This window comes from Styela clava, chromosome 10, assembly GCF_964204865.1.
Source record: "Styela clava chromosome 10, kaStyClav1.hap1.2, whole genome shotgun sequence".
Lineage (NCBI taxonomy): Eukaryota > Metazoa > Chordata > Ascidiacea > Stolidobranchia > Styelidae > Styela > Styela clava.
This window is the reverse complement of record NC_135259.1, coordinates 11,892,399-11,945,686: the sequence shown is the minus strand read 5'-3', so window position 1 is coordinate 11,945,686 and position 53,288 is coordinate 11,892,399. Positions and strand designations below refer to the sequence as shown.

The 53,288-nt window shown below is 35.3% G+C and overlaps 7 protein-coding genes across 8 annotated transcripts in view; 6 read left to right on the top strand and 1 right to left on the bottom strand.

Moving 5' to 3' along the window:
• Nucleotides 1-1,589, top strand: part of LOC120337584 (nucleolar protein 9-like) — a 3,102-nt gene extending 1,513 nt beyond the window's left edge. The window contains exon 1 of the mRNA XM_039405421.2: nt 1-1,589. This exon is cut by the window's left edge and continues 1,513 nt beyond it. Coding sequence (XP_039261355.2) covers nt 1-585 — 585 coding nt within the window. The 3' untranslated portion in view covers nt 586-1,589.
• Nucleotides 1,590-4,692: 3,103 nt separating this feature from the next.
• Nucleotides 4,693-6,364, bottom strand: LOC120338265 (ubiquitin-conjugating enzyme E2 R2-like). Its single transcript, XM_039406232.2, has 3 exons — nt 6,015-6,364; nt 5,444-5,668; nt 4,693-4,944 (listed from the first exon to the last, which is right to left on the bottom strand). Exons 1-3 carry the CDS (start codon nt 6,282-6,284, stop codon nt 4,756-4,758), a joined length of 684 nt encoding a protein of 227 aa, XP_039262166.1. The 5' UTR covers nt 6,285-6,364; the 3' UTR covers nt 4,693-4,755.
• A 946-nt stretch (nt 6,365-7,310) lies between these two features.
• LOC120338264 (uncharacterized) lies at nt 7,311-13,522 on the top strand. Its single transcript, XM_039406231.2, has 8 exons — nt 7,311-7,469; nt 8,352-8,429; nt 8,742-9,036; nt 9,479-10,368; nt 10,542-10,833; nt 11,492-11,752; nt 12,220-12,760; nt 13,135-13,522. The coding sequence occupies exons 1-8, from the start codon at nt 7,388-7,390 to the stop codon at nt 13,384-13,386; spliced, it is 2,691 nt and encodes an 896-aa protein (XP_039262165.2). The 5' UTR covers nt 7,311-7,387; the 3' UTR covers nt 13,387-13,522.
• Nucleotides 13,523-16,295: 2,773 nt separating this feature from the next.
• Nucleotides 16,296-21,105, top strand: LOC120337740 (RISC-loading complex subunit tarbp2-like). 2 transcript variants are annotated; one of them, XM_039405622.2, is made up of 8 exons: nt 16,296-16,594; nt 16,953-17,076; nt 17,570-17,771; nt 18,263-18,354; nt 18,900-19,017; nt 19,345-19,451; nt 19,939-20,092; nt 20,378-21,105. In XM_039405622.2, exons 1-8 carry the CDS (start codon nt 16,590-16,592, stop codon nt 20,575-20,577), a joined length of 1,002 nt encoding a protein of 333 aa, XP_039261556.2. In that variant the 5' UTR covers nt 16,296-16,589; the 3' UTR covers nt 20,578-21,105. The 2 variants fall into 2 exon arrangements, with proteins under 2 accessions (XP_039261556.2, XP_039261555.2); XM_039405621.2 differs by having other exon boundaries at nt 16,304-16,594; nt 18,260-18,354.
• A 390-nt stretch (nt 21,106-21,495) lies between these two features.
• On the top strand, nt 21,496-27,734 carry LOC120337739 (glutamate-rich WD repeat-containing protein 1-like). The gene is made up of 8 exons (XM_078116920.1): nt 21,496-21,765; nt 22,754-22,917; nt 24,208-24,315; nt 24,798-25,005; nt 25,625-25,773; nt 25,983-26,069; nt 26,578-26,685; nt 27,338-27,734. The coding sequence occupies exons 1-8, from the start codon at nt 21,627-21,629 to the stop codon at nt 27,683-27,685; spliced, it is 1,311 nt and encodes a 436-aa protein (XP_077973046.1). The 5' UTR covers nt 21,496-21,626; the 3' UTR covers nt 27,686-27,734.
• Nucleotides 27,735-28,693: 959 nt separating this feature from the next.
• On the top strand, nt 28,694-34,193 carry LOC120337509 (mixed lineage kinase domain-like protein). Its single transcript, XM_039405306.2, has 9 exons — nt 28,694-28,940; nt 29,659-29,802; nt 30,739-30,919; nt 31,585-31,732; nt 31,839-31,983; nt 32,093-32,245; nt 32,336-32,466; nt 33,246-33,424; nt 33,691-34,193. Exons 1-9 carry the CDS (start codon nt 28,791-28,793, stop codon nt 33,753-33,755), a joined length of 1,296 nt encoding a protein of 431 aa, XP_039261240.2. The 5' UTR covers nt 28,694-28,790; the 3' UTR covers nt 33,756-34,193.
• A 5,345-nt stretch (nt 34,194-39,538) lies between these two features.
• Nucleotides 39,539-52,680, top strand: LOC120337671 (uncharacterized). Its single transcript, XM_039405535.2, has 14 exons — nt 39,539-40,207; nt 42,419-42,604; nt 43,100-43,383; nt 45,373-45,552; nt 46,561-46,638; nt 47,060-47,248; nt 47,864-48,033; nt 48,437-48,573; nt 48,805-49,272; nt 49,647-49,830; nt 50,141-50,514; nt 50,629-51,441; nt 52,012-52,108; nt 52,396-52,680. Exons 1-14 carry the CDS (start codon nt 39,610-39,612, stop codon nt 52,451-52,453), a joined length of 3,816 nt encoding a protein of 1,271 aa, XP_039261469.2. The 5' UTR covers nt 39,539-39,609; the 3' UTR covers nt 52,454-52,680.
• The last annotated feature ends 608 nt before the right edge of the window (nt 52,681-53,288 follow it).

Genomic DNA, 53,288 nt, shown 5'->3' with positions numbered 1-53,288 from the left:
TCTTTAAAAACATGTGATGCTTACTACAAATCTGATACACAAGAGGAAAAACTAATTCCTCCTATAGAAAAAGTGGAATATCATGGCTCTATTTTATTACAGACATTATTGAAATTTAAAAATGTTGGTTTAATTGTAAAAAGCATGTGTGAAACTTCTATTGAAAACATCATAACATTATCATGTGACAGTAGTGGTAGTCACTTCATAGATGCCTTTTACGCGTCAGATAAAGTGAAACCGAAGAAGAAAAAAGAGTTTGTTGAAAAAATTGGTAAAGAGTTGGTCAGTCTTGCATGTGATAAATATGGAAGTAGAGTTTTGGAAAATATATGGGATAACTCCGATATTGTTATTAAAAGGATAATTGCTGGGAATTTAGCACAAAATTCCCCTCGGCTCTCTGCCAATGATTATGGGAAATTCATTCTGAAAAAGTTTGATATAAAGAATTTCACCACAAGATTACAGGAATGGGAACAGTTTCAAAAGAAGAAAAGTAACAAAAGAAAATTATTTGCTGGTATTGCATCAGGCACAAAACATCAGAAAAAGAAAAAAATTAATTCTTTCTCGAATCATTGAGTGTCAAATCATTGATTAACAGTTGGTGTTGCGGTGGCAAACATCTATTTATTAAACTTTTGTGGAAAATATAAGTTTTACAATGGATATTCTAAAATCAGTGACATTATTAAACAGTCATAGACCTAAATTTGATGATATAATATGTAAAATTTCCTATTCAGCAATTCAGAATTTAGTGATTGATGCCTGTAGTATTTTTAATTGTCAAAAATTATACTGTAATTGTACTTCATTCAATTATTTTTTAATTGAAATTCCTTAAGTTTATTGTTTGGTCATGAATAACCCGAAAACTTGACACAAGTGAAATCAAAATGAGGTATCAGTGTGTTCAAATTTGAATACTAAATATCAAAGTTGTCAAAACCTATTTTTGAGTATTCAAATAAATTTAGTATAGTAAATTCTTGGATGTAAGCGATTCTTAGAAAAAAATTCGGACCTCCAGAAGTATGTGCACCAAGATGGCGCACAACCTGAACATAGTGTGTCTACCAGGTTAGAATTCAGGTTGTGCGCCATCTTGGTGTATATACTTTGGAAGCGCCCAAAATTCATTTTGAGCTATTGATACCTGAAATTTGTTTTAGTAATACAGTACTTGCAAAAGTATAGAAAAACGATCAGAACAATTTTCATCTTCACTTCTTTCTATTATAAATATTCAACATCCCAGTGATAATGGAATACACAAAGACAACTTGGAAATATACCAGTAATCAAAAGAGTCCCAACAACTTTCATTTATTTCATTACTGTAATTTAATGAGAATATCAGTTCTGTTTTCATCATATTTGTGTCTCTGATGTACAATTCTTTAGCTGTCTTATTTTCCGTTCAAAGCATAGTTTCCAATTTTAATAGCTACAACCCTTTAATAAAAAACTTCTGGATGTCACAGGCTTTTCGTGTTGTCCATTAGGTATTCATATATCGCGTGATAGTGATAAAATATGCTGGTTTTCTCTATGATATTTTTGACTGCTTTTTCTTAAATCAGGTAATAGCATTATGCTATATAGAAAATGTCCATCACTGCTCATGTACTATGGGGGGCCGACATTATCTCAATGTTCTCAATTTCGATTTCTACAAACTCCAGTGGAGAGAAGTAGAGGTAGATCCAATGTAAAAATCCCCAGAAAGAAGACCTGGTCTAACATCGCTGTCCTTCAATCACTGAATGAATCGATAAAAATGAATCCTGAGAAAAATCAGTATTACCCATTATCGTCTGCGGACTTTGCTCCGAATACACATCTGGAGGATGTAAAAATGTTGAAATCAATGGACAATGCTAAAAATGTTGTACAGTTTGTGAAAACCGAATTACCAGATTATACGGACTTACAATGGCCTGGATCTGAAGTGTCTGGCCTGGATCGGAAGTCTGCTGTACCTGGGATCCCTGAAACTACTCGCATCACAGAAGATCCTACTTTCGAAAAGTTGGAAAAATATCTAAATGAAAAAGATTGGAAAGAGTTTGGTATTGAATTCAAGTCATTAATGGAAAATGGAGATAAAATTCCTCAAGAACTGACTGAAAAAATTGTTGGTATTATTTCCTTTACTGGGAAACAGTCTGGAAAATTTGATAGTGATGATTTGCTCAAATCTTATTCACTCGTCATAGACAGTTTTTGCAGTTCGAACAAATACAGCAAATATATGGCATGTGTAGTATTACGCAAACAATCTTTCACTGGCAGGTTGTGGGAAGTACGTGATTTTTCAAATTTTCTTTTAAAAAATAATCATCTAGTTGATGGAAAAACAGCAGATATGCTTTTATCCTGCTGCTCATACCATGGTACTCGTGACCCTATTGCTGATGATTTGATACATAAGAATTTCGGTAATGAGCCGTCAACAACAAGCATTTTACATACTTCAGAGGCTTTCTATGAAAAGATGCCTAAAAAAGAAAGATTGGAATTATGGGGACAGTGCATAAGAGAAATGGAGATTTGTAATGTTAAGCCTGATATGAGTGTCTATGCAAAAATGCTCAATTATGCCCTTCGATTTCTCAAGGACAGTGATATTGTTTATGCCCTAATTAGTATCATTCGTGATGCTGAGGTTGGAGATTTTGACTTTGTACCTTGCATGCATAACGCAATGAACTTTGCTATAGATAACAAACATTTGGATCTTGCCGCACAGGTGTACGAAACTGTGAATAAGTTACAACAGCGCAGTGGATCTTCCTATACGATTCACTCAGCCTTTTATGTCAGATATGTTTCTCTATTGGCTCAAATTGGCACATTGGAAAATTTTTTTGTTGTTGCTTCTCATCTATTCAAGCAGAGAAAGTTTTTGCCTTGGAAGTTAATGGATGGAATTGTTCAATCATGTGTGGAACGCAATTGGCCTGAAGTGTTACCATTTCTTTTTTCTATGTCTTACACTTCTACTACTTCATTAGATTATTATTCCGAGTGGTTTGCGGCTGCGATTTACCTCATAGATGGGGCAGATTCTGACACCATTACACAATTCAAAAATATAGCCATCCTTGTGAGCAAAAATAATCGGATACTTTCAGTGAATCATTTGAATACTATTTGCCTGTTGGTAGCCAAATCTCGGGATGAAATTGCTCTCAAGAGTTTGCTATTTGACATCAAAAGAAACCATCGTACCAATATCTTGGATGCTTCAACAATAGAAGAGTGCAAAAACACAATTGGTGAAAATAGTAGAACTTTGAATAAATTGTTGGAAAAATGATATGTGAAATGACTTTTTTAGTTGTTTGTTCTCTCATAAATTCTTCGTGATTTTACGTGAACCCCCGACCTTTCGTTTTATTACCACGGGATATGGGAGCAGGTAATTGTTTCGTTTCGGATAATACATCGGTATTCCATCCAATCGAACGATGAGAACCTTATCAAAAATATATGCCATTCGAAACGATGGTTGGTTACTTCCAATCGATTGATTATATTTATTTAATCCAGCAGGCATCTTTCGAGTCTCCGCCATCTTGATTTGTCATCCAACCATCGTCGGCCAAAACCGTTACTAGCTAGCTAGAATTTAGCTTTTTCGTCTAGATATGTTAGGATAATTTCTCGGAAAGATTCGTATCCCCTCGATGGCGAACATACAACGGATGCAATATAATTTTAATATAGAGGCCCTGATGATTTGTAATAATGATTATCGAGGATCTTTTGTTCGCAACGCTCAAAATAAGAAATTCAGTTAGGAATGCAGATAGCGCTGGTTAAATCATTACACCCCCAACTGGTTAATTACTAATTCTTGTATAAAAACATGGCGGGAGTGTTTTTTCTCGAAGCACACATTTTTGCAACAGTGGCGTGGGCTTTGTACGAAAGATCCATTATCGGTAGTAGTAATTCTATGGATTGGTCACCGATGAGATGATAAAATTAGTTTTATGCTCGATTTCATTTAGGTTTCATGCCGACAGAGAAAGATTTTTAAATATTCCTTCGATATTCTTATGACTCGCTCGAAAGATTCATTAAACAAATGAGGCAATTGAGTTCACAAATTTCCATAATGACTTCAAACAAGAGAATGCAAAGATACGAATGCAGATGTTTACTTTTGGTATACAAAAACAATTCAGCGACGGAGTTATGGTTTAAGCCAAAAGTACACGGAATTGGGATATGCAACAGAAAATAACGTTTGATTGCGTATTTTAGCGTCAAGTGTTTAGATATTAAGTATTTACTTTGTTCAGCGCCAAAATTAGGATAATACTTTCATCTTTTTTCAGTACAATGCCCTAAGCCCCTAATCATGTAATTTCGACATCTATATTTCGCCCATGGGGTGTAGACTAGGGCCACCATATTTGAAAAAGCAAAATTCCGGACAGTGCATGACTATTTTCATGACCTCGTAGTAAAAAATATGCGCACGGTACAAAATAACAATGTTCTGTATTAGCAGTGTGCACAGTACGATTGCAGATGTAGTAAAATTCCGGATTTCGGACATTTGAGCATTTTTTAAATTCTTCCCGGACCCGAAATTTTACCCTGAATTCCGGACATGTCCGGAATTTTCCGGACGGTATGGCAACCCTAGTGTAGACAGTTTACTATTTCGTATCATCTGATAATAAAAGTTTATTAAAAAGAATTACGAAGAAGAAAATAAATGACATGAGAGCATCATTCCGTGTCGTGATCGTCTGCTGTATCTTCGTCCTCTTCCGTGCAGTCCATATCTTCGTCAAAAAAGTCATCCATATCCACCGAACTTTCACCTCCGGCGGCGATCGTCGTTTTTACGCAGTATTCTTCGACGGTTGATGGAACGCGAACGCCGTCTTTTGTGGCTTCTTTTTGACTTTCTCGAACCTGTGACAATTTACTTATTTAGGGATGCAAATATTATTCGATCCAATTGGGTTGGAATCTCACAAATGTGCATAAAAACACCAAATAATAAGGATATAATAATGGATGACAGGGGCATTCTACATACCAAAATAAGGGAGGAAAGTTTGAATTGCATTTTTTTTTATCAATTCGTGTTTGAAACTGAGCATGTCAACCATTTTCCCAGTTCTTACGCCCTCTGCTGATGTATATGCAGTCAATTCATTTCAAGCATGATTACATTTTACTTCCTAGTTCTAATCTAAAGAAAATTAGCTAAAGGGGAGAATTGGATAAATACGTTTTGGTAGTAGTAACTTCACTAATTTTAGTTTACCCGACACGAAATTGTGATATGAAGTATATATACCGAGTCCACGAGATGCATTTTCAATTGCACCACGAACTTGCCATTTGCAGGAATTGGCTTGTACGCATCTCTGGTTGTATACTAAGTTTAACTAAGACAAAACAAAACCTGTTGTTTCACGATTTCTTCATATTTATTATTTTTTAGTTCTCTCCAATCTCTGAACATCACGGATGCATCCACGTTGGCTGGAGAAAATGTGTTAGGCTCGTTCAATAGAGATATGACGCTTAGAAGAACAGTTCGAACGTTCTGTGTTGGGTTCCATCGCTCCTGGGGCAGCTCTCCACCTTGAGGATCATCAATAGGAGGATGCAGTATTGAAATGCAGACCTGTCGAAAAAATCAGAATTCACCAAATAAAAATTTGACAATGGAAACACTATGCTATCCCAGTCAAAATTTGGAAAAGCAAAATAATATCAAGTTCACGTCCGTAATTTTATAACGTATTTAAGGTATTGAGAATCTTATGCGACGGTAGTGACTTTTAATATGCCTACTCCAGGTCGGAAAATTCAGGACTGTAAACGGCGGTTACCGCTATATAAACTTGAGTTATGTTACTTATCACTTTATCCGAAATCGATAATATTACAAAATCTACTTTGTAGATCGCCGGCAAATTTCAATTTCAACAGCTTGCGTAATATAATAATAGTGAAATGTTGAATCTTACCTCACCATTAGAATAAACGTTCGGGTGCCATATATTCGATAAAAATCGAAAGGTTGGGGGAGAGTAAGGATAATCTCCAGGAAACCTCAGATGTGCTTTGAAGTATCCGCCCTGATACAATGTACCGGGTGGCCCAAAAATCGCTACTTGCCAGTCGTATAGATTGTTTTCATCAACAAGGGTTATCTTAAAACCTTCCACTGGCTCTTCTTGGATACTACGTAATTCTTTTGCAAGGGCCTTCGCGGAGCTTGCCATAGGAAGCGCCATAATAAGGAATTGCTTGCTATTGCAATTCCGTAGGCACCCAATTCGATGGTAAAACTGAATGCGAGTTTTTAGCAAATGTTATTAAAAAAACTCGATCTTCCAATGACAATAACCATTGTTACAAAATAATGCGCCAATTAATTTTGGAGAAATTGATACTAATTCCACAGTATATTAGGGAATTGAGAATTAGTCAGTCCCAAACTCACATATTTGTAATGTAATGTTTGTGGAGTAATTATTAAAAAAGAACCACTACACCCACTAATGAATCTATGTAAAATGTTATTGCTGAAAGTACTGTATTTGTGCTTCATTTTTCAGTTATATATTTATATCAGATTTTAGTACAATGTGACTTCAAAAGTCTTGTCCAAGAATATGCCGTACTATGCTAAATATCAATCGCTATCGCTAACATTGATTCTCAAAAAAAATTTTGGACGTTTTCCATTTTTCAGAACTTTGCTTAACAGCAGAAATAACACGATTTTCTTTTTACAACAGTTTTTACACGGGTGAAATTTGATTCCTCTTGTTACGTCACAATGTCACAAATATCTACCAAACTGATAGCGACGAATTCGCCTCTTGAAGAAAATAATTACGCTGGGCCGTAAATACGAAAAAAACGGTTATGTCTTTGGGAGCAAAAATTTTGACACGTTTAAAATATGAAACATATTCCTTTTAAAGTATGTGCCCCGAGAAACAATTTATGGATGAAAAATGGTTGTAGTTTTTTGGGCGATGTTTTTTTTTGCTACATTTCAATATTTTTCAAGTTATTCGGTGTAGTCAGAAAAGTAGTAAGATGACTCATACATCGTGCCTCCTCCGATGTGATGGTTGGTAATCTTAACCACAATACAATTATTTACTGAAATTGTTTTTGCGTGTCATGCGATGTAGACCTCTATATCTAAATTGGATTATTAGTCATCTTCAATGTATTTGTATGAATGCCAGTCAATACTGCGGATTGTGTTACAATTTTACGTATGAATCCGACGAATCGCTTCTGGCACTTTTGGATATGAATATAAAATTGTTAAATAAAGTTGGTACGTGTCAGAACATATCAAATTACGCTGGCGAATACCATGAAGCAATCAACGTATTTTTGTATTCTCGTTGTTCCGTTTGTTGCGCTGATGCCGTACTGTACTATATCAACAAGTGAAGGTATGTAATGCTTTTGCTACACGCAGCGCAAGATTATTGGTAAATTCACAGAAATTGAATTTAAACCACAAGTAATTGTTTGGGGACGTTTGATGGTAAAATATGACATTGTGAGATTATGTGATCTTTCGGGCATTAGGAATCCATGAATTCACGTTTTTAAACGCGTAGTACATATGAGCAAAAATATCATAATATGTCCATGATGTTATCAATCACTTCATCGTACAAGGTTGTGCAAAACGTGCCTGGTTAAGCTTTTAAGTTTCAATGGGAAACAGGATTATAGAATATGTGTAAGCAGTTAGAGAAAAATGCATCAACTCCGTTTCTTCTGTATTCGACACTCGTGGAAAATGCATGTCATCCAAAAAGTTGTACGAGAAATGTATGTAGCATACATAAATGCAGCTATAATTACATGCTAAAATCTCCAGTTGATTTAAATGGCTGTAGGCCATTTAATCGTAACCACAAAGTAACTGTCATTTACAAAGTATAGTTCAGGTTTTCCTAAATTTAGTAGCTTCCATTAGTTTTTATTTTAATGTGATATATCTTTTCAGAAATAAAATCGCTTATCATACATATATAATCATATATTATCATATATATATTATCATAAATATTTTTTTTATTTTTTGAATCTCCTCGGAGTTCTGTGGAACCCAGTATTTTACCTAGTTTTTTTGTTTCATTTTAATTTAATGGGAACACTTTTTATATCGCTTGACCGCCGATCTTTTCAGCAAACCTTTTGCTCGGCCTTCCCGTACCGGAGCACAGCTTTCGTATCCATATATTTGACCATTCCTCTCTCTTATTTCTTGGAATTCGGCGAATATGATATTTCAATATCTGTTATTCTTAATTTGTATTTAGAACCACGCCCACTCGACGCCTCAAAAGTTATTATTTATCCTACAGCTACTGGAGAAGCTTGCTCTAAGAAAAAGGAAGGTGTGTGATTTTGAGTATAAATTGAAATTACGACTTGGTTATGCAAGTTTTTTTTCTCATTCGATATAGCTTGAAAATCGTTTATCAGTAGTGCATTCTGCAGAATGAAGGGTAATAGCTGTGCTCAGTTTGGTTATAAAGTAATACAGCAGCCTACTTATTGCGTATAAGAAGTGAGAAATAGTAATAGCATGAGCATGAGTATTGTTTTAACTTCATAATTAAAATAAATTCATTAAAATAATTTGAAACGTAGTATATTTTAAATTGATAATCTTGTTTAATATCGACTAAATTTACACTTTGCTACAGGAATAACTGTCTACAGCTCTCGCAATATTACAATATCATCTGATAAAGCAAAAAAAATAGCTTTTCGAATTCCTAAGAATTGGAAACCAGGAGAATACATATGCAATTGGAACATCAATATAGTACGTGGATCAGAAGATAAGGAACGTGGACCAAAACGCCAAGTCCGATTGTATTTTCGCCGAGTATTCATAGGAAACAGAGATGAAAATAAATTTTTCTCACCATGTGATGACGAATTAACAATTAAAACTGAATACAATTACGCTCTGTTACCTGATAACGATTTATGTGGGTGAGTGAAAACACAAGGTTCTTCAGTTATGGTGTGTAGTATTTTTCATCACCCGTTCTCAGTTACAACAGCTTTCCATAAAATCGGAATGTGTTCTTCACAATCTTGTTATTTGAGAGCGTTGCCAGCCGTAGCTAATTCGCGCTATCCTAAACTGTCTTTCTCAATACTGCTTACTATGAATATTTCGATTGTGATATTGCAGAATATAGTAGTTAAATAGAATTTTAAATTTATTGTGACAATCATGATTTATCTTAATTATGGGTCCCATTAAATTCACGTTACCATATCATATACAATATAACAGAAAGTACATAAAGAATAAACAGTAGCGCGCTTGAGCTGGCTCCTTAACGTATCCCAACATAGTATATTGTAATTGTTTCTTATCAGTCATTGGTATTTACTGATAATCATTGTTATCCCGTGTTCCATTCAGACTTGATAACGGATGGGTAAGAAAAACAGGCAGCGAAAGTGCAACCATGTCTCTAAAAGTTTTTGTCAAAGAAAATGAGAATGAAAATAAAACAAGAACATCGTTTGTTGCTTTTGCCTACTCGATACCAAATTATAATCGACCTATGCATTTTCTAGTAAGGGATATTATACAAAGGCCACAGCAAAACAAATATGTACTGGGGGCCAACTTTACGTGGGAAGAAGCTCGTAGTTTTTGCATGGATTATGCTGAAGGATGGGATCTTTGTAAAAGAGAATTTGTCTGTGATTCTACTCAAGAATATTATCTCAAAAATTTAGATATGCAGTACTTTCCTGTAGTTGATGATCATAATTATTGGGAAGAACTGCAACCGAAAGACTGCCACAACAACATACACTATTGGTATGGGCCACCCGTGTGGGGATTGGATAAACGAGAGTGCCCAAAGGAAGGATGTGAAGCAAAAGCGCACATATTTTGTTGTCCTTACAAGAAACTAATAAAGTACAATTCGCCGAGGAAGCAAAGAATTTTTGTGAAGTCATATATTGATGAATCGCAAAATTATTACTATAGGTTTACTGATGCTCCGGATATATATGAGTACGAATATGACGATAAAAACTGGGAAGCAGATTGGAAAACTACTGGACGACTTTCTGGAGATGTCGTGATGTTTGAACTTTTTAGTCAATACTCCGAAAAAGCCTCTGTTCCACTGTATTTCTGTTCCAAGTATGAAGACGGATCTAACTTGCGAAGCTATAGATACTTGATTTCTAGGGTGCCATGTAAAAGTCCTTGGGAACACAAATTTCATGCCTACACGAGTTTAACACCACAAGATGGCTTCAAACGTTTGTACTTTGGGCAATCAAACAGAGGTATTTTTTGTTAAAATTAGGAATATTTATTTTCATAATTTCAAAATTTGGACAATCATATAATGCAAACAAAAGGCTAAAAATGATTTTGCTAAAAATCATTTTGATTGGTCTATAAATTCCCTAACTCACGAACAAAAATAAATTCTTTTAGCAATGGGTATGTTTTTCAGATGGCGGAACTCGAGTTTCCTTAAAACCATTTTGTTGTGGGTTTAACAAAACTGAAGGAAGCTTTGAAACATATGGAATGGTTCGAAAAAAATGGATTGCCAATGTGCCGTCGGAAAAATGTCTCGATCAGAATATACACTCGGGACTTTCGGGCGTGATAAAGTCCCCAATGTATCCAGAACACTATGATTTTCATACTACGTGCAACTGGAGGATCCGCGTCTCGCATGGAAGTCGTGTTTTGTTGCAATTTTCACAGATGGAACTTCCAGAATTTGATAAAATGTGTTGGTGAGTGAATGAATACATCGAAGTACCAACAAATGAATTTACTTTTTGTGTTAAATACATGCATAATGCATATCTGATGCATTCAATTTCTTTCACTATATGCTCTTCATTGTTATGAAGATTTAAAAGTTAAAGTGGGTTTAGAAACGCTTGATCCTAAAATAAAAAAACACTCGGCTGTCATTATGGTGAATATAATGACTATGGTACACGAGAATCCCATATGTCACATTTTACCCGTTGTATTTTTGAGTTTTCTAAGTTTAATTTTATAGTGGCCTAATCGTATTCCTGGTTTTAATTAGATTTGTTTTTTGTACTACAGTATAGCTATAATAAAGGTGAAAGTTTATTAAAAACTATGAGACGCTATTTTACTTAGTCACGTGTCACGAAATTAGCCTTGTATTTGTTTCCGGAACTCATTTACAATAAAATGGATGCATTGAGAGTGAATAATATATCTTGTATTATTTGTGCTAAATCTTAATGTTATTTTTATGGTTTCAAAACCAAAAATCCATAAATATTTATTGTTAAACCATAAAGAACCCAAATTTCAATAAGCAAATTTTGCACTATATATATTATGAGAAAAGTGCAGTTCATTCAACTACCACTTTCTATGAAGCAAACAAGTAGTTTTTGTGATTTATAGGACCACTTACTTGGAGATCACTGATTCAAAAAGGAGTTACGGCAAAGTATGTGCAAACAGTCTTCCAGAAGAATTCATTAGCTATTCAAACGAGTTGAATGTTCATTTAGTGAGTGAAAAGGGCAAAGGACGCTTCATTTTTAATTACACAGAAGTATCTTCCCAAAAATCAGAACCTTTGAGATTGGAGCTTCCAAGCAATGAAGCAACTTGGTCAGCAGCAAAAATTTTGTGTGAATCAAATAAAAAGTCGTTATGCAGGTAAGATTGGATGTATCTACAATATAACTTCAAATCAAATTAAAAAAGTTTCATAGGTATAGATTATGAAACACAAGCTATTTTTTAAAGGTCCAAACGGCTTTCTGGAATGATGACAAACATTTGAAGTTTTCTGCATCGCATGCAAAAAAACATGCCCGTTTGTTATGTATTGCCATTAAATTAAAGTGAACTTATATACATAGAGGCGATACGCTTGCATTAGGCACGTATCATCTGTTACTTACACTTTTAAGGGAGTTTTGTATTGACTATTTACTTTTAAGAGCTCATATTTTTAGTCTTTCCGTTCAAAAATCGTAGCTCAGGTATTTAGGCCTATTTTTTTTTCGCGTCTCCCTTCTGAAAAGCTATTTTTTATTCTACTCGGCACTGCATATGTAGACTACATTGCATATACTTTCAGTATTCGTGAAAAAATAAACTACTGACTGATTTATTTTCAGGAAAAGGGATCTGTGTCCTTATGGCATGCCATTCGGAGGAGAAGCCTCGAATACGACTTGGGTGGCTGTTTCTGATGAATACAACGATTGGATGAAACTGGGCCCTTATGACGTTTGTAAATCATACGTGAAAACCTACGGTCCGCCAGAATGGGGTGAAAAAGTCATAGAGGACTGTGAACCGTTGTATTATGATGGCGAAACGGACGAATGTCTCCTTAGTCGCAAAGTTGTATTTTGTTGCGATCGACCAGAGGGTGAATCAGAGAAAGATTTGCTCGAATCGGTTCGTGTGAATGTCGGGTATGCAAAATGGCAGGATAATCTTGTTTACTTTTTTCAAAGAGGCAACGTTTGGGAATCTCCAGAATACCTGGCTAGAGTGGGTGATGGATATGATTACTATCACGACTGGGATTACTATGGTGAAAGAGAAAAGGTGTACCCTTATAAGCTTATCAGTGAAAATACAAACGCAAGACCAGGCACAGTCGATTACTTCATTATGTCAGCCAAATACGAAGAAACCTATTTTAACCAGGTTGGTATTTTTATCAATTACGTAGTTGGTGCAAAATTGGTAGTCGCATATGAAATGAATAGTAATTAGGCGCCATCCACTGCAGGAGAATATTGCAGCTAGGCCCAGGTCTTGTTTCGCTCGTACAATAGGCGCTAAATCCGCGTTTCAGACAAGCTTCGAGGCTTGGAACAATATTGTATTAACAAGCATCATCATACAAAAACCTTTCCTGATAATATATATATATATATATATATATATATATATATATATATTATCATTTTTTTACTTAGACAATAGTATATAACCGTATTAAATGGCATCTATTTAGGAATTTATTTTTATTTTTTATATGAATTTATTTATTCACGTCTTTGTTACTACAAAAATAGGTTATTTATTTCTGCTGGAAAGAGGGATCAATACACAGCGAAATAAGAAGGATTTACAAAATGAGTATGAATAGTTGTGAAGCAGAAGACGACTGGAAATTCGACTTCTTTTTGTACGCAGGCCGCAATAAATCAGAGAAGACACCGACTGCTTTACACATAGGCCTAACAAACTCAACGACTGGCTCCTTTTGCTGTGAAAATAATGCACACAATTTTACCATTTTTGTTATTTCTTCCTCAAATGCTTAAAACTGGAATATTTTTGATATTATTTACTTTACGATTGAAAAAACGTTTTAGGCCATACTTCTGCAGAATGATTATACAAATAATTAATTATTCGATTATCATATCAATTCTGAAGTGTAATAAAAATTACATTATACCTCTGTTGGAGTTTTGTTTTCAAATACTCGGGTATGATCATTGACGCAATATAGGCTACATGAATTTAGAACTATTGTGTAGCCGTCATCATCGCCTATTAGTATGTCAAAACCATGTATATCATATGCATGGTCAAAACAGGCTTGATTTATTTATCTTGTCCACAGACCGTGGATGATTGTCATGTCGACAATAGGATTTGCGTTCCGACGGAAAGTGGAATGATTTTTTAGGAGGCGCGTTCACTACAAACAAGGTTCTGTAAGTACCAAATTAAGTCAAAGATTAAGAAAAATGAGGTAGTCAAATGAGCATGTTTGTAATTTATATAGGATCCGGGAACTATCATCTAATTTTTACCACTTTTGTAGAGTCTAAACTAGGGCAAAATTCATTAACCGTACTGGGTTCAGACGTGCAAACCCATGTAGGGTAAGCAGAGGTGCGATACGATAGCATGTGTCTATTCCTCAATCCTCAGCAAAAGAGGGTAGCATCACGTTCAACTCACAGCGTTTCTGGTAAAAATTCAAGTGCGAAAATACGATTGAGAATTTCTATAGGTACCGTACCGTATTATATATACCGGTATATATTTGTCTGCACTTAGCTGAAATACAAATCATGCAATCGTATTCTATTATAAATTATTTTAACCAAAATCGGAATTCAAATTTTATGTGAATACGCTCGCCACCGCACCTCTAATTACTCTGCGTGGGTTTGCAGGTTCGAATCCCATGCAGGGATGGTTATGTGCGAGAGGATCGCTGGACTCCTCGCGTCGTTGGGTGGTTCACGTAACCGCTGTTCGGTTACGGCTTCCTCCACCACCAAGTCCATGCTTCCGAAAACAAACAGTATAACTATTCCCATACCCGACTTGGAATGGTAACCGGACGAGAGGCCGTGTTTCGCCATATGAATAAGCCGTCTTATCGGCTTTCCTCTCCCCGGGATAAATATGTAAATCCTATCCTAATTATATAAAACTAATAAATTCCTCAAACCTTTCTCTCAAGCAGTCTGGTCCTAAAGAGTGCCAGGGAACGACCATCGATAGTACGACCACAGAGAATGATAGAATAGGATTTACATATTTATCCCGGGGAAGAGAAAAGCCGATAAGACGGCTTAACCATATGGCGAACCACGGCCTCTCGTCCGGTTACCATTTCATGTCGGGTATTGGATTAGTTAGTTATTTGTTTTTGGAAGCATGGACTTGATGGTGGAGGAAGCCGTAACCGACCAGCGGTTACGTGAACCACCCTACGGCGGCGAGAAGTCCAGCAATCCTCTCGCACATGACCATCCCATGGGATTCGAACCTGCGAACCCACGCAGACATAACTCATAATGTTGACTCTCCGTGGTACCACGGGCGTTAAGCACACAGAGAGAGAGAGAGAGAGAGAGAGTTTATTTCATTTTGTCAAACCAAGTAAACAATTTATGCACACATGAGCAAATATTTAAAAAAATAGTTTTCGGTATATGACTGGGGGGCAACGATACGACCTTTGGGGGTCATCAGAGTCAGTTGCCACCCAATTATATTAAATAAGCATAAAAATAACAGATTCGTGTCAATATATCAATGTCTCTCACGATTTATAGTATATATGTACAATATTTACATGAATTTACTATTTTCAATTATGGAAGCATTCTTTTAAATAGTGGGATTTTGCACAAATTGAAATTATATTGCAAAAAATAAAATGATCGAAACGAAAAAAAGTGGGAAAGCAGTTCAGACAAGCTACCCCTTATTTGGGTAACTTGTTTTATTGAATGAATTTAAGTTAAACATATCAAGTGGGATTTTGAACAAGCAAATAGGGGTAGAGTTCTATTCTACATACACTAGTGCAATGTAATCAGAAGCATGGGTTGAGTCATCAAAACAAATTAGAATTTGGTTTAAATAACAAAAAAATGCATTTCAAAAATGCAATACATTGTAAAGTTTGTATAAACAAACAATCGATACTAAAATATCAAGAAAGTTAATGCAAAAACAAAACAGTTGACTTAATGTAGGAATAAATAAGCGTATAGAATAAAAAACAGCTGAAAGAAAAAACCCGTTACAAATGAAATAGATATTATTACTTTATTATTACGATGACTGCTATTTTATTTTGGTTGACGAAATAATAAATCTCTCTCTCTGTATATATATATTATAGAACAGTGGGGGACACAAGTGTGGGGTCTTATGTAGTTTCGTACCTATCATACTTCTGGTGGGCGTATAGTGACAATATTTGCACGTGTCAATCCTAACCCCCACATGCCCATGCCATCCAAAAATTACGTCTCTACGACGTCACAGTGACGTGAAAGAGCCCTTCAAACTATACGAACTGTCAGCCAAGACGCGCTCGTCTGCACATCTGAAATCGAAGGGCTACTTCTCTCGTTTTTTCGTCTCGACGATCCCAATATGAGAGAGATCGCTGACTTTAGTAAGTTCTTTATCGTCGAAGCCGATGCCATTTCGGGCGATCGTACGTTTATTTGACAAGCTCTATGACAGTATGACGTGTTGTGATGTTGCAGGGACGTGATTTTTGGATGGTATAGTCAGGTGGGGTTTAGGATTGATATGTCAAAAAAATGTGATGCTACGCCCACTAGAAGTACTGAAGTATGTTAGGTATGAAACTACACGAGACCTCAAGTGTGGAGACTTGAGAGTCTTGGCCGCCGATCCATGGAAGTTTGATAACTAGACTATTGGTGAAGATTGGATTTGTTTGTTAGTTTTCGAATAACAGATTTGACATGGGTTACATACGGTAATCGTGCTTGAGCCACTGTCTGACTGTGGTTGTTGTTTTGCTGAAGCCCCTACGTTTCCCCAATTGCATATAGGTTAATTTTGCGATTCTGGATGAAATAATAATAGTATACAGATATAGTGACGCATTTATAATTAATTCTGCAGATAAAAAGTTAGGTATTTGACTCAGGCGAGTTGACAGTAAATTGGATATTTTCTAGTATAAGTACTCTCGGAGTTTTTGCTTTAAGTTCAAGAGTATTTATAAAAGAAAATGAGGTAAGTTAACTAAATTTCTGAATTTTGTAGTTTGCCAAGTAATTTTGCTAGTTCTTGCCAACTTGAGCAATGCAATAATAATACATTGTTGTTGTTTTTTCTTTAAGTAAAATTGCAGCGTGGAGATATTCAATGCAAAAAATTAGGCTTCGGTTTAAGGTAAGGATTTATGTGCATAAAAATCCGGCATTGTTCAGTTATCGGCAAAAAATATTAAAACATGATTATCGATTTAGTTGTCCACCGATTTGAAGTTTCCCAAATTTAACTTTATTGTATTCTATCTGTAACAAACTTATCATTTGTGTTATATAGACTACTGATTAAAATTTTTTACATTCTGTTTTCTGAATCATAGCCTTCACTCGCCAACTATTGTGCCGCAGAACAACATCACTGCAACTACGAGATCACCTACCAGTCCGACATCAGCAACAGGTTCTGCAGCATCACCTTCCAAGACTCCGATTTCATCTCTTCAGGTTTATTTGTTACTTCCATGATTGGATGGATTCTGTTACTGTTTAATATGAATTTAATCATATATGACTACCACTTTTTGAAATGTTTTGAACTATGTTATTTACAAACTGAAACAAATGTTTTCTATCTATTGGATATGCAATCTCAAGATAATAACATGTGAACTGACAAATTTGGAACTTTTTTCCTAAAATTCTCCTCTGTTAGAAATATCACATCTTCCTCATACTGCCATAGCAGGCTTATTTAAATGGAGAACAACTGTCTATGTTACCATTTCATGTTGAGTTTATTTGTTTTAGACCCAGTATATTGTTTGAAGCCAATTATGGTTGATGACTTTTAATATGCGTAATTTTTTGTTGGCACCTTTTTCCTCATTTTTAGTTATTGTCATTAAGTGCTAATGAATTTTATTTAGCTTATAAATCTGTACCAAAAGTCTCAGCCTGTATTTCATGAAGATTCTAACTATTGCCATTCATATAACAGGAAATATGTCAGAGAATGGGGAAGACACCTCAATACGATCTGACAGCCATGGAGGGACGGGCTCACCAACCCCAATTTGTGTATCGATGCACAGTTGGTGATATCATGAAGACTGGACAGGGTGGTAGTAAGAAAGCAGCTAAACATGCAGCTGCGGAAGCTGTACTTAATTCACTGAAAAATGGTGGGGATGCTGATGAAGGTAAAGTTTCGTTTATGAATCATCCGTTATGAGTTATTATTTCATGAATGTAGAAATTAAGAAATATTAAAAAGACAGCCGATTTATAGTTCAAATTCAAGATTATATAAGCCTAGCTGTTGACGCATCGGACTAAGCGATAATAACATGCCATTTCTGATTACCCTGTATGGGCTTGAATCCTGTGGAAGACAATTATGTGTGAGAGGATTGTTGGATTCTTCTCTTGCATAGGATGGTTGTTAAGGGCTTTCCACCACCATCAAATCCATGTATCCGAAACAATTATCAAATTAATTATGTACATACCAGACATGGGCTGGTAACCAGACTAGAAGCCATGGTTCCATGTGATTGAGTTGTTTTAATGGCTCTTCCACAGCACAGATATGAAAATCTTATAAAATAACTGAGGCTTGTATATGTCATGTAACATAATCAAGGTACCTCGAATGATTGAAGAATTTTGGTTTGTTTTATTTTTACAGCAGAAGATGAATCGCAGAATCAACAAGAAGTTCCTGAACAGAAGATTGAAGAACTATCTTCACAGGAGAGTACTAACCCTGTGGGAACATTACAAGTAAGAGAGTAAATTTCACAGAAAGGGTCTTAAGATTATGGGTCTCGACCCAAGTCTTTGCAAATCTTAAAGTTCGAGTTTCAAGCTGGGCCGAGTCACAAGAGTAGGTTTTATAGCAACATGGATAACTCAATTTTTTGTTTCTATTTTCGCAAATTATTCTTGAGTCTCAAGTCAAGTCTCTCGGGTGGTTTGTTGAGTTTTGGGGAAGTGACTCTAGTCTTCGAAAGGGGTGACTTGGAGAATCTCTAACCCTGGTATATGATAATTCTAACATCATTTTGTTCCTTTCTCCCGCCCACAAAGCTCTAAGCATACAATCAATTATTGCCCTTACTTGGTATCTCACTCTGCTCTTTGCATCTTTTTTTCTATTCTGTTCTGTTTTTGAAGGCACCTGTGACTTCACCTTTGGTACAACTGTATAAAAGTAACTCTGAAATTGTTTACGAAATACTGGTAAATAATATTTGTGTAATAAATAGTTAGTATTTGTTGTTTTTTAACGTAAACAAAATAGCATCATAATATGAATAATATTTCAGGAATTGGTTGTGGCTAGAGGGTGGAGGCTTCCAGTATACTCAATGTACGCAGAGTCTGGTCCTGCTCACAAAAAAGAATTCATCATGTGTTGTACAGTGGAATCATTCAAAGAATATGGTGGGTATAACATGTGCATGCTAGATAACACATTAATAGTTACTGAATACTAGGAAATAAAAATGGGAAATTGAATTTATAAATTGGGTCGAAATTGATTTGCATATTGCTGGACTGCACAAGTAGGCTTGTACAAAGAGTATTCATAGTGATCAACCATGTTTGTCCAGACTATGTGTTTTTCGAAAAAAATGATCATTTTAAAAAGAAGACCCGACCATGGATAGTTTCAAACGTAGTAGTATGTTTTGGGTTCATGATGTTGAACGAGATAAATGTAAAAGCATATCAAGTGTTGTATGATTTTCACTGTCTTCCGTATTTTAGGCAGTGGAACAGCGAAGAAGCATGCAAAAAGGGCAGCAGCGACAAAAATGTATGACAAGATAATGGCATTACCCGCTGATGCTAAACCCCCTCCAGATCACGAAGTGGTAGGTGCTTTATTTGTGGTGGAATTATCATTATGATGCAACAATAATATTTTTACAGGCATAACTTGCTTCATTTAATAAGACCGTTATCTACATATGTCCGATTTTGGGTAATCATTGAGTATTCAACTTGTCTGGCATTAACTAGTTCTACTTTGTTTAGTTTTTGTAGGTTCAAATCCTCAATGATGATTTGAGCCTGGAGGGATGATTATGTATGATAGAATTGCTGTGATCTTAACTGATATTTTTTGTCATCCAAGTCTATATATTCTGAATGATCAACTCAACTATGATCCATTGCTATTATGACATGTACTGGGAATCTGACTAGAAGCTGTTGTTTGCCATATAATTTCGCAGTATTACTCATTTTTCTATATTGTGAGATATTAGGCAAAATTTTATCCAGCTCGAGCAATCCGACGATATGGGTACAATTTCGTTGCCGTGTTCTGGATTAATCAATTCAACCCATTCGTTTCAGAAAGGAAAGCCTGTTTCATTTGATATCCTCTACAATACTAATGGAGATAAAATTCAACCGATGCATCTTGATGATTCTCTGGAAATCAATGTTTGTCAATATCTTCAACAGATTGCTGAACACTCCAACTTTTCTGTTGAATATTATGACATACGTAAGTTATCACAAATTTGTTGTCTATTTTTATGGTGTGGCAAATTAATCAGTGCTCTAGATGTGTGTACTGAAGTTTAACCTGACTACTCCACGTTTTAATTCTTATTCCAATGTGTTAAAAAAAAACATTAAATGGTGTGCCATAAAGTGAACTTGTTGATCAAATGTTATAAAAGTTTTACAAATGTACGAGTATTACAAATGTATAACATATGCAAATTATACGCAGGAGTATACACCAGAGCATTTCACTCAGGGTTATACTATTTTTCTTTTATTTCAGAGGAGTATACATCAAATGGAACGTTCCAATGTATGGCTTTACTCACAACTCAGCCAGCGTTTTCTGTTTCTGGTGTAGGCACGAGCTTTGATGAAGCACATGGAGTTGCAGCGAAAAATGCCATTCGCATGTTGAAGATATTTTTTCAAAGAATGTCAACAAATCGGGAAGGTGTAAAAAAAGAAGCAGGAGAGAAGTAGTTAACAAAGTAGTCCAATGTAGCCTTTTATATTAAATGTTCAATTTTTTTTTTATGTGTGCCATACGGATTTTGAATATTTTTCCTAAGTGTTAAATTTTTATTTTTAAATGAAATAACTGAACATATCTTCAATGTATCAATTTTTGTCACCCATTAACTACATGTGAAGTATATACTCGACATTTTTAGATTCAATTAGATTTTAGATTTCAAAATCGAGTAACCGTCAATTGAAAATGACAATCAATTATTAATGAATCATGTTGATGCTGCGAAAGTTCCGAGTTTTTTAATGTATATACATATATATTTTTCTTATGTGTGTAAATCATGGTGATTAACATTAGTTGAGACACGAATTCATTTTAATAATAAACACTTTGGGGGACTCCGTTATGACTACTAATAAGCATGTTCTTCTTGCTTGCAAAAAATACTATTGCGATGTGTTCGTTATGGAATTTACAATCATGTTTATGGATATCTCAATCAATCGCCATTTTTTGGAAATAAACTTGTTACTGTATGTACTGTTGTGTTTTAAAATTCACGGTTCTGACATACTACTAGGGAATATCGGCGTTATATGACAGCATTGGCAGGGTTGATTAGCTTGTTTGCATGAATATGGAAACGCGAAGATTGTTTGTCTTCGGCTAATTCACGTAGACAGTAGAAGAAGAGTTTTCTCAAGAAGTTGAGTTCGGCAATAGCTTGTATGTATGCAGATGTAATTTATCAAAATATTATTATTGAAAAGCAGGTAGATAAATATCATGACCAAATTTTAGCAATAAATTCTGCGTGAGAAGCACTGAACTGGAAATATATAAATCTATATACTGTATCTCTGTGGTGGAAAGTTATGAGATACGGTAGCCGCCGAGACATGACCTTTGAACTGAGGCAAGGTAAATTATTTGGTGAAAAGGCATTTCACAAACAACTAGCCTACTGAGCTGCACGTGTTTAGAGATTTGCGTGCGGTGCCGTAGTTCTGCTATTATTTTTCGCCACTGTGTATTTCTATCATAGAGCTCTTTGGGTATGGAAGGCGAGGACGGAGACACACACATAGACGAAAACGAAGTTAGTGATGTTTATTTGCCGGGAGAGAGCATAAATGAGGACGAACAACTTGTTCATGACGAGACTTCATATGTTGTATACCACGAAGCACAGACTGGTAAGAAGCTCATGTACGATATTTATCCTTAGACCAAGTGCAGATTTGGGGTCTGGTACCGGTATAGTTTAGTACCACATGTACTTCTGGTTGACCTGGCTCAACAATTTTTGCATATGTCAATCCTAACCGCCACCTGACTATCTCCCCGAAAATTTACGTCATTTCGACATCACAGTGGCGTAATAGGGCTTACCGAAGTATGCGGATGGTCGTCCAAAACGCGCAGACGATCACCCGAAATCGAGCAAGCAATTCTCTCATTTTCTCGCCAGAACGATCACTATACGAGAGAGATCGCCGACTTTAGCAAGTTCGTTATCGGCGGCGCAGATGTCATTTCGGGCGATCATAATTATACTTTGGCAATCACTATGACGTGTTGGTGATGTTGTAGTGACGTAATTTTTGGATGGCATAGTCAGGTGGGGGTTAGGAATAGCATATGCAAAAATTCATTATGCTACGCCCACCAGAAGTACTTGTGGTACTAAACTATACTAGACCCCAGATTTGTTTGTGAACTACACTACGACGGTACGAAAGCTTTTGTATAGGCTATACTGCTATATGGGGTATCTGGAGTTGTCCATAATTCAGTAATTACAGAATTAGGTTACTATTGGTACTTTTTTCAATTTGCAAAATTCTGAAATTGCTTTATTCGGGAATTATGTAGGTTCTGCAGTTTCTTCTAGTGCTTTATGTTTGTTATTTTGTGTACCTAAAGCTTAAATAATGCTAAATCACTCATTAGTTAATTAATCTATTCAACATTTGAAATCTTGTAAACTGGAACTTTTTTTCCTGTGTTTATTTTTTTCTTCGGCTCCAATTTCTGAATTTTCTAATTTTACAATATGTGCTGGACGCGGAAGTGAAGGCCATTTGTTCGTTATCTATTTTAATTTGATAATAAAGCCAAATTCATATTTCTGTATTTGATTTCGATGTTATTTTGTTACCCGTACGTTTCCTTAATTTTAAGGCTCTCCATGTCTAAGCTTCGACATAATACAAGATGAACTTGGGGACAATAGGAATGGCTTTCCAATCACAAGTTATGTTGTTTGCGGAACACAAAGCACCCAAAGACCTAATCATGTGATCGTAATGAAAATGAGCAATATGCACCGAACAAAAGAAAGACAGGTATAATATATATATATATATATATATATATATATAGTCGACCACATTATATATATCACCCACCATTCAACAAAAGCTATTCTATGCTCTAACTAAACTAAATACTCATTTGAAGTGTTGGCTTAGAGATTAGTCATTGGACTCGACTACCAGAAGCATAGCCATGGTGGTTGAGGCCGAGGGTCAGACCCTTCTTTTTGAAATGTGAAAAAAGCATTTTTTTGTATCATATATCAAATTTTTTGTATCCTTAAACCCTTTTCCGACCTTCGAGACTTTTGAAAACCCGCTATCTGTTACGGTTGGCAATTAGAAATTTCCTAACCCCCTTCTTAAAAATTCATCGCTACACCCCTGTTTACTATCATAGAATTGCGGGCTACAACTAATATTCAAATCCCATGCGCAACACCTGACCCAATTGCAGGCTGTACCTAACCGTAAAGATTCTGTTATTTCAAAATGTGGTGGCTTCTCTTCTATCAGCGGTTACTTGTACAAAGCTTCTTCAGCATAAGGGGATTGTAAAAATCTTGTATCAAAAAGTAAAACCAATTTGAAAGCATCACCAGTGGGATGACAACAGCTATGTAGCCTATTTAAATAATGTGACATCTGTTACAAGTCATGTTAAATTATCTACTTTTCCAGTGTCTCATTTTGTGTTGTCATCAAGTGCGTGCGTGGCTTGCCATATCAATACTCTCATCTTTTTCCATGATATGGTATAGTTATTGAATTTATCCTAAGCATCATGCCCATGTCTGTATAGGAAGTTATGTACATTGTTTTCAATGATACATTTTTGCTTGCTCCAGAAGTAGAGTTAAAACAAAAGCTAGGGCACCTAACTTGTTAAAATCGGCCAAAGCACTTTCGCACTTTTATTTTCAAATGCGAAGCACTTTTGCACTCATAATTTCCTTAGAGTAAGTAACTGATTTTGTTCGCCTACTTTACATCAAGTTGTGTAAAGGGACTGAAACCTACCATAATATGGGCTGGGGGTATATTCAATTGGCTAGCACAGACAGTCTCTGAACTCGTAATAGAACTGAAATGAGGAAAATCAGAATAAAATTATGGCCTAGCCCTAGCCTGGTACGCATACTACAGTATACCTTTTTGTATAATATTATTGAACTTAGTTTTGAAATTTTTGGAAACTCAATTTTTATCAAGAACAAGGAATTATTAACAGAAATATACATCAGTCATAACTGAATCTCCACTATGCTAGGTGACATTAATCTGTTTGTAAATACTAAATTGCTTCTTTATTGCCATTAGGATGAAGAAGATTCTGATTCATCAGATGACGAAGATGAAGATCTTGACAGTAAACCAGAACTTGAAACTGCTATGGTTTTACACCATGGAGGAGTTAATAGAATCAGGGTCAGTAGAGAGAAATATCAAAAAAAAAATGAACATGATTTTACAGATTGTTTTTGATTTGACGGATGTTCTAATAAATAATTAATAACTGACCTATTTTTATTAAGTTTCCCAAAACGAGATAGCAAGTTCTTTAAATAAATTTTGTTTATAGCAATAAATTTACTTTTCACAAAGGTTATTATTTCATTAACTATTCTTATTTTGTTATTTGGGAAATATTTTTTACCTCGTCTTGAGTAATGATTAATACAAAATAATAATAGGGCATGAAAATTTTTTATGTGAGATGGATACAAATCATTGATGCTGCATATAGGTGGATTACTATAAAAAAAATCTGTCAATTCATTATAAAAATATATAATCTAATTATTTTTGTTTGAAATATTTGCTTGGCATAAAATATTTTGGAATTTAACATCAATATGATCCTGATTTTATTCCAATAACTTTGTAAAATCTCTAATTTCTTTCATTAGAATACGAAGTTTGGTGCCACAAATTTGGCTGCAACATGGTCTGAGAGAAATTCTGTTCACATATGGGATCTAAGTAAACAATTGGCTGCTGTTGATAATGCTGGAATGATGCAACAGTTTTTGAGAGTTGATCAGAAAAAATCTGTTCCCTTGTATTCTTTTGGTGGTCACTTAGCAGAAGGATTTGCAATGGACTGGTCACCTACAGGTGAATAAACTAGGTTTGCTTTACTGTATTTGGTTTATTTTCACTCACTCTGGTAGAGGTGAATTTTGATAACAGGAAACTAATTTAAAAAAATGTATTCATTTGAATTCTACCTTCTAATTTTCCAGATATTAGAATTAAGTATTGAGGCGTTTCACCCATATTAGATCCTTCGCTGGTGTTATTAGCAAGTCGCACTCCCGTTTTGTTTAGTTTAAGTAGTTATATGTTCATGAATAAGTATAATGTACTAATAATTGTACTCTCTGAAGAAGAATCCTTCCCAGTTGGGAAAAACTGCACTAGACCATCATGCATACAACTACGCCACATTCCATATTGGCCGCATGTTAGACAATCTTTTATGTTCTATGTATGAAGGCTTGAAATTGATGCTATAAATATTGATTTAATCTTTGATAACATAATAGCCAGCAGCTAATACCGTGGGAGACACATTTTCAGGACAATGCATATGTACCCGAGGTTGATAACTGGAATAACCATTGCCTTTATTATCTTCTTGTTGCACTATCCATGTAGCCATTGTGATAAACTCAAATGGTCATCTAATTCTTGTCCCAGCTTATTAATAATATGTTGTCCAATCCTATTTCAGCTGCAGGAACACTTCTCACTGGAGATTGCCGACACCATATTCATCTCTGGACACCACAAGAGTCTGGAACTTGGCATGTGGATCAACGACCTTTCTCTGCACATACAGATTCTGTTGAAGACGTTCAATGGTCTCCAAACGAGCGAAGTGTGAGACAATATTTTATATAGCCTTTCGCTGCTGATACCGTATATATAAACTTGTGGGCAACTTTTGTGTTTATCAATTAAAAGAGTCGTTCTAGGGCCAAAAACATTTGGTTGCAGGCCACATCTGGTCCACGGGCCACAGTTTGCTAACCGCTAGTTTATCCTAATTATTTTTAATAATTTGCACTATTTCTAATTTCATATTCCAGGTGTTTGCATCGTGTTCTGTAGATAAGACGATAAGAATATGGGATACAAGAGCATCCCCATCCTCTGCCTGCATGCTAACAAGAACAGTAAGCGTCTTTTCATGTTTTGCGATTTTACAAAATATTTTTAATGTGTGTATGTTTTTAGGTAGTAAGCGTGAACATACTGAAGTGGTATGAAATGTTGACTAGGGTAAGGTTGTTGTAAAATGTGAGTGTTTCCTGTGATGTACTGTATATAGCGATTTATGTAATTTCCCCAAAAATCTGCCTGTTGTCAAATGCTCAAGAGAGCTTGCTTCACAGAGAAGGCCATACTTATGGCCTGAGTTTGGTAAGATCAACCCCCTTATGGTATGGAATGGCCTTGCACTCGGAGTGGTTGACCATCAATAATTAGGTCAATTAATCCATCCCGTCTTCAGGGTGTTCGTGCACTTTTTGAGTTTTGTATTGCGATTCCTTCTGATCAGATCAGAGATCACTACCTTCTTTGTGAGGGCAATAAATCTATTTTAATGGTGGCATTGTAACTTGAATCTTTTCCCTTTTTTATTTGTTCTGGGTGCTTTTATGATGAATACTCCTTTCACAGGCACATGAAAAAGATATAAATGTAATCAGTTGGAATAAAAAAGAACCTTTTATTGTCAGTGGAGGTGATGACGCTATGTTAAAAGTCTGGGATCTTCGCCAATTTCAGGTTTGTCAAAAATGATAGTTTAACACAAGAGTGTTAAATCCACTTAATACAAGTGTCTACAGAAAAGAATGCACAAAAATCCTATTATGAAATATTTCTTAAAAATAGTCGAAAGTGATACTAATTTTAGTACACAGATGTGATGTACATAGAGATACATACATTATTCAAACTTTTGCTTTTTTGAATATTGAGGGATGGAAGCAGCTTCAAGATGGTTAAGAGCAAACTCATGGCTATCACTCATTTGTGCTCTTATTGAACGCATGATTCACCATCTTATACTCCCATGCAATGGTTTTCTCTTTGGTGAGGATTTCTAAAAAAGAATTAGGTCTTTCAAGTTCAATGATATTGACTGTTTCGTTGTCATTATTATGGCATATAGAAGCAGAAAGATTATTCTATTCACTTAAAAGTAAGACCACAATACCTCACCTGAAATCAAATAGGTTTTGCTGAAATCCACGCCCTGGTCCACTTGACAGAGATGTCAACAGAAATGCTTGTCAAGTCATAGGTATCAGCTTGTTTGAAGCATTTTTGGCAAAAAGGTGTTGGGGGACTGCTACATTGGTGAAGCCTTCGGCTTCAGGAAATAATTTTCATTTTTTTCATCCTTTGTTTATATTATAATAATTTTGTGTTACAGAAAGGAGACCCTGTTGCCACATTTAAGCATCACACTGCAGCTATAACGTCCGTGGAATGGCATCCAAATGAGAGTAGTATATTTGCGGCTGCTGGTGCTGATAATCAAGTCACACAATGGGATCTTGCTGTTGAACCTGATAATCAAGTCGCAATGGAATGCGAGAACAATGATTCGGAGCAAAATAATAATAACAATGAGAAATTAAAAGACATTCCACCACAATTACTCTTTATTCATCAAGGACAAACTGAAATAAAGGAAATCCATTGGCACCCGCAGATTCCGGGTCTCATAATAAGTACTGCACTTTCGGGATTTAATGTTTTTAAAACTATTAGTGTATGAAACTTATTTTTGAATTTAAATTTTTTTTAATAAATGAATTATAAAAAGGCTTGTGGGCTAAGTGTTGACTTGAGGTGGTCTTTTGTTTTTCACACAATTGTGGCATTTCAAAAGCAAATAGTACGAATAACAAGAATGGATTTTTCTTTTAAAGGGGTATCCGTAACCAAAGTGCGGTAAGACGCCGCTATCAACGGTCAGATATATTCAAGAAAACTTACATATATAGTTGAACAAGTAGATTTTTTGTTGACAACCAAACTCTTGATAACCATCGGCAATTAACCTCGGTTTTTATACAACATGTTTGTTCGTTATTTTGTTGCTCTTCCACAGACGACCACGATTTTCTTGAACTTCTAAATCCCCCATAAGATGGGATTTATCTTGAGGAAAGGAAAGCCGATAATACGGCTTAATCGTATTGCGAACTTATGAAAAAGGGTTGCACCCTGCAGGTACTCGAGGACCTGGAAATAATTATGTTGTCGTAAAGCCATTAGCATTCACAATTGTGTGATTGCTCAAAAGCTTTTAGCACTGCTGTGCGAAAATAATTTGATTACATTGTACAGAGATACCATCATCGCCAACTTGAACGACTGGGCATGATTTAGTTCAAAGGCAGTTAAGTTCGTTGACAGGATGACTCCTATTTCTGTCGCACTGTGAATGGTAATTCGGGAGTGGAACCGTCGAGATGCCAAAAAATGGGTTTGTAGGGTTTTAATTTACCGTTTCAGTGTCCAGGTTAATAATAATGAGTGGAATGTAGCCATTAGTCAGCCTTAGTAGTAGTCCATAATAGACTTGTGCACCTTTTTTGAAAAGCTTAATTAGCTGATATACGTCCCATTAGATTTGGGTGAATTTAAATGGATAATATTTTCGTTTAGGAAGAGTCATGGGTAATAAAATTAATCATATTTCATGTAATTCGTCTTTTCATAAAATTGCGTCCCACCATGTTTCCAATATTGTCTGATTGCAACTCAACATAACGATGACTCTCTTAATTGTAGAAAACGACAATATATACTTTGTTAGCTAGCCTAAAAGGAACCACAAGAATTACTGTCAACTTTTCTTGAATGTTTCAACTGTCATGGTGCTAGAAATAATTGAGTGTGTATACAGAGTTTCTAAGAAAGTGCATCAAACAGTTGAGGAAGTAAAGGCTAACAAGCAAAGATGTAAAAGACTCAGTGATCGCGTACGATATTTGGTTGCCCCGCTAAAGGAACTTTTCAAAGATGTAAGTATCTATGTTTATATATATTATATATATATTTCATTTCTCGGCATGCAGAGCATTCAAATTAAAAGTTTTTCTCTGAACGAAATATCTTGTAAAAATATGAAAAATGATAAAAACTCCACGAACCAACATTTTCAAAAAAACATTTTGTTTATTTCAGTGGCGTAGCAAGACTCTCGTGCCCCCCCCCCCCCGCAAAAATATTTCGTGGAAATGACCCTAAAAACGCTCGGACATAAGCTAAAACAACGTGTTTTTTTTTGTCAAAAAGCATAACATGTCGCTATAAAAAGGCAATGGTAACCTAACATTTGCCGTTTATCTTGGTTACTTAATTTTTTTCATACGTTCTTCCTCTTCTGCGTTCCTGTGCGCCACTGAGAGGTTTTGCTTTCGACATCATTCTGACAGCCTTCGTAATTTTGCCGGTGCGATCAAACCACAAGACACCGAAAATCGACGACTCTTTGGCATTGTTACGTAACAAAACAAATTGAGCAGAACTTACATCAACGTTATGAGATGTGCATTACTTGTTTCGCACTGTAGCTTTTCGTTTGCGGCTTAAATTTCTAAATTCTAACCGCTTGGGTCCCTTTGCGCTGTGAGCCCTCCCGCGACCGCGGGGGTGGATGCTACGCCACTGGTTTATTTGTCAATAAAATTTACTAACAAAAAGTAATCCCAGAACTATAATATTCATGTTTAATTTTAGAAAGAGCGTGAAGTTGTTTACAAGGAAGCTTTAATTGACCTTGTACAAACATTGGAAGAAGCGAGGCAATTTATGAAAACCTTTACCAGAACCAAAACTGTTACGAAGCGTATTCAAGACTATTGCTATCCATCTCAAGTGAAGGTAAGGCGTTACTTTGATAAAATACGTACCGATCTACTTGCAAAAAGCATTCCGTGGTGAAAGATTTTGTTCTTATGACGAAAAAGAAATTATTGAACTTTTCTCCGTGAGAGAAACGTTACCCGAGCTGAAGCGGTAGGATTCTTAATAGGTCGCACATTCCATTGGCCACCTAATGGCTGTTTTCACGATTATTGAACCCCCAAAATTTTTTTCATTACTTCCCCAATGCAAAATTTCAGATGTTTTTTAGAGTTGTCCAGCGGGTTAGAACACACAGACGAAAGCACAATTATGCGAAAGTATTTTAAGAGATGGCATAAACTATTGCTGGCAGATAAATGTAGTCCAGTCCAGTGGTTTTCAAACGGTGGGGCGCGTACCAAAAGGGGGGCGTAGACAATTTTTTGATGGGGGGTGAAGCTAATAAAAATATTTGTTAGATTTGGATCTTGTCCGCCTTATTTTGGATATTTAAATTTCAAAACTTTTCCTTTAGTTCATTTTTTTCGTTCAATCCACGTATTTTTAACGTGTTTTTTGAAGAAAACTCACTTCCGCTTTACTTTCTGTTATTTGTAGCTTATTGTTAGCTAGTTATTTTTGAGGTAGGGCGCGCGACTTGACAAATTCTATAAAGGGGCGCTGCTTAATAAGTTTGAGAACCACTGGTCTAATCTATTCCATGTTTCTTGTGAATGTTTTTGACAAATGGCCGTGACGCATACCGTAAAACTAGAAAGCGACAGTCAAAACAACAAATTAATAGTTACAAATATGCCTAGTGTCCAGTAGTTAACATCTACATCGCCCGGATATACCTCTATTTAACATTTAATTAATACTTGATGAATTTTTTATTTCAAATTTCTAAAAGATCTTGCAACCCTATCGCCAGCGAGACAACTCAATCAATATTCTGAGCCATTACTTTAGGAAAAATTTGAATATCTGAACGAGAAATTGAATGATCTCATACCTACACTTACTCTCGGTTTACACGTCGAACACAGACGATCTGTCAGAAATTTATTTGCTCCGGGATTGCGAGGAACTCAAGACACAAAAGATGAATGTGAAGATTTGCAGGAGATGCAACAAATTATGAAAGGACTAGGTCTGTTATATGACAGATTTCACAGATGACAGAGGCTCTGAAATATTAAAAAATCACTAAACTCCGATATATATATATATATATATATATGTACAATAATTATGGTGACAGCACATTTGAACCCACGTACATTTGCACCCGTATAGGCGCGGGTTCAATCTATATGCGGGTGCTAAAATCCATGGGTTAGGGTTAGTATGGGTTCAAATATATGTAGGTGCAAATTTCCATAGATGCAATAGTATGGAGGTGCGATTGTCGTGGCTTCAAATTACGGGTTCAAATATAATGGAACCGTACAATATATGATATATATGTTGTTATTGGACACGTAAGTGGACATAACGATCGTTTTGCATCTTATGCTGGCAATCTTCTTATTATTATTATTTGAATTCTTATTGGTATCGTTATGAAAAATCCGCTTTTCTCATTGATTACTACTGGACCATTCGCTTTGAAATTTTCAGTGGTTGAAGATGGAATTTTTCTCTAGAAGGCTATTACTTTTATTTATTTCAAATATTTCGGTGAGCTGCATGGGATTCGTTTTTTGAGTGCTATGACGTCATTCGAATTTGCCACTAGGTGGCGCTATGTGTCCATATATTTGAGCGTAGCTCTCTTTTTTAAAAAAAATAAAATCCTACTTTTCTTGTTTCGAGGTCTTTCCGCATTGAGTAACATAGATTGTGCTGATTTGAAGCAACGAAAAAGAGTGAAGAAGAGTTCACTGTACGACATCTACACGGCAAAATATAGAATGTCAACTGTGATTGTGAAAAAGCTGCGATGCACCCTTACCCCAGCAACGTGAGTTGATTTAATCGATCATTAAAATGAATGCATTTATCAGCGGTTATATATCGAATGTCGAAAAAATTTGTTCTTCAATGAAATGCTTTTATGTTGTTTGCAGAAAAGATCTTTTCATCAACGATGCAAATAAACTGGTTCATTTGAATTCCGAAAATGTTGTGAGAGTTTTCGGTGTTAGTGTTGATCCGAAAGAAGATTCATATCTGCTTGTGATGGAAAACATGGAACTCGGAAATTTGAACAAAGTAAAGACTTTTTGACTATTGGCTGCACAATTAGGATAATAAACTTTCTATCATTTTCCCGACCTAGAATCTTTCTCCATATCACACACTCACACTCTTTTATTTCCAGATTCTTCTGTCAAAAATACCAATTGATAATGACTTAAAAGTCAGAATGGCTGTGGAAGCTTCAAGAGGTCTCTATTTCATACATTGCAGTGGAATGTTGCACGGAAATTTATGCTCAACAAAGTTCTTAGTGAATGAGGATTTTCACATAAAGGTTGTATTCTTTTATTGAATCGTTCAGGATGCGTGTCGCAAATAATTGTCAATTTGTCATATTTGAATATATATATCTACATTGTTTCAGATATCCGGGTTTGGGTTTTCTAATCAAGTGCTTGGAGAAAATGCACCAGGATCAAGGAAATCAATATTTGCAAGCAAAAAATCTGATAAATCTTCTGCGGGTACTTATGACGAAAAAACTGAAATATACGAGTAAGTGTTCGAGCGCTGGGAACATTACTTTATTACGCGTGTGATCATTTTATTCTAAATGATTCAAGAGTGTTAGTGTGCAGCAAGGCTCTTGAATCACTTAGGATAGTTATCTTTACTCTTGCTACAACATCCTTGCATTATATGCATACGGATCCACCGGCACAAAAGCATAGAAGAAGGATACGTTGTTAGTCTCGCAGAAACCAAATTATTGATCATTTTATGATGTCATCTGAGCAAGGCATTATCGTCTGGAACATGGAGGCTTTGTTTTGTTTGTTAACGTACATCATTATGACATCATAACAAGTTATAGACAGAAGTTTGATCAATCGCATTGACCTAAGCCAAGCACTTACACTGGAAGCTTTTAGCGGTTTGCAGTTTGATATTTTACAACTATATTCACTTCACTACAACATACCCAAGTTGTAGCATATATATTAAACAGCATGAAAACAATTATTTTACAAGAGCACCAATTGCAAGCCGACAGTGTGTCGTGCAATACAAAAACTTCCATTAGCTTGTTTCATTTGATTCAAGAGTTTTGATGCACACTAACACAAATGTATTTCTGTAACGTTTCGTTTTACCGAGGATTCTCCAGGCATAAATATATTTCAACTATAAAGAAAAACGATAGCATGCATAAATAATGGTGACCAATGGTTGAGGTTTTTCCAAATCTAGAAAAATAAAATTGTAAAATGTATTTAGTCTCGATTAGCTTTATCATTTTATCTAACAATCGTTCTTCTAATAATCTACTCAAGATTCGGTCTGGTTCTTTGGCAAATATGTCGACGTCTTCCTAAGTCTAAATACAAGAAAAATCCTGAACCAGAAGATCTGAGAGCTTCAGAAAGTGAAATAACTGATGCAAAAACTGAATTACTTGCTGTATCATCATGGTGTTGTGAAGATGACGAATTTGCACGTCCGTCTATGGAAGGTAGGCTATATATAGGCTAAGTTTTACATGTGCGTAACAATTAATATTTGTAAGTTTCTAAGCCAGATAACCATTTGAAAATAAGTTGAGGAAGCCAGATTTTTGTAGGCTATATTGTGTCTAATCGTGTGAAAGTTTTCCAGTTTTATACCTGCTATCCAATCGGGTCTGATTGGACCATTGCCAAAGTTGAAAAATACAACTGTGCATGTATGTGATGTTGAAATATGCCAATTGTGCCAATTAAAATATATTTATATCTCCAGATATATTGGAACATCTCATTGAATACAAAGAAAGAGTTGCAGAATACGAAGATGGCAAAGACTGATGTTTTATGTGGAATACTTTTTTGATTTAATGTTAAACTATTGACAACACTTCTCCTGACTATATATAATATGTGATGTATTTATTTTCATTGAATCCTTCGCGTGTAATGTAAAAAAATATTTTTCAAAAACCTAAGTAATGCAATTTACATTAACTTTTCAATAGCCAATTCCGACCAGTATTTAACCCATAAATGCTATAGGAGCCATTCTCTGTTTATTGTTTTATGTGTGCATTTAGTATTGATAATTGTTTATCACTAAAATGAACTTGCCTTATACCAGGCCTATCCAAAGTATTTGCGGATGGTCCGGATCAGATTGTGCTTTGGATAAAATACAAACATCTTTATATTTTTCACTAGAGTCTTTTCGAAAGTTGATAAATTGATGAAGGCAACTTGGTTTTGTAATAAAATTTACACATTTTACCACGATTTTACGACGTTATTCGTGTAAAAAACAGATGCGACAAGAGCTTCCCCGTGAATCAAGTCTGATTTTGAGCTACCCAGTGCTTTTTTTATAAGAAGAGTAACAAGACTTGAAACTTAATCGAAGATAAACGCCATCTGTTACTGTCCCTACTGGCTAATCATATCATTTAACAATACTTCTGTCAATAGCATCATACATTGCAGCGCTTTGTTTCGAGTCTTTTAAACATCATGCCTAAATGAAAAGATAAATTATATGACACAATGTTGTCAATGCATAATAAACTTTCTTATGAAAAAGTCAAACATTTTTGGGAATGGAGTTTTGACAAGCACGGAGTTATTTGTACACAACTCCTAGGAGAGACGGTATTTTTTCGAACGTACCCTGCATTTCAACATAGGTGAGCATCGTGGGTACACATCCTAAACCTGTGATGGCTAAACGAAGAAAATTTCTTGAAATATAAAAAATAAAGAAAATCGAAGTGTGGATTGAAGTATTCAATTTCCTTAAGTAGCTCAAGTCAGCAAATACCTCATGTGATTTAAAAGGTCGACACTAAATTAACTGAGCCATTTACTTCTATGTTTGCATAAATGGGCCGAGTCCATTGACTAGATTTGAGGAATTACATAATATGTAAGTTCGCAAAAACTTATAAACGTGCCCTTGCAGTAATCGATGAGATGCTAATCATCATATGCTACGCATCATGGTTGTAAATAGCAGAAAAAATACTAACGCGAAACCTTTGTGCCCAATATTCACTAGGGTTCGTAAGGACACAATCGTAACTTATCCCTGAAGGCGCGAGCTCAGCCGAAAAGTCTGAATTCAAAGTTCTTATGGTCATCTAACACCCTACGTTGGTCCAACTTACAACTCTGCACCAAAATCGCAACAATTACAAATAATTCGGACGGAAGACGACATAAATATGAATTATGACGGAAAGCGGAATATTTTTAATAGGATATATATATTTAAAGGCAGCGCACGTAATACTTCTCCAGCGCGCCATCGTGTCCGGTTTATTAACAATAATATTTTGCTGGTGGTACGATATATTTGAACAATAGCTATCAGTCAAGTGTTTGACTTCGAGAACAACAGAAGAAGGACTGAGAAAACAAAGGACGACGGTACCTATACGTACACCGTTGAAACTCATTTTGATAGTATGGCGTCATAATAAACGTGTACGCTGAGTGTTAGCCAAGGACGCCCATTAGGACTCCATATATACGGAAAATATCATATTCTAGATAACTATTGCATATAGTCGAGGTTACGAAAATATAAATCAGTTGGCTCGGTTTGCTCGAAAGTATATTGTGTAGTCGACCATGTATTTCCTATATAATACATATAAAAAGAAAGTGTATGTGTACTTATCCCATGATCCGGATTACCATTTCCATATTTACTAAAATTAGGATTATTCTCCATGTGATTGATTGTACATGCTAATCGGTAGATACTATGGGTGATAAAAGGCTAATGAGAAAATTTCACGGAAGGTTAAATAGTTATTTATTAAAAAGTGATTTACTTGTACTTCTTTACGTGGCAAACTAGTCATAGTTTAGGAAGTAGGGTTAACAGGGTGTTCTGATATTATATATATATATTAATTTGGAGCAGATATACTTTCCAGTTTTTTAGATTAGTTGACTGTTTTTCCTGTTTTAGGATTTTTGGCAGGATGTAAAACAAGAAAAGAAAAATATGAATGCCAGTCGTATTATTTTTGTAATGACCTGATGTGCTGGTATGAACTCAGAAGTGAGTTCCTTATCATTGAAGTAAGATTTACTCATTCAAAACCAATAAAAAATTGGCATAAGTAGAACCCAGAAGTGTCGAAAAGACCTAACACATCACTGACGCTGTAATTGAACGTTTTTGAATTTTTTCGCCACATATTCTATTGGTGAAGCCAACCCATACAGGGCATTTAAATTTAAATTAATATTTAACTTTGGGAATTGGATTTGTTTCAATATTTACTCAGTCTGTTTTCTTGGGCGATGGTCAGGCGTGTATGGTGCATCTATGGGGCGTCGTTCTATGTCTAGAAAGCTATATATATAGTTTTGAGATATAGCAGAATTTGACATAAGTTGATTAATCAAATTTAAAAAAGACAAGTTTATGGTTTTATACGAATATGGATATTGACAGATATATAGGTTAATTTAGTGACTGTTTAAATTCGCAATCTTTCCCTGCCTGGCGCGATCATAAACATCCTCAACACATTAACATATTTAGTTTTTTTTTCATTTCGTCTAGAAAGAATACATTCTTACAAGGCACAGATTACTTTAAATTAGCTTATGCAGGGAAAATTAGCTTATGAGGTCAGAAAAGGTTTATGTAAATATAGCATAACATTGCAGTTGTCTTCATATAGGTGTAATCTCGTTTGGTTTCAACATCTCAAGCTCAATAATTTATGTTTTAAGTTGAGCTAGACTTTCGAACTTACCTGTAACTGCCAAACAAATAGGTTGATTTAGATTTTAAAATAATTAAAAAATTGTTTGTCCAATTGAACCGCAATCCTAATTGAAACCCTACCCGGGTCAGTAATCCCGACCTGATTTAGCAATCCGATACTTAATGGATTGAGATCTGCTTTATGTTTGATTAGCACTGGGCCGTATAAAAAGTTTCTGCAGAGTTGACTAAACAAATTAAACTTTGTGGTTACGCTATGACTCCAATCCTAGGTCTAAGGATCAAATAAAATTCAAGATATATCAAATAAAAAGACTTCAGATAAGTCAATTTGTTCAATTTGTTTTGCAAATTTTAGATTGAGTTATGCGATTGACGCATTATTGTTTATTAACCGGCCGACTAATTATTTACCCTCAGGTGAATTAAATATGCGTATAAATGCGTAACATACACTATTACACTCATTTAAGCATCTGAATGGCTTGCTTAGAAAATACTGCACATATATACCTATCGTAGGCCAAATCAAACTAATAACGTTCAACAATACCCATTCACTCGGGTTAATCCACTTTGAGCTGACAGGAGTTACATACAAAAGCGTTTCGCTCTCAAATTTCAACGTTCTATTGTAGCCTATTGTCGAAGCTCTTAGAGAAGAACCTCGTATTTCTCACACGGTATGGATATTGGTAAGAGCGGATTTGCCAGCAGTAGCTTAATCCCGACACTTGAGTCAGCTTGAGGAGAGATTTTTAAAATTTATGATTTCAGGTTATAAAATTAAAGTAATTTTCACTTCAAAATTTTAAAAACTGTATAATAGTAAGCGAAATTGGCTAGTGGCAAAGTAAATAACGGTAAATCCAATTTTTACCTCGCTCGCCGCCTTCAGTAGCGCGAAATATTTGCCTCATCACTTTTCGATCAATATTTACTTATGTATTCAAATTTTACCAGATTAATTTCTTGTTAGTAACGACACCACAAAGCATAAGTAAACTTCGGACAGCAAGCGTGTAAATGGATTTTACACAAATGATTCATGTATGTTAGATTTGTTGTATAGTGTATACGGTATCTGCTGAGGAAAATTTTGCGTTTATTTCAAGTAGCGACTTTTATTTAGGATAGACGGAAAGTTTTCTCTTTATTTTAGGTGCTAAACGTCCATTTTGATGATGGGTAGCAAGATTTACTTATGCTCGAATATTGATTCTTTTTTTTTTCTTCAAATTTATAACTGTTATGTTTGACACAAAAATGATAGTAAATACGCTATTTCTTTTATAGCGCTGATATATTGACGAAGTTACGTACAATATTTGTTTTGGCGACCAGAAACTGTGATAAATTGATCTTCAGAGCGTAACTGTATTGCGGTGCTCGACTCAAAACGCACTGTGAAGTACCTCCAAAAACAGAAGAATGTATTTTGGAGTGGCCTGAAGCGAGTAGTACAGGTCGTGACGTGAGATTGAGAACTATTAGTTCACAATAGTTAGAAGTAATACGTCAGAAATTAAATTTCCATAGATTCCATAGATACAAAACTTATTTTATAAGGTATAGAATTTGGATTATTCAGAGTAGTTAAACTAATGCTAGAAAATCGCAACCATTCCTTATACTTGCTTTTACCAAATTTTATTCATTAGTATGTTTTCAATAGATTGAGAAGAGCCTATGAGTCTCAAAGTGAGTAAGCGAATTGTTTTAATGGAGATTGTGTATTAGAACATTCTGATCGATACCGTTTTATCTTTTCTGTCACAACAATACGAATCATTTTATGTTTCCACATATGACTAATTTTTTTCGTTTTTTTTTTATGTAGAATTTTTTTAGCTAATGTTTTAGTTAAATCTGAGCAAATAGACAAAAATGTTTGATCGCCTTTAAAAGTGATAAATAATATGTTATGTAGTATGTGTGCGATATTTAATTTTCATCAAAAATGCGACACAACATATTTTGAATCAATTTCTGATAACACAATTCCGAACATACCTCACTTTAACGAACATGACTAAAGTATTTGCGCCTTTGATTCAAAGTATGATGAATGAGAAATTATCTTGAAATAAATCAAAACAATGCCAATAAAAGGGCGAGCAAACGACAACAACGAAGAATCTGGCGCGTATGGTGTGTTGGCAATTTGTGGTTTCACTTTTTTTATGAAATGATACATTATTTTATCGTTTTGTATTTCGAAACGTTAATATACCAATTTCAAATGAAATACATTTTGAACGTCATTCACGAGACCCAAACTTTTATATTATAGATTGTAATCACCAGATCAACTTTTCGATTGTTACGAAGTTAGCTTCATGCAATCCCAACGAGAAACAATTATGGCGAACCATTGTCCGTTTAAAATAAAATTTTTGACTTTTTGGTAAAGCAGGTCATTTCATTTATTGTCGCTATAAAGCTATTACGAAAGCTGTCGTCAATTTGCTATCCAATGATTCAAAATGCCTATATCATATATACTAATAAAAGCAAACGAATTTAAGGTATGTGTCTGGAATGTCGGTTTATTTTGATAAGCCATGTGGCAATTTTGTATCATTTATTTGCCTCGACAATAAAATGTGCATAATTTCGGGTAAAGCATACACATCAGTTTGCGTTGGTTAATAAGAGCAAATATACTAACAAATATATATCGCGTCATTTTATTCGTTCAAATGACTAAATTGTAATTACCTTCATATATAAGTTTAATATTCTTCACAAAAGGTCAGCAAAATGGTCAACTGGAGTGCTTGGTACCAGGAACCAAAAAAAATCGTTGCTATGTAACATGTATTCTGTAAACACAGCACGACCTGTCATATTTTAATACAATTGCTTTCATTTTAGATGAATATTAATAACAATAATAAAACAGACAGCTCTTCAAACGAAGAGGTACAATCATCTGGTATAAGCAGTATGTCCGATGACACACCATCTCTAGAAAATGGACTTAGTTCCCAGCCTTTGTTGAGTCAGTATGAACGCTGGTCTGAAGATTCATACGTCGACTCCCCTCATGTGAGGTATCAGAACGATTTGAACAAAAACCGAGTATTGGGGAAAGACCATCCAACAGCTTTTCGTGAATACTCCACTAACCAAATTCGAAATTTTGACAATACAGGACATAACGGATTGATGAGCTATAACAATATTGGTGGACCGGTACACCCGGCACCTACTGATAATAGCACCCCACTTCAGACGGATTTATCTCCTACAATGGCGGGACAAAACTCTCTCACACTGCAAGGTACTTCCAATGATAGCTTTCTGCCCGGTTCACACATTTACCAGCCATTTGGCGATGCAGGCAGAGCATATTTTTTGGACAGTGATTTAGAAACAATTGAAGAGGAATCATCTGTTATAGAATCAGATTTCGACGATCGTTCATCGATTGGATATAACCGAAAACGACTCCCTTCCGACATACATATACGAAATAGAAGCAGCAGTACAGGAAGTGCACAATCAATTTCATACCGAGGAAGCGTTACGTCTACAACTACAGGTAACGTTTCAGTATTTAGATGTCAGATGTTTTGTTTTTCTGCATTTTTTATTCAGTGACTGAAAATTTCAATATTTTATAATTACTTTCCATCGTATCATAAATTGACATACAATCTTGACAACTGTAAATATTTGGGCTTTGTTGACTATGGTCGGCAGTTTCTTTGCGTCTTCATTGTACGCATAATTGGCAACATCTGTGACGACAGGCGGTCTTTCAAGAACTTCGTTTGCCCAAATATCTTTCTTTTAATCTGTGCGTCACGCTAAGTATAAGAAATAATGGGTATTTCATCAATAAACTGTGATGTTATGCGGTTACTCAATGTTGGTTCAACGCTTATTCATCGCTAGTTTTAGGAAACCTCCGCAAATTTTATTGACAGGCTAAGAATGAACTCTATTGTGTCGTAGAATGAGAGGATTAATGCTAAAATAACAGAAGTCCACGAACGTTTACATCATTTGACAATGACAAGGTTATATCACTTCCGAAATGACCTTGGGATATTGACCTCTAATCTGAAATGGTTTTACGACTTTTTAAAAAGACTTTAATTAAAACCAGATTGTCTTTACAAACAATCAGATATATATATTGAAATTGATTCAACTTTAACCGGAATACTCTATTGTATTGTAACAACTTGAACTAAAGATTGTCAAAATTTTCGTTTTATCTAGAAAATAGAATTATCCGTCTATTTTATCCATCATCATGGTGTTATGAAGCCAAACATTCACTTCATAATTATTATTCCCGATATTATTTCGAAATCTCATTTGAAATTCCGGTAGCCCTTAGGACAGAATTAAACTTAAATGCATCCACAAAATTTACGCCGTCGAATAAGCAACATATCGTGTTCAGGCAGTTTGATATAAACCACATTTCATTATTTTTAAATTTTCATCAAAAATACATTACCGACATGGAACAAATACTCGTCGAGGCAAAATTGCCGTTGAGTAAATAAATTTTCTTTTAAATTGTAACGGCCATGTTTTGATAACTTTTTATCTGTCTTGAATCGTGCTTTAACGTTTCAAAATGACGCATAATTCAGAGTAATGTTACAAACTAAACTTGATATAATACATACCATGTTTCCCCGAAAGTAAGACCTACCCTGAAAATAGGACCTAGTCTGAATTTTAAAATTGATTTTAATATAAGCCCTCCCCTTAAAATAAGACCTAGTCAATGAAGCGACTTTTTTGATTCAGTTACTAGCAAGAAGTCTCTTCTACACGTTTCAATTAAATGATTGATCATCTATGTTTTGCAGTTATTTTGTATAAAAACGTGTTATTTATAAGTAAAGGGATATTGGTTTTCATATTTTGTAATTTCGTAATTCTCTACTTTGTAATTTTTTTAATTAAAAAAGATAAGACATACCCCGAAAATAAGCCCTAGTGTTATTTTTCGGAAAAAAATTGAAATAAGACCCAGTCTTAACACGGTATGTTAAGACACGCCATTCAGAACCAATGTTGAATGATTTGGTGGACATTTTATCGTCAGCACATATTGCATATAAACAAAACAATATGCGCAAAAATACAATAGAGCAAGAATTTCATCATTTCTCTAACAATTAGTAAATTTTCAGAACTGGTTCAATATTAAGTTTATATTGACCTCAAGACATAAACCTGATAAACATCAAGAGACAAGTTTATTTACAGTATGGCATCTAAATTTAATAACGTTGAGCTTAAGACGAGATTAACTAACGCAACCAAAGTTTATATTTATCAGATTTAATAACATCAAAATATCATAAACTTACACTTATTGATTGAATATACACAGGTCCAGCAAAATATGATTTTTGCGTATTGGATATCTGCTGTTAGATTACTGCTCTAGCCTTTTTTTAGTTTGTTGCCATTCATTCCTCTATAATATAATTGTGTAAGTAAAGACCAAGGTTTATTTAAATGGGGTTGTCCAGTGCTTGTATGCAAACCCACTTCTTCAAACGTTAGTGCAAACCCAACTCGTAATAGGTTAAATGGTATTTAAACAGTCAATATTTACCATTGTACACTAAAAGACAAGATCGTGAAAATATTGATCATGTTGTGAGGTTTCCACAATAGCCGTTCAGTGTCAACCCTGATTGGTCACTGAGCAATGTGTAAATATTTCGTGCTCTAATCCACAAAATCATAGGATTAATCAGTTTATTTATATTGTCAGTTTCCGATGATGAACGATCTTCATCTACGCTATCATCCACTCCTACATCGCCGAATCAAAGATCAAGTTTGTCGAGTGATCGTAGCACACCAAACAACGAGCAATACGAAAACGGGATTAACACCAACTTACGGAATGGCGTGGCAGGTCATAGACGTAACAAGGGAACAACTCACGGATACGAAAGTAAGATCATATGTTCGTTAAGCATAGATAACTCCAGTGCCAAACTAACTACAGACATACAAAGTTAGTCGTTTGTAATACTGCCTTTGCGACAAGCATAAATATTTTTATAAGATTGATTTTTTTTTTCAAATTGTAAACGTAAACGACTATCGTCAACCTCTTAGCATCTCACAATGAAAGAATTTGAAGTGCTTCTTACCTTCGAACATCTCCATCTCTAGCATACTTAGGAAATCGATAGGTTTTAAAATAATTCTTAAATTCCTATTGTACTAAGATTTCGCCCTACTATTTTTGCACACATCAAAGACTTGGTTTACGTTTTGATCATCTTTCACTCAAAGAACGAATCGAGATATACATATTGCAATAGTATTTCTAATTAAATTTGAAATACGATCTTCATAGATTTCTATCTGTTGCCAATTTACTTATTAACTATTTAAGCAGTGCAGTAACACAAACAAATCCATACTGTTTATTTTACGACAGTTGGTGGAATCGATCCGAATGCCCAACAGAAAATAGTGTATGCAAAATGTCTTAGTCCACCTGAGCAACCAAAGAGGCACCATCACCGTACACCAGCAGCAAAAACGTTAGATCCCCAATTTGCAGCAACCATGAATGGCCATCACTCAACTCCCAAGACAAAATCACACCATGATCAACAATCCAGAAAACAAAGTCATTTATCGCCTCGAAATCGAAAATCTCAGGACTTGACAATAACCGATATGTTCGAAGCCGTCAGAAAAGGGGATGTCCAAACACTGGTAAATAAATGTAATTTAATACAATAGAGCAATTATCAAATATATGGACACGAAAGCCAAAACAAAGTATTATTGAATCTTACCGGTACGGGTAGTCTATCACAGGGCTTCCCAAACTTTTGAGCTCGCGGCCCCTTTAATTATATTAAAATTTTCCGCGGCCCTTGTTTGCGCTAATAATGCTAAACAGCTCGAAATATGCATTTTCGATGTTTTATTGACACAGCTAATTCTCAACTTTTAGTAGGCCTACTCAATTACAAAAACAAGCACATATTTATTCAGATTAACGTTACTCAATTATTCAGTGTAATGGGTGAGAATATTTTTTGCTGCATAGCAAGTCCAGCCTTGGCTCAATGTTTGTTTATGCAGGCCTAAATGATGAATTACGATGTCTGGCCACCGACGGCATGGTCCTTTTCCGAAATTGTTCACTCGTATTGATCAAACTTAGCATAAGACAGCGGTTTGTGTGGCGCCAAATTATCATGGAAAAAACTCATGACGCACCTACACACAAATATGCTGCCTGATAATGAAACACAATTTTGTCATCGTTAATATGTACTTATCTTATCTCTGCCTGGTTTTTAAAGCCGGCATTGTTATGCAAGCACACTCAAATCGGGTCTTACGATCCGAATATGCATTGTTATGCAAGCGCGGTGATTCTACTGTGTTTCCCCGAAAATAAAACCAAGCCTGAATTTTAGAAGTTATTTTGATATAAGCGCTCCCTTTAAAAAGACTTAGTCGATAGCGCAAATTTTTTTGACCTAATCCCGTCGTTTCAATTTTGCTAGGACGTCGCAAAATTTCGTTATTCATGAACCTTTCAAACAACCCATATCTTCTACTTTTACAGAAAAAAGGGAAGATTATATCGATCTTACCTGTGATGGTGTTACAATAAAAAAGTTTCATTCTGAAAATTCGGTTTTCTGTAGATAAAGATTATTTTTCTTGGTTCAAAGAGCGTTGCGGACTCCTATCCCCTTTGCGATTTCGTTTTTATATAAAGCAGACTTTTCTACCAAGGCCCATTAAATATGATTTCACTGACTGTCGTTATTTTTGTTCCTTTATAGGAAACTCATTGCAAAAAAGTCTTTTATTGAAAGGTATCAATACGTATTTTCACGGGTCGTAACTTGAGCATTTTTTGGAGGGCGTCACAATACAATGAAGTTCGAGAACCACTGAGTCCTAGTCGATAGCAAGAAATTTCTACTCAGGAATTTTACACTATATTTTTTAAATGGTTAATAATCTATATGTAGCAGTTATTTTAAATTAAATGAAGACGTGCTAATTATAAGTAATGGAAATCGGTATTCATATTTGGCATAATAAAAAATCTCTTTATCCTCTACATTCCCCCAAAATAAGCCCTAGTGTTATTTTCGAAATAAAATTGGAGACATAGTCTTATTTACACAGTATGATGATGTGTATATTACGAATAATCGTGAAATTTTTGTTTCACAATATTTTCAATAATTGTATTTTGAATCAAGAGTCTGGAAAAGTACAATAGATATAGTACTTTGTGTAAAACTGGTGCTCTCTTTGCGGCCCCTAAAATTCGTTTCGCGGCCCCTCCAAGGGCTGCAGCCCCTAGTTTGGGAAGCCCTGGTCTATCATATCATTTCGCTGACCACGAAATCGCAGAATCGCCACACGGTGCGCAACTTTTTTCCAATTTTGATGACGTAATCACACAAAACTTCAAAGTAAAAAACGAATAGAGCCCACATAATTTATAGAAATAAATAAAAGCGATATACTTCCAGCGATAACAACGATTTTAAACCACTAGAAATTACGAAGCATTTGGCCCAGTAGGAATGCGATTTTTTCATAACAACAGCGAGAATACTGACAATTTAACAGCTTCATTTTGTGTCCAATAAACGAAACGTCTGAGCGTTATTATTACACATAATAAATATCGAAATTCGTTGAAATATTTATTCTCTTCCTCAGAACAAGTTCTCACCGACCGAACAGAGTGAAACCGTGGACGAAAAGGGGAACACGGTCTTACATGCTGCAGCGACATCAGGGCATCTGCAGTGTGTTACAGTATTAGCTACCGGATCGTGTTCACATGCAGTTTCGTTACTGAATGATGATCTAATGACGCCTGCTGCGTTATCAGTAAAGGTATGTTTAAATACGCTGTGAAAGTAAATAAAAAGCAAGAGTATCAAATGGTCGTTAGCTCAAGACGGCCGAAACTAAGTAGTATGGGTATCCAATCTGTCACAAGAGTCAAAATCGCACACAAAAAAGAATCCATCAGAAGTCAGAACCCACATAGATTTTAGAAATAAATAAACGTAAAAGCCTCCTAGCAAAAAAGATATATATATATAGAAGTTCGCGGCGTCGTAGCAACTCAACATAGCAGTAAAGCAGTTTATACATATATGTACAGGAGTTGACACAAAACGTTACACATTGTTCGCAATTCAAGTTGTAGTCTCGAGAATCGATTCCAATGCATCGAAATCGATTCTAGTCGATTCCGCAAAGAATCGAGTCTGTAATCGAATCCGGACTCGATTCCGCCATCCCTAGCGGTAACACGAGATATATATCGGTATACATACAAGCAATCGTAATATCATATGCAACCAACTTAATACAAAAGCAACTATTACAATATGCATATAATTTATAGTTGTCCAATCATGCATGGGAATTGGTTGTATATGGAAATCATTCACTCTCTACGCATGTTATCAACCTCACTCCGGTATTCCGGGTCGATCCTTTGAACCAAGCGCGCAAAAATTCAAAAGTGACGCTTCTAAGTCATAATTTTTAAAACGGCTCCGTTTGCATATAGTTTGACAAAAAAAAGTTACGAAGTTCCAGAATGGTATCCAACTGCGTACAAAGGTACTTATTGATCAAACAAAAATGCTATTGAAGAAATCTATCATAGCTCAAGTAATTTTTGTATATCTTAATAACAATCAGGCTGTACTGCAGTGGCTTTCAACCTTTTTAGTTCAACTGATCGGTGAAAAAGCTCTGCCCTTAATTGGCATTGTATATTTCTAATTAAACGAGAGTTTGGAAATATTACTAAATATCTCAACCATGTAACGTATAAAAGAAAGTTATGAAAAATGGATTATTCGTTTCATATTCTCCTTTAAACAGCATGGGCACTTATGCTGTGTACAATGGTTGGTGCAAAATACCGAAGCCAAAGAAGAGCTGATAGTATCTTCAAGACAGGTGAGTTTGATCGCTCGTGTGAACTATATGTTTTGGCGAATGTTGGATATTAGGCATTTCAACACTGTTTTGTAGCAAAGTGCATCATCCTACAATTCATAATTGATTTTATTTAATCACATTAAATAACAGAACATACATTAGGTTATGTGGTTTTCAGAAGCCTTACTGCACGTAATTATAAATGGTAACGTTACCGTTGAACAGAACAGCTATCGGTAACTGGGTGGACGCATGTCAGCACAATATGTTTGTAACAAAACGAAACCATATTTTATAATAACCACGAAACTTACATTGAGTAAAACTGCTTTCTCTATTCGGGCAGCGTTTAAATTTAATACAATATATATATATATATACCTATTAGCCTACCGTATAGCGTTGAAAAATTAAGTTTACCTATAGTAATTTCATGCAGGCTTCTATCGACGGATCAAACATGCGGCCTCCTCTTGCTCATGTTGCTTCTCGATACAACCAGGATGCTGTATTAGATTGGTTGTGCGAGGAGATGACTAAGGAAAAATATCCCGTTGATTCAGCAGATCACCATAGTAACACTGCTGTGCATGAAGCGGCAGCACGTGGTCATTTGAAATGTTTGCAGGTAAAATTACGCTGTTTCTATTTTTAAATCATTTTATTTTACATCTATATGTCATTTAAATTAGAAGGAAGTCTTTTTTCGAATTACTTTACTTGGTTATTTTTTATAGTTATATATAATTAGATATTTCCATTCATGCTGCACGTTTCGATTTCGATGAAGTTTACATAAGATTCCACAATAAAAAAAACGTTTTTCATTACCATGCTACCCGATTCTCAGCCGCATCAAAAACTCAATTCAATTGTTCAGCACATTGTTACGTCATGTTATTAGACAATTAAACACCAGAACTCTATATAGGTTTAACTGGATACTTTTCCAAACAGTTGTATTGTTAACATATATATGTTGAAATCACGTTGATTCAACCCATTTCTATTGTTATGTGATGAATAGCCCGTGGTTCTTTTGTTAACTAGAAAGAAAATAATTATGATTTACCTGTTATTATCAATTACGATACTGTATGTGTATTGGATTCCGAGATTCGCTTGTCAATAAATTGTATATTATCATGTGTGATAATTTGGATGATTACCCATCAAAATTTTACACACTGACGGCGGACTTTAACATATGATGTTCATTAACATAATTATTATTTATTCCAAGACTCTTGTTGGTCGGGGAGCATCTGTAACAGTCCTCAACTCCCACGGTGATACACCAGGACAAGTGGCCGACAAGAACAAACATGATCTATGCGTTGGATACTTGGTAGTCGTGGAAACATGCATGTCACTTGCGCAACAACTGATAACGATAAAGTTAGAAAATGAAGGGTGAGTTATAAAATAAAAACAACTTTATATCATGGTTTGAATAAATATTTGATTCCGGATTCAGCACCCGGTCGGATCCTAGATAATAAAAATGATACCTCCAGCGGTAGCAAACCTCATTCAAATTGAGGAAACATTGCTACCATGTTACACAGCTACACTAAGTATTATGACTCCGGTAAAAATGTTTGCTCAGACTTTAAATCCCGGAGAGTTTGAAAGTAAGCTACGCCTACGACTATCACACGAGCAAAAATATTCTACACCTCGGCTTTATATACCAATTCACGAAAAACAATTCTGTTGCAGTTGTGATTTACTAATACGTTAATGTTACATCATTTTTGTTTTCTTCTTCTTTTTTCTTTAATATTACATTAATTCCGTACACTATTAAACTAAGGGTGAGAAACGAAAACAGCAATCTTCGAATGCAATTACAAACAATGCACAATGCAAAAATACAACAAGCCAAAGAATCAGTTGAAGAGCGGATAAAAGCAACTTTACAGAATCTTTCATCATATGATGAAGATAATGGTAGGAAGACTATTAAGTTGCCAATGGATTGCAATCTCATTATATGCTCGGTTTTATGTAAATAGCAAAATTTTCTAAAACGCTGTAGGATTGTGCTAACTGTTCAAAAACAAAAATACACAAGTATCGTTGATGGAACTCCACCGTTTCGCGATGCACATCGCGGAAGATTCTAATCATACCAGTGGTACTAAATAATAATTTTGATAAGAAATGTCTACGTTTTTACAGAAGTACATCCTGTTCAACCAATTGAGAAAAAAGGCATTACACATACTCATCCGCGTACACCCACAGTTCCACAACAACGCACAACACCAATCGTGAACCAAAGTCATACCCTTGAAATACCTTCGCCCGAGAAAAATGCCACGAAATCTGATGTATTGAAAATGGGAAGCAATATATTGGATAAACCAAATACGCATCATCAGATTACCAAAGAAACGCCATATAACAAATCCGAAGCTGATAAAAATAATTCAAAGAATGCTCCACAAACTGTGACGTCCCCGAATGCTACAATTGGCACCAATGCATTTAAAGCTGAACAATCCCACCGACCCGTTGCAACAAATTATAAAGAAACTGCAATTAACGACCCAGTACACGCGACAACGAAAAATCAAGTACATAATGTAACCGAAAACGGAAATACTGATGTGGTTGTAAATGCCGAGGTTCAAAATTTAATGAACGGTAGGTCGTTTTCATTTGTATATTAAAATAAAAATTTGTTTTTCGTTTCTAATTTCCAATGTCATTAAATAATCTGCAAATCTCTATTTTAACTATTTTATTTGTTGAATAAAATTCCGAATAAAGCTGCTGAGAAACAAATCAATGACATGATTTAAGCTCATGATTACAATAAAATGATGTTTTAATATCAGTAACAGTTAACAACCATTCGCAAAATACTCGAAACATCATTTTTTATATTTTTTTATGTAAAAATTTGTCCCAGATCGAGAATTTCTCTTCCATTAAATAAATCCTTCCTCCTGCGTTAATTAGGAGGAAAATAATGTGAGCACTCAAGATTAATGTTTTTGTCTTCATATTATGTATAGGAACGTCAAGGGTGGCCAATGCCAAGTCATCACCTCATTCAGTAGAATCTCCCAATGCTAAAGCTTGGGAAAAAATGGCAATGGATGAAGTAATACGTATGGCTCGTGATACCAGATATCTACCCTCACCTACTGTATCCATGTGTACTGAAGATTCTACCATGGAAACGAGAGAGGCTATGAGGTAGGATAACTTTTATAATTAAACTTTATAAATTATCTTTATCAGGCCTTTTCACTTCAGCTATTCTTTCTACTTTTAGATGTACTTTTTTAAAATTATTTTGATTGAGCTACGAATGCCTCAGTAAACGTCTCAACTCAACTTTGTGGAAACAATATAATAGTTTTATTTGTGAAATATATATAAGTGTTATTCTTTATGATACGTATTGAATGTCAAAGACATATTTATTGACAAATACGCGATACGATCAGTCCGATATCCCATATTACACAAGTACACATACTTACTAACTGTTAACATTTTGCAGGGAGCGTCTTACTGATGCAAGTCGATGGTTTCTTGGACAACAGAGTGGAAGAAAGCCCCATATCAAAGATCCATTGTTCCCAACCCATAAAATGCGACAATCTAGCCCAAGTCAAGCATTGCCGAAATCCCCACAAAAATCACTCGGGAACACAGCTTCATGGGTACTAGGGGTTCAAAAAAACAGAAAAGGTCTTTCGCAGCATGGTGGTGGAAGCATGGCGCAACAAAATAAAGTGCCACAGAATTTCGTAGAAGCGACTAATCAAGAATTTATGAAACTTCAAACTGAGCAAAATTACTCTTTGGCAAGAAATCAAGGGTACATAAATAATCCTGGTAGTATATACCCTGTTGCTGAACTTTCTGGCAAAGGTGATTAATTTTTTTTTTAGATAAATGAAGCTTTTTTTGTCATAACTTGAATATTATTATTGTATATTGTATAAGAACAAATGAAAATGTTCAATTCATTCCATTGTATTTCAGGATCTCCCGTTCCATCTATTTCTAGCAGTTCTTCAAGTTGCTTAACGGAGAGGAGAAATCACATTATTCATAATTCTAGACCTACCAGCGCTAAAAGTACTTGTAGCACAACATCAACCATTCGCTCAAACTTTCCAGACAGTAGTTCCTCAAGCGTTTCTAACTCAACTACCGCATCTCAAGACACCGTTGTCGAAAATGGGCAAGATCCACGGCGGTATCAATATAGAGTAGACCCATTAGAAAAACGTAATGTTCCAAGCTCGCCTGGTTCAAATATGTCATATAGCTCATCTAGGATACACAACTCCACACGAATTGACGTCAAACCAACTAACGACCTCAGCTACACGCGAAGCGGCGCTTCTATACACCATGGCGATGGATTATCTGCGAACGAAACTGCAGAATTGCGAGTAACGTTACCAACTCGTAATAACAGTTTCTTGCGCAAAGTACAGCCTGCTGCAAATCATGAGGCTTCCATTAACAACACATTACAAATTCCATCAGTAAACTCACCAGTATCATACCCCGAAATACCGTCAAAGCAGTCGCCAACAGCGAAACTATCTTCAAACATGTTTTCGCCAGTGACGTCACCTACGAGCCCTGTGAAGCAGAGCGTTTCTGCCGGCATTCAATATTCGCCTGAAATTTCAACACAAAAAGTAGAAATCGTTTCACCTGATTTATCGAATGGATCGGCGGTTCCAATATTGGACAAAAGTAGGGAAAAGACAACATCGGGGAAATCTGGATATGTATTGTGGAAACCAAGTATTAAAACAACATCAAAGAATGATGAACTCGGTTAGTACAAAAATTAAACATTGACTCTAATAGCCTATGTAATTTGACTAATAATCCGAAAACTCCCCCATCAATGTTGCCCTAAATGAAAGTAGAAAACTAGAACGACGACTTTAGGAATTTAGAACGGGAAATATATATAAATTGATACATACCTAGTTATGTTACATAGTAATTCCAAAAATTTTGAAATGTTTTTATAGAAGCATAAGGCGCGCTATATTTTTAAAGGGTTGGGTCAAAAGCTACTACTGATATATATTTATAATAATTCTATGTGCTGTCTTGGACATAAAATTTTAGACCATGTTTTTCCAAAATTATCCAAGTGATTTCTTACCAAATTAATTCAAAACATGCTCTAATAACTAGTCATACCTTTGCCCTGGTGCAAACGAGAGTTCAGCTCGTAATGGTTGTGTAGACATGACAGATTTGTCTCAGTCACCATTAAACATATGAACCGACAATATACATATGCCGACAATATAACTAGTTTTTTTGTGCTAAATTATCATAATCATATATTTCAGTGATATCTGCAAATAAAACGATTGGTATTTATTTTAGGCGCAGATCCCCATCCGTTACCCACTGTTGAGCAACCACTGGCAGAAAAAAAGAAAAAGACAAAACAGTCAAAACAACCGTATGGAGGTTTATTCAGGTTAGTAAAGAAAACGCGCCGAGGAGAATGATATCTTACGGTTAACTGTTCATGCTATGTATATTATGTTTAGGGGGTCCTAAGACAGTGTAGGCTATTGGAATGAAGAATGAACCTTTTATATTAAAGGTCTAGTATTTGAATACGTTTGAAGCTAGCATTGAAGATCGGACTCACGTAAAACAAATCACACAAGTTCAAATAAGCGTTAGAAAAATTGATTTTGATTTTTTTCCCTATGTAACATAGCCTACATACTATTAAACGAATCAATTTTCATATTACAGTTCAAATTCACCAAAAACAGGAAGTCGGCGGAAAATGACAAAATTGTTTCAATTTTGAAGAAACGACGAGATGTTCGAAAACCATCTGGTGTGAGAATGATATTTTCACTCCCACTGGTTACAATTTGTGTGGCAATTCACTCCATCATACATTTTTTCCGAACACCATATATATATACTTGGATGTTTTCATAGAGCCGAATACTGTATTTGTTATCATTCCACTGTATATTTTTTTTTTACATTGTTTATTTTTAAATATTTCTACCGGATTTAACATGATTGAAAAAGAATAGACTGGTTTAGTTCCATGAGTTTAAAACAAAGAATAGTTCTTAGAGCTGAAGTAGGCTACTATTCTTAGATACACAATTATTATTCCTTGAGGACCGTGGATTGTATTAGCCTTGAATTGCGCTATGTGGAGAAAACTCACACTTGCGCTTAGTACCTTGGGGACATAAGAGTGTGTATATTGTGACGAATATCCCGCAGTCTTCACGACTTCGCCTGACCACCAGATAGCAACGAATGCGAACGCGGAACCGCCACAAGGTGCGCAATTTTTAATCTTGATGACGTCATCGAACCCAAAAACGAATCCCATAGAGCCCACAGAAACTTTTAAAATAATTAATCGACGTCTAGCGATAAATACAATCATTAACAACTGAAAATTACAAAGCAAATAGTCCATCAGTAGTTAATTAGGAAAGCGATCTTTTCAAGAAGAAGAAAAATACTATCAACAAACGGATCAAAAACAACAACATATTGACAGAACGATCCATAGGTCCATTTCGTGTCTAATGATGGCATCATTAGAGTAATAGTTGTTTAATCAATTTGAAGGTTAAGGTGGTAGAGTTCTTAATATGTAAACAGTTAAACAT

What these genes read in the sequence shown, in the direction of transcription:
- LOC120338265 (XM_039406232.2), bottom strand. Translation starts at nt 6,284, where the DNA reads ATGGCGCTTCCTATGGCAAGCTCCGCGAAGGCCCTTGCAAAAGAATTA. An exon ending in ACGTTTATTCTAATGGTGAG is followed by an intron (nt 5,669 to 6,014) that starts GTAAGATTCAAC and finishes TTTTTTCGACAG; the next exon opens with GTCTGCATTTCAATACTGCA. An exon ending in AAGAAATCGTGAAACAACAG is followed by an intron (nt 4,945 to 5,443) that starts GTTTTGTTTTGT and finishes AAATTGTCACAG; the next exon opens with GTTCGAGAAAGTCAAAAAGA.
- LOC120338264 (XM_039406231.2), top strand. Translation starts at nt 7,388, where the DNA reads ATGAAGCAATCAACGTATTTTTGTATTCTCGTTGTTCCGTTTGTTGCG. An exon ending in CTTTGGGCAATCAAACAGAG is followed by an intron (nt 10,369 to 10,541) that starts GTATTTTTTGTT and finishes TATGTTTTTCAG; the next exon opens with ATGGCGGAACTCGAGTTTCC. An exon ending in AATAAAAAGTCGTTATGCAG is followed by an intron (nt 11,753 to 12,219) that starts GTAAGATTGGAT and finishes ATTTATTTTCAG; the next exon opens with GAAAAGGGATCTGTGTCCTT.
- LOC120337740 (XM_039405621.2), top strand. An exon ending in CTCCGATTTCATCTCTTCAG is followed by an intron (nt 17,077 to 17,569) that starts GTTTATTTGTTA and finishes TTCATATAACAG; the next exon opens with GAAATATGTCAGAGAATGGG. An exon ending in TGGTGGGGATGCTGATGAAG is followed by an intron (nt 17,772 to 18,259) that starts GTAAAGTTTCGT and finishes TTATTTTTACAG; the next exon opens with CAGAAGATGAATCGCAGAAT.
- LOC120337739 (XM_078116920.1), top strand. Translation starts at nt 21,627, where the DNA reads ATGGAAGGCGAGGACGGAGACACACACATAGACGAAAACGAAGTTAGT. An exon ending in GAGGAGTTAATAGAATCAGG is followed by an intron (nt 24,316 to 24,797) that starts GTCAGTAGAGAG and finishes TTCTTTCATTAG; the next exon opens with AATACGAAGTTTGGTGCCAC. An exon ending in GGGATCTTCGCCAATTTCAG is followed by an intron (nt 26,686 to 27,337) that starts GTTTGTCAAAAA and finishes TTTGTGTTACAG; the next exon opens with AAAGGAGACCCTGTTGCCAC.
- LOC120337509 (XM_039405306.2), top strand. Translation starts at nt 28,791, where the DNA reads ATGGTGCTAGAAATAATTGAGTGTGTATACAGAGTTTCTAAGAAAGTG. An exon ending in ACAAATTATGAAAGGACTAG is followed by an intron (nt 30,920 to 31,584) that starts GTCTGTTATATG and finishes TCTTGTTTCGAG; the next exon opens with GTCTTTCCGCATTGAGTAAC. An exon ending in TGCACGTCCGTCTATGGAAG is followed by an intron (nt 33,425 to 33,690) that starts GTAGGCTATATA and finishes TTATATCTCCAG; the next exon opens with ATATATTGGAACATCTCATT.
- LOC120337671 (XM_039405535.2), top strand. Translation starts at nt 39,610, where the DNA reads ATGTCCGATGACACACCATCTCTAGAAAATGGACTTAGTTCCCAGCCT. An exon ending in CGTTACGTCTACAACTACAG is followed by an intron (nt 40,208 to 42,418) that starts GTAACGTTTCAG and finishes TTATATTGTCAG; the next exon opens with TTTCCGATGATGAACGATCT. An exon ending in GTCATTTGAAATGTTTGCAG is followed by an intron (nt 47,249 to 47,863) that starts GTAAAATTACGC and finishes ATTTATTCCAAG; the next exon opens with ACTCTTGTTGGTCGGGGAGC.